The 72,089-nt window shown below is 39.5% G+C and overlaps 1 protein-coding gene across 1 annotated transcript; it reads right to left on the reverse strand.

Annotated features, from left to right (window-relative positions):
* Positions 1-24,124: 24,124 nt before the first annotated feature.
* On the reverse strand, positions 24,125-55,167 carry LOC140847594 (uncharacterized). The gene is made up of 8 exons (XM_073228281.1): positions 55,141-55,167; positions 53,035-53,469; positions 51,920-52,016; positions 51,193-51,296; positions 47,611-47,711; positions 43,519-43,648; positions 30,353-30,458; positions 24,125-27,864 (listed from the first exon to the last, which is right to left on the reverse strand). The coding sequence occupies exons 1-6, from the start codon at positions 55,165-55,167 to the stop codon at positions 43,600-43,602; spliced, it is 813 nt and encodes a 270-aa protein (XP_073084382.1). The 3' UTR covers positions 24,125-27,864; positions 30,353-30,458; positions 43,519-43,599.
* Positions 55,168-72,089: the final 16,922 nt, after the last annotated feature.

A 72,089-nucleotide genomic window follows, 5' to 3' on the forward strand; every position in this document is an offset into this window, starting at 1 on the left:
GACTCAACAGCATCTTACTACGCTGATGGACAGTTACCATAATGGGGTATGTGTGGGGGACCTGGTGCAGGGGGAGCCTAGTAAACATAATGTTTCTTCATGTAATTGTAGATTAATGATAGCAAAATAAAAAAAATATATATTTGATGAGCTAATTCATATAATCACTATTGATCATCATAAAGGAACTTGACTTTCTATTTAAATATAATAAGGTCTTCCCCAATTGTTCATAATGGAAGAATACTATCTGTCTGGCATACAATTAAGTATGTGGTAGATATGGAATAAAGGATTCACCAAGGCCTGCCTTCTCACTCTACTACTTAGGGAAAAAAAGAAACTAATCACAAAGGACTCTGCTTAAGCTTACCTTTTGCAGAGGACATTTAGCAACAAATATAGCATTTTGTTTTTTCTGGGCCCGTTTATGACTATTTTTCATTTTAAAAAATAGGCTTAAGACAAGAACAAAAGCTAATGCAGAGTTCTGTGGCAAAAAATGAACAAAACATAAAAACCCATAAAAAAAACCGTCTTTCAGTTAAAGGGGAAGAAGTGTCTACTTAATGCTGGAATAATGTTTTATGAAAACATAAAATAGAAAGATGATCATAAACTCCTAAGTTTTTTAAAAACTGTCTTATTTGTATTTCTAAGTGGCACACACATACACATACAATTTCATTTTAAGTGGCACACACCAGTTAACACATACAATTTAATCAGTGGAAATGCTGAGTGCATTTTCCAAAGTAGAACTCTTCTATAAGAACCATTTACTTTGTAACAGTTTTCTGAATGCAGTTTTGTGTACATTGTTCTTCCTAACTAGAATGTTTTTCTTCTCCTCACTTTTCTGAAAGTATCATCTTGAAGTCATCCTCATTGCTTTGCAAGTTTTTCCATGACTCAGCCGAAGTTCATCTTCCCTATCTCTGTCCATCCATTCTCCCTAGTAATGTATCTGAGCCCTCATCACAAAGCCTTGCACCTATGTTTTACATGCCATTATTCACCATTACAGAGTCTACAAAAACACCATTTGTGTTTGCTCTCGACATTTTTTTCCACAATCTGTATTTCTTTTGTACTATTAATTTCTTAGTGCTTTTCTTTAATTGGTCACCTTTAAAATTTCCAAGGAATCTCAAAATCACTCTGTGGTGAGACAGCATTAACATTGGCCACAGAGATAATCAGACAATAGTTTTCAGTTCCAGCAAAACTCTGTTGCCTGCCAAAGGCTCACAGCCTGCCACTTGTTTTCTATTTGAGATTAGCCAGTGATGGAAGGGTGTGAGACAGACTGGCACCAGAACAGACTTTCTCCTAAATGTAATCCAAAGGACTGAAAAGTGAACAGGAAGAATTTTTCACTGGGTGATGATGTTACTTTATGCTATGTCTCTCAGCCATCTGAAATCTCCTGTTATTCCACCTAGGGTGAGGTTTCTAGTCTCTCACAGTTTGGAAAACAGTATCCTGTAGACTGGGGGCTTCACTGGAGGGCAGTGACCAAGTTTTATTCAGAGTTATATTTCTCTGTACCTGGCACATAATACAACAAACATATCTGGACAGAATAAATATTAATGTACATCATACTATATTTAATGAGCAAATGGAAATTCACTAACTGAAATGCACCGTTTGTAGAGGTCATCAGCAATAGATGGAGAGAATTTGAACCTGTTTGGCTCTTACTTTTCCTGCATACTAAAACCTAAGACATATCTAATAATAGCTTGCCATATATTAAGCATTTACTACATGCATACATAAAATCATTTAATTCTTTTTTTTTTTTGAGAGGGCATCTCTCATATTTATTGATCAAATGGTTGTTAACAACAATAAAATTCTGTATAGGGGGGTCAATGCTCAATGCACAATCATTAATCCATCTCAAGCCTAATTCTTGTCACTCTCCAATCTTCTCAAGCATAACGAACAAGTTCTTACATGATGAACGAATTCTTACAAAAGTGAAAAAATTCTTACATGGTGAAGAGTACAAGCGCACGCATCACAGAAACTTTTGGTTTTGATCACGCATTATGAACTATAAAAAATCAGGTCAAATATGAATATTCATTTTGATTTTTATACTTTGATTTATATGTGGATCCCAAATTTCTCCCTTTATTATTATTATTCTTTTCAATTTTTAATAAAATGCTGAAGTGGTAGGTAGATGCATGATAAAGGTAGAAAACATAGTTTAGTGCTGTAAGAGGGGCAAATGTAGATGATCAGGTGTGTGCCTATGGAACTAAGTATTAAATCCAAACTAGACAAGGTCAGCAAAACCATCCACTGGATGGACCAAGATTTCTCTCAAAACAGGGGGGGGGGTGAGGTTCTAAAAAGCCTCACTTTCTGTTGATCCCCAATTTCTAACCTGATGGCCCCCCCTGAGACTGTGCCTGTCTTTTGGTTGTTCCTCCCTTAAGGAATCTTATCCGTCTCTGGGTAACCAGTCATCTTCCGGGGCCATACAGGGAAATGTAAAGTTGTGTAAGTGAGAGAGAAGCCATATTGTTTGAAAAGGTTAGCTTTTTACTTCTTTGCAGATTTATGCCTTGTGGCTTCTATGCCCAGCACTTGACTAGAGGTATCTTTACCACCTGGAGGAATTATGATACTCGGTAAATTCGATATGGGGCAACGAATTCTATTTAAGGGTTGTAATTAGGAAGGAAGAAGAAAAGCTATAGAGGTAGCACATGGAGGAAAAACATGGGGAGGATTATTTCTTTGACATATCTTCTAGTAGAGTACCTTAAGCATATATAGGTTTTAAACTACTATACTAACTTGCGCTCACATATTAACATACATAGGAATACGGTGGACATAAACAAAAACAAATCTATGATTACCAGCCATCTCCAGTGAAGCCAAGAAAACCATTTAGGCACCCTAGGCATTTGTGAAAATTTGTCTATGATATGATGGATATTGTCCAACTGTACTTGAACAGTCTGAGAGAAATCAGACAAATTAAAGCAACCCATTTCTGGGATCTGTTCACATCCCATATGTTCTTTTAACCGTAGATAGTCTATAGTCATAAGATTTTGGAGTGCTACAACTTGCACCCCTCCCAACTCCTGGTTGAGTTCCAACAGTACAGATCTGGTCAAATTTGTTGTCTCACTGTATGCACATGCCAGCCTAGACATCTCCCTCCTCATTCCAAAGGCAAGTCCAGGAAATGGTGGGGTGGATGCAGCCACAACCGCAGCATCGTCGGGAACCCTGTGGAGGCTTTTTGATGATCATCCCCCAGCACAAGTCCTCCAGAGTGTGCTAATGCCGGAAGCTCCTCCTCATATCGTATCTTAGTTCATTTTCTGTGTAGCCAAGCTAGGCCTTGATCTTCTGCATAGAAACAAACAGACCCCTTGCCCACACTTTGACATACCCTGTATACCACTGTGTAGAACTCATTGGAGGTCAGCACACAAGAACTGCTTTTTTTTTTTTAATTAAGAGAAAGGAATATTATCAGAAAAGAGTACCTCCATAGCTCATCATCTGACACCCTTTAAGTGATCAACATTAAGGACATTTAAAGGATGCGTTGATCTTTGATTTACCAATAATTTTATCCTATCAAGGAGTAATCCTCTTTTCTTTCTTTCTTTCTTTCTTTTTTTTTTAATCTTTAATCTATACTTAGATGAAGAATACTATGTTTACTATGCTCTCCCCTATATCAGGTACCCCCTAAAAACCACATTACGGTTACTGTCCATCAGCTTAACAAAATTTTATAGAGTCACTACTTGTCCTCTCTGTGTTGTACAGCCCACCCTCCACACTTTCTCCCCGCCCCCCATGCATGCTAACCTTAATGCCCCCCTGCTTCTTCCCCCCTTATCCCTCCCTGCCCACCCATCCTCCCCAGTTCCTTTCCCTTTGGTACCTGTTAGTCCATTTTTGGGTTCTGTAATTCCGCTGCTGTTTTGTTTCTTCAGTTTTACCTTTGTTCTTATACTCCTCAGATGAGTGAAATCATTTGGTATTTCTGTTTCTCTGCTTGGCTTATTTCACTGAGCATAATACTCTCCAGCTCCATCCATGTTGCTGCAAATGGTTGAATTTTTCCACTTCTTATGGCTGAGTAGTATTCCATTGTGTATATGTACCACATCTTCTTTATCCATTCATCTACCGATGGACATTTAGGTTGCTTCCAATTCTTGGCTATTGTGAATAGTGCTGCGATAAACATAGGGGTGCACCTGTCTTTTTCAAACTTGATTGCTGCGTTCTTAGGATAAATTCCGAGGAGTGGAATTCCTGGGTCAAATAGTAGGTCTGTTTTGAGCATTTTGATGAACCTCCATACTGCTTTCCACAATGGTTGAACTAATTTACATTCCCACCAGCAGTGTAGGAGGGTTCCCCTTTCTCCACAGCCTCGCCAACATTTTTTGTTGTTTGTCTTTTGGATGGCAGCTATCCTTACTGGTGTGAGGTGATACCTCATTGTAGTTTTAATTTGCATTTCTCTGATAATTAGCGATATGGAACATCTTTTCATGTGTCTGTTGGCCATCTGATTTCTTTTTAAGACAACTATCTGTTCAGTTCCTCTGCCCATTTTTTAAATTGGGTTATTTGTTTTTTGTTTGGTTGAGGCGTGTGAGCTCTTTATATATTCTGGACGTCAAGCCTTTATCAGATCTCTCATTTTCAAATATATTTTCCCATACTGTAGGGTTCCTTTTTGTTCTGTTGATGGTGTCTTTCGCTTTACAGAAGCTTTTCAGCTTAATGTAGTCCCACTTGCTCATTTTTGCTGTTGTTTTCCTTGCCCGTGGAGATATGTTCAACAATGAGGTCACTGATCTTTATGTCTAAGAAGTTTTTGCCTACGTTTTTTTCCAAGAGTTTAATGGTTTCATGACTTACATTCAGGTCTTTGATCCATTTTGAGTTTACCTTTGTATGTGGGGTTAGACAATGGTCCAGTTTCATTCTCCTACATGTAGCTGTCCAGTTTTGCCAGCACCATCTGTTGAAGAGACTGTCATTTTGCCATTGTATGTCCATGGCTCCTTTATCAAATATTAATTGACCATATATGTTAGGGTTAACTTCTGGAGTCTCTAATCTGTTCCACTGGTCTGTGGCTCTGTTCTTGTGCCAGTACCAGATTGTCTTGATTACTATGGCTTTGTAGTAGAGCTTGAAGTTGGGGAGTGAGATCCCCCCTACTTTATTCTTCTTTCTCAGGATTGCTTTGGCTATTCGGGGTCTTTGGTGTTTCCATATGAATTTTTGAATTATTTGTTCCAATTCATTGAAGAATGTTGCTGGTAATTTGAGAGGGATTGCATCAAATCTCTATATTGCTTTCGGCAGGAAGGCCATTTTGACGATATTAATTCTTCCTAGCCATGAGCATGGGATGAGTTTCCATTTATTAGTTTCCCCTTTAATTTCTCTTAAGAGTGACTTGTAGTTTTCAGAGTATAAGTCTTTCACTTCTTTGGTTAGGTTTATTCCTAGGTATTTTATTCTTTTTGATGCAATGGTGAATGGAATTGTTTTCCTGATTTCTCTTTCTATTGGTTCATTGTAAGTGTATAGGAAAGCTACAGATTTCTGTGTGTTAACTTTATATCCTACAACTTTGCTGTATTCCGAAATCAGTTCTAGTAGTTTTGGAGTGGAGTCTTTAGGGTTTTTTATGTACAATACCATATCATCTGCAAATAGTGACAGTTTAACTTCTTCTTTTCCAATCTGGATTCCTTGTATTTCTTTGTTTTGTCTGATTGTCGTGGCTAGGACCTCCAGTACTATGTTAAATAACAGTGGGGAGAGTGGGCATCCCTGTCCGGTTCCCGATCTCAGAGGAAATGCTTTCAGCTTCTCGCTGTTCAGTATAATGCTGGCTGTGGGTTTATCATATACGGCCTTTATTATGTTGAGGTACTTCCCCTCTATTCCCATTTTGCTGAGAGTTTTTATCATAAATAGATGTTGAATTTTGTCAAATGCTTTTTCAGCATCTATGGAGATGATTATGTGGTTTTTGTCTTTCTTTTTGTTGATGTGGTAGATGATGTTGATGGATTTTCGAATGTTGTACCATCCTTGCATCCCCAGGATGAAACCCACTTCTTCATGGTGTATGATCCTTTTGATATACTGTTGAATTCTGTTTGCTAATATTTTATTGAGTATTTTTGCATCTACATTCATCAGGGATATTGGTCTGTAATTTTCTTTTTTGGTGGGGTCTTTGCCTGGTTTTGGTATTAGGGTGATGTTGGCTTCATAGAATGAGTTTGGAAGTATTCCTCCTATTCTGTTTTTTGGAAAACTTCAAGGAGAATGGGTATTATGTCTTCTCTGTGTGTCTAATAAAATTCCGAGGTAAATCTGTCCGGCCCCGGGGTTTTATTGTTGGGTAGTTTTTTGATTACCGTTTCAATTTCTTTGCTCGTAATTGGTTTGTTTAACTTTTGTGTTTCTTCCTTGGTCAGTCTTGGGAGGTTGTATTTCTCTAGGAAGTTGTCCATTTCTTCTAGGTTTTCCAGCTTGTTGGCATATAGGTTTTCATAGTAGTCTTTAATAATTCTTTGTATTTCTGTGGAGTCTGTCGTGATTTTTCCATTCTCATTTCTGATTATGTTGATTTGTGTTGATTCTCTTTTTCTCTTAATAAGTTTGGCTAGAGGCTTATCTATTTTGTTTATTTTTCTCGAAGAACCAGCTCTTGGTTTCATTGATTTTTGCTATTGTTTTATTCTTCTCAATTTTGTTTATTTCTTCTCTGATCTTTATTATGTCCCTCCTTCTGCTGACCTTAGGCCTCATTTGTTCTTCTTTTTCCAGTGTCGATAATTGTGATGTTAGACTATTCATTTGGGATTGTTCTTCCTTCTTCAAGTGTGCCTGGATTGCTATATACTTTCCTCTTAAGACTGCTTTCGCTGCGTCCCACAGAAGTTGGGGCTTTGTGTTGTTGTTGTCATTTGTTTCTATATATTCCTTTATCTCTATTTTGATTTGTTCATAGATCCATTGATTATTTAATAGCATGTTGTTAAGCCTCCATGTGTTTGTGAGCCTTTTTGTTTTCGTTGTAGAATTTATTTCTACTTTTATACATTTCAATATTTTGGTATTTACTGAGGCTCTTTTTGTGAGCTATTATGTGGTCTATTCTGGAGAATGTTCCATGTGCACTTGAGAAGAATGTATATCCTGTTGCTTTTGGATGTAGAGTTCTATAGATGTCTATTAGGTCCATCTGTTCTAGTGTGTACTTCAGTGCCTGTGTGTCCTTACTTATTTTCTGCCCGGTGGATCTATCCTTTGGGGTGAGTGGTGTGTTGAAGTCTCGTAAAATGAATGCATTGCAGTCTATTTCCCTCTTTAGTTCTGTTAGTATTTGTTTCACATATGCTGTTGCTCCTGTGTTGGGTGCACATATATTTAGAATGGTTATATCCTCTTGTTGGACTGAGCCCTTTATCATTATGTAGTGTCCTTCTTCATCTCTTGTTACTTTCTTTGTTTTGCAGTCTATTTTGTCTGATATTAGTACTGCAACCCCTGCGTTCTTCTCTCTGTTGTTTCCCTGAAATATGTTTTTCCATCCCTTGACTTTTAGTCTGTGCTTGTCTTTAGGTTTGAGGTGAGTCTCTTGTAAGCAGCATATAGATGGGTCTTGCTTTTTTATCCATTCTGTTACTCTGTGTCTTTTGATTGGTGCATTAAGTCCATTTACATTTAGGGTGACTATTGAGATATATGTACTTATCGCCATTGCAGGCTTTAAGTTCGTGGTTACCAAAGGTTCAAGGTTAGCTTCTTTAGTATTTTACTGCCTAACTTAGCTCGCTATTGAGCTGTTATATACACTGTCTGGGGATTCTTTTCTTCTCCCCCTTCTTATTCCTCCTCCTCCATTCTTCATATGTTGTGTGTTTTGTTCTGTGCTCTTTTTAGGAGTGCTCCCATCTAGAGTAGTCAATGCAGGATGCCCTGTACAGGTGGTGGTTTCTGGGAGGCAGATTCCCTCAACTTTTGCTTGTCTGGGAATTGTTTAATTCCTCCTTCATATTTAAATGATATTCATGCTGGATACAGTAGTCTTGGTTCGAGGCCCTTCTGTTTCATTGCATTAAGTATATCATGCAATTCCCTTCTGGCCTGTAGGGTTTCTGTTGAGAAGTCTGATCATAGCCTGATGGGTTTTCCTTTATAGGTAACCTTTTTATTCTCTCTGGCTGCCTTAAATCTCTGTCCTTGTCTTTGATCTTTGCCATTTTATTTATTATGTGTCTTGGTGTTGTCCTCCTTGGATCCTTTCTGTTGGGGGTTCTGTGTAATTGCGTGGTCTGTTTGATTATTTCCTCCCCCAGTTTGGGGAAGTTTTCAGCAATTATTTCTTCAAAGAGACTTTCTATCCCTTTTCCTCTTTCTTCTTCTTCTGGTACCCCTATAATATGAATATTATTCCTTTTGGATTGGTCACATAGTTCTCTTAGTATTGTTTCATTCCTGGAGATCCTTTTATCTCTCTCCATGTCAGCTTCTATACATTCCTGTTCTCTGGTTTCTATTCCTTCAATGGCCTCTTGCATCTTATCCATTCTGCTTATAAATCCTTCCAGGGATTGTTTCACTTCTGTGATCTCCTTCCTGACATCTGTGATCTCCCTCCGGACTTCATCCCATTGCTCTTGCATTTTTCTCTGCATCTCTGTCAGCATGTTCATGATTTTTATTTTGAATTCTTTTTCAGGAGGACTGGTTAGGTCTGTCTCCTTCTCAGGGGCTGTCTCTGTGATCTTTGTTTGCCTGTAGTTTTGCCTTTTCATGGTGATAGAGATAGTTTGCAGAGCTGGTAAGAGTGACCGCTGGAAGAGCTTCCCTTCTTGTTGGTTTGTGGCCTTCCTCTCCTGGGAGGATAGCTACCTCTAGTGGCTTATGCTTGTCAGCTGTGCGCAGGCAGGGCTTCTGCTACCTGCCCATTTGCTATGCAGTTTATCTCCACTGTTGCTGTGGGCATGGTCTGGCTGGGGCTGCTCCTCCATAATGGTGGCGCCCCATTGGAGGGGTAGCGTCCGGGAAGCTATTTATCTCTGTAAGGGGCCTCTGTGCTCCCTGTTGCCCAGGGGGTTAGAGTGCTCAGGGATCCCCAGATTCCCTGCCTCTGGACTAAGTGTCCCACCCTGCCCCTTTAAGACTTCTAAAAAGCACTCTCCAAACCAAAACAACAACAGCAACAACGAAAGAGGAAAAAGAAAAAAGAAAAAAGGAAAAAACTCACAATTTTCATTGTCCTCAGGTGCCGGTCCCAGGCACCCGCTCACCAGTCCTGCTGCCCTGCCTCCCTAGCAACGGGGTCCCTGTCCCTTCAAGGCTTCCAAAAAGCACCCACCAAAAAAAAAAAAAAAAAGGGAAAAACGCGCGATATCGTTTATCCTCAGGCGCCGGTCCCAGGCACCTGCCCACTGGTCATGCGGCCCTGCATCCCTAGCACTGGGGTCCCCATCCCTCCAAGGCCTCCAAAAAACACTCTCCAAAAAAAAAGGGAAAAACACGCGAACCTCTCCATCCCCAGGTGCCGGTCCCAGGCACCTGCTCACCAGCCCTGCCGCCCTGCCTCCCTGGCACTGGAGTCCCTGTCCCCCTAAGGCCTCCAAAAAGCACTCGCCAATAAGAAAAAAAAAGGGAGAAACGCGCAATTTTCTTTGTCCTCAGGCGCTGGTCCCAGGCACCCACCCAACAGTCTTGCTGCCCTGCCTCCCTGGTATTGGGGTCCCTGTCCATCCAAGGCTTCCAAAAAGCACTCGCCAAAAAAAGAAAAGGGAAAAACACATGATTTTCTTTTGTCCTCAGGTGCCGGCCCCAGGCCCCCGCCCACCAGTTCCGCCGCCCTGCCTCCCTAGTATTGGAAAAAACGCGCGATTTTCTTTTTCCCCAGGCGCCCGTCTCAGGCACCCGCTCACCAGTGTTGCTGCACTCTTTCGCTGGTATTGGGGTCCCTGTCCCTTTAAGTCTTCCAAAAAGCACTCGCCAAAAAGAAAAAAGAAGAGGAAAAATGCGCAATTTTCTCCGTACTCAGGCGCCGGTCTCAGGCACCCACCCACCGGTCCCGCTGCCCTGCCACCCTAGCACAGGGGTCCCTGTCCCTTTAAGGCTTCCAAAAAGCACTCGCCAAAAAAAAGAAACCCTACGGTTTCTTTCCACCCGCCGGGAGCCAGGGGGAGGGGCGCTCAGGTCCCGCCGGGCCAGGGATTGTATCTTACCCCCTTCGCAAGGCGCTGGGTTCTTGCATGTGTGGATGTGGTCTGGATGTTGTCCTGTGTCCTCTGGTCTCTATTTTAGGATGAGTTTTCTTTGTTATATTTTCATATATCTATGTGTTTTTGGGAGGAGATTTCCACTGCTCTACTCACGCCGCCATCTTGGCTCCGCCCCCTCATTTAACTCTTTAAACCAATTAAAGGTAGATAATCTTACCACTAATTGTAACATAAGGAGGATGGGACGCAGACAAGCTAAGTAAGTTACCAAAGGACTCAGAGCACTAGGTAACAAGATTCAAAATTAAAACTGGTTTGTCTCACTTCAAAGCTATCACCACTCCATCAAACTTCCTTCTAACAGTTCTTGGTGAAAAGATCAAGCTTGAGAATCCAGAAAGCCAGTTCAGAGATTAGGATGTGGCCATCTGTCATTATTCTGCTTAATTCTTTTCTGCTCTGAATGGACTTTTGGTTTTGCTTTGAAACATCTCTGAATCCTGAACAACTTTCCCTCCTCTCAGCTCCAACTCATTATTTCCTCTGCCTACTATAACCTTTCCCCCACATAACCATGTCAAAGTTTTGTATACTATAGCCAAGGTTCAGCATGAGCCCTACATGCTTTAAAAATCCATACTGCGTACCCCTGTCAAAATGGCATTTTGAGTCTATTGTCCCATAGCATGTCACTTGTTTCTCTACATGGGACACATGACAGGCTGCTTGTCCAGAAATTTGTCCATAGTAGGCATTGCATAAGTGTGTTTAATTAAACAGATCAATGGAATAGAGAGTTTGCTACATCAGAGATTGGTTTAGCCCAGTTATGTGACCCAGCCCTTGGCCATTGGGAACTAGAGGACAACTGCTTAGGCAGGATGATACAAATAATGGTGTTTCTTTGTAGACTAGCACTGTTTATTGCATTAAGAACTTTTACAGCAATTTAATTGAGTAGTTTTATACATATCGATTATAATGATAATAATAATTATAATAAGTAATTAGTGTTGGCATTTTGAATATCTTTATTTTTATTTCATTTATATAGTAATTGGTTGTTACTGTATTTTAAAAAATAATGGTTTGTGATGGATTGGGAAAAAACAAACTGGTTCTTCATCTCAGATCATCAGAGATCCTAAAGAACTTCTGGGAAATATTTTCCTCCCATAGAGGAAGGGATGCTTCTTCTTTGTGGATATGATGTCTACACAGGATGCTGGGGACAGTTGCATTCACCCAAGGGACCACTGAGAATTCCACACTGGTGTGCTGGAATTTCAGAGCCAAAAGATGGGGCAGCTAACATGTACCAGTAACAGTCTTAGTTACCATTCATTGAGTACTTATTATATACCTAGCCCTTTTCTAAATGATTAATGCAAATCTCCTCATTTAATACTCATAATAACTCTGAAGTGCCTCTTCTATGAGCTGCTTTGGGTTGGATTTCCATTACCTACAGCCAAAAGCATAGGAAATAAGCAATAAAAGAAATATTCCACAGAGATTAAAGATGGTGGCATAAGAGGTGAGACAGAGGCCTCCTCCTAAAACCACATATAATGCGAAAATATAATAAACACAACTAATCCTGAAAGAGCAACAGAAAAGAAGGATGCACCAGAGTGCATACAGCTGGAGAAAAGAGCAGACCTCATAGAACAGGGTAACGTACCAAAGCCGTGATCCAGTGGGACTTAAGCCCTACCCCCACCCCAGCTCACTGGCAGGAGGAAGAGAAATGGAAGAGGGAGGGAGTGGAGGGCTGGGACTGCTAAACACGTAGCTCTGAAGATCTTATCTGGGAGCCCAAACCTGCATTGTATGGTGCTCTGATGATTACGGGGGTTGGAAATCTAAGGCAGAATACTTAGAGAGACTGAGATTCCAGCCAGTTGTGGAAAACAGGAAAACAGGGATCCATATCTGGCTGCTCTGGGACAAAGGAAAGGCTGGTAGTCTAAGAGACTTCCTAAGAGCAAGAGAGCTGCTAAAGGAGCAAGGACTGCCCAGAGCTTACTGCTCATGAGAAAGGACAGGTAGACAAAATTGTCTCGGTGCACTCTGCCCAGCAGGTTGGGAACTTTCATGATCCTCAAGTGCTCCAGCCTCCTGGTTGGCTATGCAGCTCCAAGGCCACCCTCTGTGATATGCAAACTGTTGCGCTTTTATTCCGGCCAGCCTGCACCTGGCTCACAAACTGGCAAACCCTGCACTGGTGTCAGATCAGCTAGAGGGAAGCCCCACCTATAGCACTTACAAACGCAAAGCATAGAGGCTTATACCTGAGTGCTCATCCCACTGGTTCTGGCAGTGGAAACAGGCACAGCAGCCAGGAAGCAGGAAACAGTTCTTTCCTCCCCTCAGTTACCAACACCACTCCCCTGCGACCTCAAACATTGCTCCAGGGGCTGAACAGCTCCAGAGAGTAGAGCTTCTGGGCCCAAGAGGGCACCACATACAAGTGTGAAACATAAAAGGAACCTGGTTCGAAGCAAAATCCTACATACTCCAGGGAAAGAGTAAAATGAAACCAATCTCATGAATCTTTCTGAGAGAGATTTCAAAATAAAAATCATAAACATGCTCATGGAGTATACAAAAATATTCAAGAACTCAGGAATGAATTCCTGTCAGAGACCCAATTATTATGGAACACAGTTTCAGAAATGAAACATACAAGTGAAGGTTTAAAAAGCAGATTAGATATGGTGGAGGAGACAGTAAATAAAATAGACATTAGAGAAGAGGAATGCAAAGAAGCTGAGGCACAGAGAGTAAAAAGTATCTCTAAGAATGAAAGAATTTTAAGAGAACTGTGTGACCAATCCAAATGGACCAATGTAAGTATCATAGGGGTACTAGAAGAAGAATAGAGAGACAAAAGGGATAGAAAGTGTCTTTGAGGAGGTAATTGATGAAAACTTCCCCGATCTGGGGAAGGAAATAGTCTTTCAGGCCATGGAGGTGCACAGATCTCCCAATACAAGAGACCCAAGGAAGACAACACCAAGACATATAATTATTAAAATGGCAAAGATCAAGTATAAGGACAGACTGTTAAAAGCAGCCAGAGAGAGAAATAAGATCATATAAAAAGGAAAGCCCATCAGGCTATCATCAGACTTCTAAGCAGAAATGTTAAAGGCCAGAAGGGAGTGGCATGATATATTTAATACTATGAAGCGAAAGGCCTAGAACCAAGAATACTGTATCTGGCAAGAATATCATTTAAATTTGCAGGAAGGACTAAACAATATCCAGATAAGCAAAAGCTGAGAGAATTTACCTCCCACAAACTGTCTCTACAGTGTATTCTGGAGGGACTGCTATCAAGGGAAGTGTTCCTAAGGTTTAAAAGTTGTCACCAGAGCTAATAAAACCACAATATATTACAACAGTTAATCACTAAGCAAATGCAAAATTAAATCAACTACCCACAGAGTCACTCAAGGGATAGACAAAGAGTACAGAAAATTACACCTATTATATAAAGAATGGAGGAGGAAGAAAAAGGAGGAGACAAAAAGAACATTTACATTGTTGTAATAGCATACTAAGTGAGTTAGATTCTTGGACACTAAGAAAGTTAACCTCGAACTTCTGGTAACCACGAATCTAAAGCCCACAATGGCAATAAGTATATACCTATCGATAATCACCATGAATGTAAATGGTCTGAATGCATGAATCAAAAGATACAGAGTCACTGAATGGATAAAAAAACAAGACCCACCTATATGCTGCCTACAAGAGACTCACTTTAAACCCAAAGACATACACAGACTAAAAGTGAAGGCATGGAAAAAGATATTTCATTCAACTAATAGAGAGAAAAAAGCAGGAGTTGCAATACATGTATCAGAAAAAATAGACTTCAAAACAGAGAAAGTCACAAGAGACAAAGGAGGACATTACATAATTATAAAGGGGTCCATCCACCAAAAAATATATATAACCATTATAAATATCTATGCTCCCAACACAGGAGCACTTACATATGTGAAACAAATACTAACAGAATTAAAAGGGGAAATAGAATGCAGTGCATTCATTCTAGGAGACTTCAACACTCCACTCACTCCAAGGACAGATCAACAAGACAAAATAAGTAAGGACACAGAGGTACTGAACAACACATTAGAACAAGAGGACCTAACAGAAATCTACAGAACTTTACACCCCAAAGCATCAGAATACCATTTTTCCCAAGTGCACATGGAACATTTTCAAGAATACATCATATACGATGTTGACAGAAAGATGCTCCATAAACTTAAAAAGACTGAAATTGTACCAACCAGCTTATCAGACCACAAAGGTATGAAACTAGAAATAAATTACACAAAGAAAATGAAAAATCCCACAAACACATGGAGACTTCACAACATGCTCCTAAATAACCAATGGATCAATGATCAAATAAAAACACAGATCAATCAATATATGGAGAAAAATGACAACAATAATTCAACACCGCAAAATCTGTGGGATGCAGCCAAGGCTGTGCTAAGAGGAAAGTATATTGCAATACAGGCCTACCTCAGAAAAGAAAAACAATCCCATATGAACAGTCTAAACTCACAATTTATGAAACTAGAAAAAGAACAACAAATGAGTCCTAAAGGCAGTAGAAGGAAGGACATAATAAAGATTAGAGCAGAAATAAATAAAACTGAGAAGAATAAAACAATAGAAAGAATCAAACAAAGCAAGTGCTGGTTCTTGGAGAAAATAACAAAATAGATAAACCCCTAGACAGACTTATCAAATAAAAAAGAGAGTCTACACTCATAAGCAGAATCAGAAGTGAGAAAGGAAAAATTACTAAGAACACAACAGAAACACAAAGAATTTTTGGAGAATACGATGAAAAATTATATGCTAACAGACAGGATAACCTAGAAAAAATGGACAACTTTTTAGAAAAATACAACCTTCCAAGGCTGACACAGAGAGATTCAGAGAATCTTAATAGATCAATTACCAGCAAGGAATTTGAATTGGTAATCAAAAAACTACCTAAGAACAAAATGCCTGGACCAGATGCCTTCAACACTGAATTTTATCAAACATTCAGTGAATACCTAATGCTATTCCTTCTTAAAGTTTTCCAAAAGGTAGAAGAAGAGAGAATACTTCCAAATGCAATCTACGATGCCAGCATCACTCTAATACCAAAACCAGGCAAAACCATGACATAAAAAGAAAATCACAGACCAATACCCTGATGAACATAGATGCAAAGATACTAAACAAAATATTAGCAAACTGAATTCAAAAATACATCAAAAAGACCATCCATTATGATAAAGTAGGATTCATTCCAGGTATGCAGGGATGATACAATATTAGAAAATCCATCAACATCATCCACCACATCAACAAAAAGGACAAAACCCACATGATCATCTCCATAGATGCAAAAAAGCATTAGACAAAATTCAACATCCATTCATGATAAAAATTCTCAACAAAATGGTTAGAGGGCAAATACCTTGACATAATAAAGGCCATATATGACAAACCCACAATCAACATCATACATTACAGAGAGAAGCTGAAAGTCTTTCCTTTAAGATCGGGAACAAGACAGGGATGCCCACTCTCTCTGAAAGGAAAGGAGCGACACACAGCAGCAATTCACCGGAGAATTCCGCTTTATTAGGGAAAGGTGCTGGGTTATATAGGAAGGGGCATGAGCTGATTGAGGTGTCACTTTTACAGGGCTGGTGGTTATTGGCTAGGTGCTGGGATTAGGGGTGGCGAGGGGTGAGTTCGCCATCTTATGGGTGGGGGCCCTTCATTGCCCCCTTTCTCCTCTATGGGGTTGTGGACATTGCTTTCTCTCTGACTGCTTCCTGCTGAACGGGGGCGAAGAAGGGAGTGAGGGCTTGAGGATTGGGAGGAAAGGGTTGATAGGACTCCCCACAGTAAGGACAGGTAGATGTGGACTTCTTCAGATTGGAAATCAATGAAGGTTCCCTGTAACCATACGTCGAGGACTTGTTGATTCTAATGGTGCCAAGAGGATACGGGTGCCAGAAGCCAGGCGTCTGCGGCCATTGTTTCCAGGAACAGTTTCCAGCGGGATGAGGGGTCCATCTCAGCGTGTGGTGAGGAGGTTACATGAGGGTGAGGGATCTTCTGTGGCCAGAGGCTGATAGTTCCTGAGTAAAAGCTAGTTGAAAGTTTGATTAGAGATTTTTCCGACTTGGGATTTGATGAACTTTATTATACAGGGTAGGAAGAGACAGGCAAGAAGAATGATTATTATGGGGCCTGCAATGGGCCAGAGCCAGGTAAGGAGGGGGTTTGTTAGTATTGAAGAGAATGGGTTGGAATTGGAAGCAGAGTGGAGGCTGGAGGCAAGGTCAGTGAGTTTGGTAATGTCAGTTTCTACAATGCCGGATTCGTTGATGTAATAGCAGCACTCTTCTCGAAGGAAGATGCAGGTGCCACCCTTTTCGGCTGTAAGCAGATGTAAGGCCCGCCAGTTTTGAAGGGTGACCTTAGCTAGCGAAGTGACCTGTATTTGGAGAGAGGTCAGTGGATGTCAGGGCTCCCTCAAGTTTGGCATTGAGATCTATAACTGCCCATAGAGAGTGACCCAAGGCTCTTCCCGAAAACCCTGCCCCAATGGCTGAGGTAGCTAGGGAAATACTGACCATAATGGGAAGGAAAGCAACCCTTCTTGTGTGCAAAGGCAAGGGAGGTTGGAGCTCAAGGAATTCTGCCATGCTGTAAAGTGTAAGCTGTGGGATTAGGCTGATGAGAATGCAGGGTGTGCTGGAGTTGGGAGGCAGTGAGTTGAAAAGACTGCCATTACACTAAAAGGAGTGTCCCGGTTGCATAAAAGTCTTAGAGCCGGAGGTAGGGGTGTAGATAGAGAGGCAGTGAAGTGTGCTGGAGGGGGGTGGAGTTGGGCCTACACAGTGGTGGATGGTGAGATTATCTGCGTATTCTGGTTCCCATAGGGGTATGTCTGACAGGGGGCAGAGGGGTTGTCTTTCTGCATGGAAGAAGTAGTTGGAAATATTAAGGGGCACGGCGGCCAGCAGTGGGCGCTGTAGTGATGTGCATAAGAAACAATTGGTGGTGTTGAGGGAGTGGTTGAGAAAGATGGTGGTGTCTTGAATGAGCTGTAACCAAGAGTAGGAGAAATTGGAAGAGGGGCGGGGATAAGAAGATGAAGAGGTGCCGTCAAGAGTTTGGATAATGACTTTTTTGGAATGTCCGATATCTGATGCAACTTGAGAGATCTGGGAATGAGAGGGAACATACTTTCAAGAGATATGAAGGTTACCGTGGGGGTTCGAGGACCCCTCATAGTAAACTGAGGCTGTGATTCCGGCGGCCCATCAGGAGTCCCAGGGATCTGGGATTGATAAGGAGAATGAGCTGTTGGGATATTTTATGAAACGGTTGGAGGAGTAATACTGTGGGTACTGGGAGTTATCCATGTAGTGAATGGCGCAAGACCAGTAGGGACATCCCCCGTAGGTGTCTGGCCATCGCCTGCAACAGGCTTGTTTTTGGTCATAGAGGAAGCAGAGGTAGGGAGAATAAAGGCAGCTGCTGGTGAACACTTCGGTGGAGGGAGGAAAGTGGAGGTATAAAGGCTCGGAGCAGCCTTTCAGAGGGCAGTCTGATGTGGCAATGAGGGCGGTAATTTTTGTTTGATGCTGTGTGTAAGTCTGTCTGACTTTGAATTGCCATACAAAGGAGGCTGGGGTGGCGGGGAAGACAATAGGAATGAGGAAAAAAAGCGAGAGAGCAGTAAAGGAGGAAATAGTCATGATTTGGGTATGGATGGCAAAGGGGGTGAATGGGATTTTGGAGGAAAGAGGACAGTAAGGTCAGGAGTCTGGAGGGAGGGAGAGTTTGTAAACTTTTGTAGGTGAAGAAATGTTTTAGGTGATGTGGGGACAGAATGGTAAGGGGCTCCCTGAATGTCAGTTTATGAGCTTCCTTCTGCAAGAGCTGTCCACTGGCTAATGCCCGTAGGCAGGGGGCCCATCCCCGAACTGTGGGGTCTAATTGCTTGGAGAGATAAGCTACTGGGGCAAAGGATGGACCATAATACTGGCCCAGGACTCCTAGAGCTTGACTGGACCTCTCATGAATGTATAATGAGAAGGGCTTCAACAAATCAGGAAGATGGAGAGCTGGGGCTTCCACAAGGCTTGACGGAGCTAAATGAAGGAGTGTCGGGGTGAGGATGATAATGGTTCTTCAGGGGGGCCCTTGCTGAGGTCGTATAGGGGTCTTGCCAACAGGGAGAAGTTAGGGATCCATGTGCTAAAATACCCAGCCAGGCCTAGAAAGGAAAGGATTTCTGTCTTGGTTTTGGGAATGGGCAGGTCAGAGAGGAGCCATTTTCTGTCTAAGGTAATGTACTTTCTTTGTTGAGATAGAAGGAATCCGAGGTAAGTGACAGAAGGGGAAGAGATTTGAGCTTTGACGGGGGATACCCGGTAATGATTGGAAGCTAGAAGGTTAAGTAGGGAGGCAGTGTGAAGTTGAGACTGTTCCCACGAGGGACTGCAGAGTAGAAGATCATCCATGTATTGTAATAAGGTGGACTCGGAGTGATCATGATGAAACTGTTTGAGGTCCTGAGCTAGGACCTGTCCAAAAATATGGGGACTATCTCGCAAGCCTTGTGGCAAAACTGTCCAAGTGAGTTATTCAGAATGTCTTGTGTATGGGTCCGTCCAGGTGAAGGCGAAAAAATCTTGGGAGGAGGGGTCCAGAGGGATAGAAAAAATGCATCCTTGAGATCTAGGACTGAGAAGTGGGATGCTGAGGCAGGGATCTGTGATAAAAGGGTGTATGGATTTGGAACTAAGGGATGGACAGGGACAACGGCCATGTTGATGAGGCGAAGGTCTTGGACAAGGCGGAAAGATCCATTGGTTTTTTTTAACAGCTAATATGGGGGTATTAAATGGGGAGTGAGTGGGTCTGAGGTAAGTTTTGTTTAAGAGATCTTGAATGATGGGTTGGAGGCCTATGAGGGCTGAAGTGGTTAGGGGGTATTGGGCCTGACAGATAAACTGAGAGGGATCACGAAGGCGGAGGAGGTGAGATGGGGGAGGAGATGGTGGGGGAGGAAGGGAGAAGGGCTGTTGTAGGAGAAGGGGAAGGGAGTGAATGGGAGGCTTCTGCAGGGGTGGAGGCGGCGGCGACTGCAGTGGTGGTGGAGGAAGGGGGAGGGGCTGTTGTAGGAGAGGATGGGGAAGGGGGTGGCCTGGAGGCTTCTGCGGGAGAGATGGCTTGCAGGCTAGGAGAACTTGGTGGGAGGTGTGGGGAGGAGGAGGCCACAGCAGCGAGGGGGGCGGGAGGAGGAGGGTGAAGGGAGTGAATGGGAGGCTTCTGCGGGGGAGACGTCTTGCAGGCTAGGAGAATTTGGGGGGAGGCAGAGGCAGTGGTGGCAAGGGGGGTGGGAGGAAGAGGGGGGAGTGAACAGGAGGCTTCTGCAGGGAGATGGCTGGCAGGCTAGGAGAACTTGGGGGGAGGCGGGGAAAGGAGGAGGCGGAAAGCTTCGATATAGGGAATCTCCTTCCATTATTTCAGGCGCTGGCAGTAGTTAAAGAGATTGCGAGTGATGTTAGGATCAAGAGTTCCCCCTGCGGACCATTGGTTGTTATTGTCTAGGGGGTATGTTGGCCAATCTTGGGAGCAATATTTACGGAGAAGTTTTGGTTTTATATCAGGTGTCAGGGAGAGGGTAGCTAGATACTTGAGCAGGCATTCAAGAGGTGAATCTTTAGGGAGGGAGGAGGAGGCTCCCATGGCTAAAGGACAGAGAAGGAGACAAACAGGGGAAGATGAACAGAGATCCTTGGACTGGGAGCAGACCGCAAGGAGACAAAGGGCGTCTCCGATGATCCCTGGTGGTCTGCGGAAACTCGTATACGAGTCGGAATTTCTTAGGAAGTGTGGGTCGTCACCCAGACTTCTCTAAGAAGGCAGAGTGCCAGAGTCACGAGGTACCTAGTACTAGGAATTTTTGGTGGAAGGAACGGAAGGACGAGGGGGGGGGGGGAAATGGAGCATTCCTACCCGCAAAGAAGTCACCTCGTTTATGGCTACTGGAGGAGGGGCCTGAGGTTCCGACACAGCCATGAAGGCCTAAGGCGGGGAGAGCAAAGGAGTCACCTTCTTTATGGCTGTTGGAGGAGGGGCCTGAGGGTCGGCCGCAGCCATGAAGGCCTAAGGCGGGGAGAGCAAAGGAGTCACCTCATTTATGACTGTTGGAGGAGGGTCCTGAGGGTCGGACGCAGCCGTGAAGGCCTAAGGTGGGGAGAGCAAAGGAGTCACCTCGTTTATGACTGCTGGAGGAGGGGCCTGAGGGTCCACCGCAGCCATGAAGGCCTAAGGTGGGGAGAGTTCTCTCCTCGTCCCCGAGCGTCACGGCCTTGCCGGATGATCATGGTCAATGGCGCTGAGATAGCTCAGGGAATAGCGGCCCACTCCGAGGGAAAACTTACCCAAAGGCCAAAGAGGAGTGGTGAGTGTGAGGAGCCAGCGCCGGAAAAAGAGGATGAGGGCAAGCTGCTGCTGGTGTCGGGGGAAAGATGGGCCCAGTTGGGGTGTCCCATCTCCCGGGTTTCGGCACCAATGAAAGGAAAGGAGCGATACACAGCAGCAATGCACGGGAGAATTCTGCTTTATTAGGGAAAGGTGCTGGGTTATATAGGAAGGGGCATGAGCTGATAAGAGATGTCACTTCTACGGGGCTGGTGGCTATTGGCTAGGTGCTGGGATTAGTGGGGGGCGAGGGGTGAGTTTGCCATCTTATGGATGGGGGCGCTTCACTCTCTACTTTTAGTCAACATAGTTCTGGAGGTCCTTGCCACAGCAATTGGGCAACACAAAGAAATAAAGACCATCCAGGTTGGTAAGGAAGAAGTTAAACTGTCACTGTTGGCAGATGACATGATACTGTACATAAAAAACCCTAAAGAATCCACTCTAAAACTACTAGATCTAATATCTGAATTCAGCAAAGTTGAAGGATACAAAGTTAATACACAGAAATCCATTACAATCCTACATACTAACAATGAACTGGCAGAAAGAGAAATCAGGAAAACATTTCCATTCACAATTGCATCAAAAAGAATAAAATACCTAGAATAAATCTAACCAAGGAAGTGAAAGACCTATACTCTGAAAACTACAAGAAATTCACAAGAGAAATTAAAGAAGATACCAATCAATCAAAACATATCCCATGCTGACAGACAGGAAGAATTTATAATGTTAAAATGGCCATCCTGCCTAAAGCAATGTACAGATTCCATGCAATTCCTATCAAAATACCAACAGCATTTTTCAATGAACTAGTGAAAATTTTTCTAAAATTCACATGGAACCACAAAAGACCCCGAATAGCCAAAGCAATCTTGAGAAGGAAGAATTAAGCTGGTGCTATTACGCTTCCGGACTTCAAGCTCTACTACAAAGCCACAGTAACCAAGATAATTCGGTACTGGCACAAGAACAGAACAATAGACCAATGGAACAGACTAGAGAGCCCAGATATAAGCCCAAGCATATGTGGTCAATTAATACATGATAAAGGAGCTATGGACATACAATGGGGAAATGACAGCCTCTTCAACAACTGGTGTTGGCAAAACTGGACAGGTACATGCAAGATAATGAAACTGGATTACTGTTTAACCCCACACACAAAAGTAAACTCAAAATGGATCAAAGATCTGAGTGTAAGTCATGAGACCATAAAACTCTTCAAAGACAGCATGGGCAAAAATCTTCTCACTATAACCATGAGCAACTTCTTCCTGAACGCATCTCCTCGGGCAAGGGAAAGAAAAGCAAAAATGAACAGGTGGGACTACATCAAACAAAAAAGCTTCTGTATGGGAAAGGACATCATCAACAGAACAAAAAGGAATCCTACACTATGGGAGAATATATTTGTAAATGACGTATCTGACAAGGTGTTAACATCCAAAATATATAAAGAACTCACATGCCTCAACACCCCAAAAGCAAAGAATCTGATTAAAAAATGGGCAGAGGATACGAAGAGACAATTCTCCAAAGAAATTCAGATGGCCAACAAACACATGAAAAGATGCTCCACATCACTAATCATCAGGGAAATGCAAATTAAAACCACAATGAGATATCACCTCACAACAGTAAGGATGGCCAGCATTGAAAAGACTAAAAACAACAAATGCTGGTGGCAAGGATGCAGAGAAAGGGGAACCCTCCTTCACTGCTGGTGGGAATGTAAGGTAGTTCAACCATTGTGGAAAGCAATATGGAGGTTCCTCAAACAACTAAAAAGAGAAATACCATTTGACCAGGTAATCCCACTTCTTGTAATATACCCAAAGAATACAAATTCTCAGATTCAAAAAGACATATGCACTCCTATGTTTATTGCAGCACTATTTACAATAGCCAAGATATGGAAGCAACCTAGGTGTCCAGCTGTTGATGAATGGATAAAGAAGATTTGGTAGATATACACAATGGAATACTATTCAGCCATAAGAAAGAAACAAAAGGAACAAATTCTACCATTTATAACAACATGGATGGATCTGGAGGATATTATCCTCAGTGAAATAAGCCAGGCAAAGAAAGACAAGTACAAAATGATTCCCCTCATTTGTGGAGTATAACAATGAAGCAAAACTGAAGGAACAAAACACCAGCAGACTCACAATCTCTATGAAGGGACTAGAGGTTATCAAAGGGGAGGTGTGTGGGAGGGTAGGTGGGGAGGGAGGAAGAAGGGGATTGAGGGGTTTTATGTTTAGTACACATGGTGTGGGGGTTCACGGGGAAGACAGTGTAGCACAGAGAAGTCAAAAAGTGAATCTGTGGCATCTTACTATACTGATGCACAGTGACTGCAATGGGATATGGGTGGGGACTTGATGATACGGGTAAATGTAGTAACCACATTGTTTTTTCATGTGAAACCTTCATAAGAGTGTATGTCAATAATACCTTAATTTCAAGAAATAATAAAAAAAAAATACTTCACGTGAAATGTGGTACTGGTGCACATTTTGGGAAAATGGCTGGTTAAATTATGGGCACTACCCATTCCTAGTTGGTGTTTGAGGCTGAACTGTCAGCATTCAGGTCTTTCACATAGAATTGATTTGTGAGTGACAATACTCATCACCTTGTATCACCCAGTTCATGATTTTATTTAGACTCTGAATTGTATGTCTAGACGGTGAGAAGATCAGCTCTTTAAAATACGTAACCAGAGGAAATGCAGAACAGGCTGATAAGGGCCCTGGCATGCAAACAAATACCATGATAAAAATGCCCTCCCTATCAGGCCTCCCAAAGTTGCCTTTGTGCTAAAGGCAGACTCCCAGTGCTCTGTCTTCTGCCTTTGATAACATCTTTACAATGAACTTTTTCCTAAAGCCAGGCTGGGACAACCCACAGAGGTTGCAAAGATCCTGTTGCTTCTGTGTTTAAAAGCTTCTGAAATGTACAGAGCAAATTATCCTATCCTTACTTGTTCTCCTATTAAGACAGGTCTAGTGTCTCTCTCTCAGATGTATTTCTTTCCTGAGGTGGCTGGTTATTGAGAAACAGCTGCAGCCTTTGCTGGCAGTTTGAAGGTTTAGTAAAGGTCACAATCTAAAAGCAAATGACTGACTTTATTGAATTTAGCCTTTCTGATTTGGATTCTAAAATGTGGAATCAGAGCAGATCATTTGAGCTGCTTCCTCCATATAAACATTTGTAAGTCCGGGGAGAGGAAATCCTGGGGCAAAATGCCTCTAAACACCAAAATCAGTCAAAGGGAAAAATAAAGTTTAAAAAATCTGTTTATTGCTTACACACCACAGTCCGGGCCCTTCTCTCTTTCCTGCTCCAGCAGAAACAAAACTGCTACAGCTCCCCTGACCTCTCAGCTACAGAGAAGCCCTCTGTTGCCCAGGTAATTACCCATTGATATGGAGATGAACTTCTCTCAACCCCTGAGGAATGATGCAAATGGACTAAAGTCATACTTCTCTCCACTCTTGAGTGCCTGTTGATATGCAAATGTACTAAAGCCAGGCGAGATATTCTGGAAATATTACAATTTTACCCACAGGCCACCCTTCCAGAAATCTCACCTTACAATTTACTCATTCCCCCTCTTCCGACCAAACTAATGACATACAATAAAATCATGATAATCCTCAAGCCAGAGGACTCATCCTATACAGATTAAGTAAATGTACTTTACAGCACAATCCCTTACCAAGCACAAAATATGTTTCTCCACCTGTTTACTCATTCCTAACAGCCATGCTAGACTGCTCACAAAACTTTTACCAAACATTAGTCAAAGTCAATCCTCTAATATTTTTTTTCTTGACAACAGCAATACGATCATGATAATTCTCCAGACAGAGGATTCAGCAAGGTTCAAAGTCCCATGCAGATTAAGTCCAAAGCTTGTCCATTCCAGCCATCACGTGGCAGCTGCAGTCAGGGTACACATCCAGGACACAAGGACTGTAGAAGTAAGTTGTGGGGGGCCACTTTGCTGTTTTTCCAGGACACATGAGGACAGCTTCCAGGCCTTTTCCCCAAAGTGCCAGAAGAGCCAGCCATTGCTGGTCCATGCGTCGAAATGCCAGGGCCATGTCCATTTGATTCCTAATTGCTGCACCCATCCTTGCAATGCACATCTAATAATGTGGGTACCTTACTCGCTCTCAATCACCGGCGACGGGCCATAGGCTGCAAAGAGATGCTTTAGGTCCTTCTTGGTGGTTTGCTGATCTGCACAATGTGCAGGGCACTTCTTCCAGGCTCGGCTGACTTCTTCAAAGGTCAATGGCAAGCCCCACCAATGGGCAACAAGCCCATATTGTCTTTGTCCCTGTGTGCAGCAAACGCTGATGTAGCTATTGGCCCACATCAGTGGCAGGCTTTCCTTCTAGCCAGGGCACCTGGGGCAATGCATCTGCTTCATCATTCCCTGGGGAATGCAAAAGCAAATGGCCAGTCACATGATATACAGTAGATGTCTGTGCCACACCACTCCATGGCCTTTAGGTCCAGTCTCTCAGTTATCCCGTGATGGGACAGGTGTTTATTATCTTGGTCGGAGCTTTTCTGGCAATGGGCTCCGGGGTACATAGCAGCCAGTTGCTTCTCTAGCAAGATGTACTGGACCTCTGCTCCTTTCCACAGTTGTGACCAGGCTCCAGCCGGCAGCAGAAGCAGCAGCAGTGGCAAAATCAGTAGACTTAGGCTCGGGCAATGGGCTGGGGTCGGCGCTTCCATGACCACATGAGTGTAGACACACTTCCCTTGGTGCGAGCGCCACTTCTTCCCATCATTTCTAGGGGCAGCCCTCCCAAAGGTCCTACCCATTGTAACAGATTTTGGGTTCAGAGGAATACTGCTAACTGCACCAAATGTTAAGTCCAGGGAGAGGAAACGCAAGGGCAAAATGCCTCTAAAAACTGAAATCAGTCAAAGGGAGAAATAAAGTTTAAAACCCATTTATTGCTTACAAACTGTAGTACAGGCCCTTCTCTCTTTCCTGCTGCAGCAGAAACAAAACTGCTGACGCCCCCTTCACCTCTCAGGTACAATAAGCCCTCTGTTGCCCAGGTAATTACCCACTAATATGTAGATTAACTTCTCTCCACCCCTGGGGAATGATGCAAATGCACTGAAGCTGTTGGTGCCCTCCCTGCCTCTGTCCTGCAGATAAGGGAGGGGACATGATGAGATATCAAAGATCTGAAAGGGCCAGCCAGAGGACTCAAGGCATAACAGTGCAAGAGTAATGCCGAAAAGGCACTCCTCATATTTATTGAGTAAATGAACCCAAACATCCAAAGAATTCTGAGTAGGGGTTTCAACACATGACCAACACACAATCATTATCTGACCTAGGGCGTGATGCTCCTCAAAGACACCAAAACCATGTGAGGGTGGTCATGAGTTGTAGGAACTGTTTTGTCTTTACTCATTCTGTTACTGATCATGCATCAGGAGTTGTAGGAGAAACAATCAGGTCATACGTATTTGTACATATGATCCCTATATCACTTGATTTATGTGTTAAACCCATTAATCCCACAAAAGCCATACTTCTCTCCACCCTTGAACACCTGTTGATATGCAGATGAACTAAAGCCAGGTGAGATATTCTGGAAATATTAAAATTTTACCCACAACATCATTTAAAATTTATCTTTAATTGCCAAGAAAAGGATCTGGTTAGGTTATGAATCAGTAATACAAGCTCCTGATGCTGTTCTTTATCACTGTAAGGGACATTTCTTAAAAATTATGTTTGTGATCATTTAAATCCAAGGATTGAGAAGAAGATGAGGAGTGTCCTTTGCAGATATTATACTCCCATTGGAAATAAAGATGTAAATAACACTGACATTGGCATTCAGATAGTAAGGATTTTGGGGTTCAAAATGAGTCATAAGTCAAAGATAACTTGGCTAAGTTCAGTGCAGCCCAACCCAAAGAATGCTTTCATTCCTTTTTTTATTGAAATAAAGTTGACATACAGTTATATTTCTTTCAGATGTACAACAAAGTGATTCTATAATTATATGTATTACTGGATGCTGACCACCATAAGTGTAGTTACCCTCTGTTACCAAACCAAGATATTACAATAGTATTGGTTGTATTCTTAATCTTATCTTCTTAAGAATGATAAAGTGGTTGAGTCAATGGGCTCAACACCCTTTTTGCTAATCAACATTAGAAGAAATCCAGTCAGGGATACACTAAGACTAAGACAGGAGTGTATATGTGTACATGTAGGTAGGAGAAGTTACTAAAAATAGTGAGTTCTGAACACAGTCTTGAGCTACTGAAGTTAGTGTTATTTTCTTTCATTTAGTCAATCATATTTTTTAGTTTGTAGCACCTTAAAGGCACCATTCTAAGTTATGAAGACACACTGGTGATTAAGACAAACAGTCCCTCACTCATGACACTTAAATTCTCTCCCACTTGGAAACACATCCCAAGACAGACTCAAGATTTATCCTCTGGCTTTTCATGGGAGACACATTATGTGGACCTGAGGATCAAAGCCATAGTCCTAAGTCATCATTACTGTTTCATCCACTGTAGGCCATATATATCCCAAGGTAAAACAAGCCCCAAGTAGAAGTCTTCAACCCTGGAGCCAAGGCAGTGGTGGTGGAAGGCAAGGATTGGGTGAAGGGTGCAAATTCCTTTTTTTTTCTTCAATTGCATGCATCAAATACATACACCTTTTCCTTTAATTTAAGGGTCTGATAGTAGAGAGGGCTTAATTTGAGCATGGGCTTTGAGAATCTTGGAATAGGCCTTTTATGAACCACTGCAATTGGATCAGGAGCCATCCCGACTCAATCTGGCAATAGGAGTGGCAATTATTTACTCCTTAAGGACTTCCAGGTAAAAAGTTTTCCCAATGCAGATCCAGCTTGCTTTGAGTGAAGACTTTCTTTTTCATCAAATTTCAATGAGTTTATTGCACATGTATTTGTTAGTACATGTTTTGGGACAGGCTCTGTTCTGGTTTCTGAGCATATGGTGTTGAAGCAGAAAGACAGTTATGAGACTTATGGTAACTAAGTAAAGATAGAATTAAACAAGTAAATTTAAAATTTATTATTTGATCCCAGCAATGCCATTTGCTCTGAAGGGTGCTGAGTGTGTAAGTGATAAAGCAAACTGACTTATTCTGGGGATCAGGAAAGTCCTCTTATTTGGCTAGAAACAGGTGAATAGGAATTGGCAGGGAAAAAAGGAGGACAGTTTTAGGCAGAAATAAGAGAGTGAGGAAAGAGTGGCAGATGTGTGTGTGAAGAATGGAATAACAGAAAAACACATTTGTTTAAAGCCTGGACCGTGAGGAAGACAGTGCTGCCAGATGAGGAAGGAGATGGGCAGGCCTCATAGTACTATGGACCTCAAAGACGAGGGTGAGGAGTTCAGAAAGTCTGTTAACAGAGACAAGAAGCATTTTAAGCTGGCCATGAGTAAGATTAGATTAGCATTCTTTGAAGATCACTGCAACTGCCACATGGAAGTGGTTTGAAGGGAAGCTGATGTGAAGTACAAGAACTGTCAGGGAAATAGTACAATTGTTCAGCAAGGAATGATGAGGGCTGGGATTCAGGTGGTGTGAATAGGTATAAATTTTAAACACCCTTCCTTGCAAAGAATTCTAGGGTAGGTCAGCCATCTAAATTTTCCCCACAGAACTTTCTGCTCTACCAGAGGGGAACAACATGGGTTCACACTGGGGCTGGTGTGTCAGCTGCATTCATGGTACAGCATAACTGTACGTGTATGCTATCAAACACAGGTCCTTTTGCAGAATCAAGATATGCAACAGAGCTAATGCCCATTTATGGGACTTGGACACAAGAGTATTGTTTCAGGTGACCAGAGCAGCTTCCAGCTATTGCAGATTTGTGTTTAGGATAGTTTGGTCATAGCTCTGATTTATTGGATGTTGAGCCCTTAATTGGGATGCTCTTCCAAAAATGGCATTTTTCCTGTGGGGAATATGATTACCTTCATGACAGTCTGATTTATGGACAACTTTTCAGGAATACCCATTGATTCTAGTGCTCAGCACCAACCCTGTTCTAGGTCAACTGTGTGCTAGATATAGGGTATACAAAGATGTCTTCAAGAAGGAGTTCACAACCCAAGAACGTCAGGCTCATTTCTAGCTGGAAAAACCCAAACTTATACTCCATCTAACCAGATTTCTTAATGATCACTGCCATCATGTTTTCTCACACCACCCCTTTCAGCTGGCCCTTTATCCTGTCCAGACTGACATCATCCGTAGTCACAATTCCATAGAGATCCAGGCCAAAGGGCCAGAAAGCAAAAACAAAGGAAACCATTTATTCATGGATTGCATTCTAATATCTTCCTAGGCCATGGTTTATGTATCCAAGTATTTTCCACAAAAGACCTAGTATCTCAGAAATATGCCAAAGCAAAGCTTTTTTTAACTGTTTTTTTTCCATAAAAAAATTCTCAGACTTGAAAGTGCGGCCCTTCATTAATAAAATATGATACTTACTAACTCCCTGATGTAATGAAAAATGCAGTGTTTGGAGATGGGAGCATGTGTGCAGATTATTTATCACTGAAGTAGCTTCCAAAGCTGGATTTCCAAGCATGAGCCATATAAATAGAAGCTCAGAAAACCTCTTGTGAGTGACCTGGCCTTTTTGCTATCACCTCTCCTGAGCTAACAAGATAAATACTTTGCTTCTTTTAGAGGAAACACTTCAAAGGCAAAAATAGCTCTTCCAAGAAATCATTTCTAAAAGCTACTGCCTTTGAGGAGGCTACACATGGCTCTCTAATGAAGCAGTAGCTTACTGTTTTTCTTCCTCTTGCTAAACTATTTCCTCTTGCTTGTTCTTTTATGTTTTTTTTAAATTTGCTTATCTTTCTGAGGCTTTTGTGAACACAGCTAGAGCATAAAACTCTTTAAAGTCCACTATATCTACCAGGAAACTGACTCTGTGATTTTGTGAAGAAGCAACCAGAAGAACTGTGAGCAGTGGTCCCGGCTGGCTCCAGAGAGATGTTGTTTAGAGGTTTCCTGCACAGAACCCAGCTGTGTTCTAGTCCCTGACTTTTGTGAGTTTACTCTGACAAAAGTGTAGCCTCATGCATCAGAAATGGCATCAATACCCTAAAACCTTGTTTATCCTCATGTGTATGTAAGTGGATGTATGAGAAAGACAGAGAGAGACAGATATCCAGGTAATAGTGGTTCCCACAGTAATTGGTAGTTATAAAAATGTTAATATTAATAATAATAGTAATCATATTGATAACAATGAGTAATAAAACTATAATGCATTGAGTACTTGCTTGTACAGATAATGAACTAAAGTGTTGATATTTATTATCTACCTCAATCCTCGTAACTCCAGAAGATTGATTATATTAGTCAGAATAGGCAGGTGAAACAGCAATAATAAATTAACTCTAAAATCAGTGGTTAACAAAGGTTAAGATTTATTCCTTACTTGTATCTGTTGTGATTTCCTTGGCCATTATACTCCAACAGTGGTAAAGTGATCTGAGTAGTTTCCTCCTGCCATTCTCCATCCCTTAAGTTCTTTGGTCATCTATCTGTGTAGATGGAAACAAGTATAAAGAACACATATGTCCTCTTATCAGTATCAGACCAGAATTGGCATGTTTTAATTCCCCTCACAAACTATCGACTAGAAACAATCCCATGACCCACACAAACTGCAAACGAGGGGAGCATATGCACTACTTTGTGAGCACCACTGTCTTGTCCATTTGATAACACTATCATCATCATTTAACAGACAGAGAATGAGAGACTTTGAGAGGTTAGTGTTTCAAAAATAGTAAGAGCCAGGGCCAAGGTTGGACCGAGATCAGGGATGCTGAACCTTGTTCATATTCTTTCAGGATAATTAGACTCATTCATTCATTCACCCCACAAACATTTGACAAGCATCCATTATATACTATACAAAGAACTGTGCTGGGCTCTGACAACACCACAGTGAGTAAGTCAGATGAGGTTCAAGGTAAATACGTGTGGGGCTAAAACATACATATTTTCTTTCTATTCAAAAGACATTTCTTGAGCATTTCCTGGGTAGTTGTACAAGACACTATATTGAGGAGATCATAGTAAAATCCAATGTAGATCCTGGCCTGAAGACTTGATGATCTATTAAGGTAAACTGGATATCAAAACTCTGTATACTCAACAGTGATATCATGCTTTGCTTGATCATAAGGTGGAACATACCAATTACTGTGGGAACCAATAGCAGGCAGAAGACTAGAAGTGTTTTCATGGTACAGATGTAATAAAACAGGGTAATGGGAAGTGGGGAAGATGTCTAACAGATAGTGTTGGAGTGAAGGATGGAGAGACCTGCATGAGGAAAATCCCATAGAGAAAATAGTGTTTGTTCAAACAGAGGTAGCAAGATCTCCATGCATGTGGAAGAGAAATGTATGCATAGGCAAGTGTGAATAGGGTCAGAGCTAAAAAGCTAGACATCAGGCGACATGGATAAAGCAGTTCAGCAAATGGTCAGGACTCTGCTGTCATGAAATAATATGTGAATACTAGCTTGGCTTATTCCTTACTGTGTGGCCTTGGACAAGCCCATTAACACTCTGAGTTTCAATTTCTCATTATATTAAAATAGGGATAAATTTAGAACCACCTCATAGGATTGCTGAGAATATTAAATCAGATAATGTTTCTAAAGTCTGGCATGTAGAAATCCAATTCTGTGCCATGCCTAATGCCTTATACTCAGGTGGATTGACTCACAAGGGTCATTATGGTCATTTTCCAATCCAGTGTGCTACATCCAGAATGTCCATTTCCTCCAAAAGCCCCACATCTGTATTGAGTGAATCACAGAATGTGCTCTTGGCTTGGGGTGGGAAGTTTGGGTGATGGCTAGTCGGGTAAGTTCTGTAGTTCTGTCTTTCAAGATTCTCTTTGCTAAGACTGATTAAAAGCTATGATTCTTACATTCTTGTTTTGAATGGCTCAAAGGTAACATTGATCTCTTTAGGATGGTTGTGGTAGGGATGCTTCCCTTAGAAACTAAACTGTCAGAGATGGAGGAGCCAATGTGGCTTTTTAGAGGAATTTTGACTCAAGGGATATTCTTAAATTCTTTTGAATTAAGTACTTCACTAGTTGTTTTCCCAACTAGAAAGAGCCTCTAGCTTGTAAGCAAAAAAGCATTAAATACTGTATTAGTTATTACAGAGACCCTTCATGTTTTTAACTAGAAGAAATGATTAATATTTATTCCTTGCCTCAGGATTATGATGTTCATAAGATCCTGGGTCTTGAGGGAAAACTGCCCCATCATTTGGCAATGGTAACACTCGTTACTGTTAATGCAATGGTAACACTCGTTACTGTTAATGGACTTGCAGGGAAGCGCACTCCCTCTCAAACTGCCTCAATCTATTCTGGAACTGGAGCCAGTACTGTGAGTTTTAGCTACTCAGCAGAGCAGGCAAAGCCTAACTTTTCAGAAAAGTATTTTAAGCACTTTCTGCTAGCTTCCTTGTTAGGTAAGGTATCAAGGTAATTTAAGTCCCTTTTGTGATCTAAAGCCTCTGCTTGCTGGCTTATTGCTTTTTAATACTTTAATACTAGTGGCTTCTGGTTTTATAATATTTTACATTTATTTTACAGACTTCTAGATTTGCTGAGATGACTCAACTAAAGAAGTGCAAACTGATTAGCAACATATGACAGAAGGGGAGCTTCCTCCTTGTCTCCTGCCTTAACGTTCTCAAGAATGTTCAGAAGCCTGGGTAGCTCAGCATCCCTGAACTCCCCTCTGCTTTTGGTAAAGGCACAGATTTTGGACTCAGCAGAATTCATAACAGACTCTGTGTGGTGCCACACTCATGGGTGAGCACATGGTATGTGCTTCTGAAACCTCTACTGAATGAGTGAATGTCCACAGGACATACTCAGGAAACTGGAAGAAAGCATTTTGTGGATAATTCTCAATTCACCAGGTACGCCATTGTTTTACCCAATGCTTTGCAGTAGTTCCATCTTTAACCAGGGTACTTTTTTTTGCAGCTGTTAAGAACAAATATAAATTCTGCTTGTGAATATAACCTATGAAATTACTTATATGGGATGTGAGAGATAGCTATATATCTAAAATGTACAACTATCTATTTCTTTATCTATACATATTCCCATAACCATATATGAACCTTTAAATAAATATCATTCTATCAAAAAAATTAAGGGCACGTGTAACAGGTAACTCTAAAACTCAATGGCTTAAAACAATAATCACTTAACATCGTTCATGAATCAGTGGGTTATATGGGTACTTCCGCTGATCATGGATCAGCCTGCTCATAAGTCTGAGGTCAGCTGTACATTCTTTAAGTGTGAATTCTAGTGTGGCCTCACTTGGGGTGACTGGGGTGTTTCAGTCCTCTTTAACATCTAGATTAATGTCCCTAGTATAATGCCCCTCTAGCAGGCTAGATCTGGCATGCTTTCATTGGGGAGACAGGGATTCAATAACAAGCAAGAGGTAACATGCAAGCCCTCTTGGGGCATAGGCTTGGAAATGGCACCATGTCATTTCCTCTGCATTCTATTAGCTTAAGCAAATTACAAGGTCACCTCAGATTCAAGGGATGGAGAATCCGTTCTGCCTCTTTTGGAAAGGAGTGAAGAAACAGAGCTATTACTTCAATATGTCTACCACAAGCAAAGAAGAGCATTAGTTGGAATTGTGAGGAATAAGCTAGGAACAAAATAATGACCAGAGATAAATTTTCTTTAATACTTAACTAGAATCTTCCATCAGAACTGAGGATTTATGGTTTAGAGGAATGACTGGGGGAAGCCCCATGGACTGATGTGGAAGCTGGGACCACTACTTTGAACAGAAGTTCTGGAAGCTAAGATACTACTAAAGGCTTCATGTGGTCTGACTACAACAAACAGAATGGATGAAATTGCCACATAACCACCTGGGCATGGAAGAGCTCCACAGACCTGCTTCTTCCAAGCATAGCCCCATTGTCTGTTTAGGGTGCAATAAAGAGTTTCTGACTTGCTCTGTCTCCCTTGTGAACTTTATCCTTAAACAAATGTGAAGTAGGTCAAGAGTAAAAGAAAAGTAACTATGCACTTTCTCTTCCTTTTCTCTCCATGTCAAGTCTCCTTCAATCCTATTTCCGTTTTGGTCTCTATGAAATGGAGATGACAGAGGGAGAAACATTAAGACACCATTCACAGAAAACAATGTCATCTTTGCTTATTCATACACCCATGTATAACCAAGGCTTGGTGTATATGTTTCTGTTGTGGAATGAAATTAAACAGCTTTGGTTAATTTTTGAAGTTTAAAATGAGATAACAAATATTTTGGCCCTAGATCTGCATACAATTTACCATTAGCACTGAATTAATCAGTTACCAATCAGTCAGTCAGTCCATATTGAGTGTACCTATTATTTTCATCTCTAAGGAAAAGTAATATCCATGGTTTCTACTCTATATAGTTATGAGCTTTAATTCAGGTTAAATTTACCTTTAAATTTGCTGAACTTGGGGTTCCTCAAATGAAATCAGGTGTATGTAACCATTTCTGGCCCAGGTAGCTTACAGAGATGATAACAAAAGAAATGGGACAATGGATGGAATGGGACTTTGAATAAATCTCTTCAAGATATAAGGAATTATTGAGACTGAAAGAGGATAGTTGTTTTTTCAGGTGACAGAGGGTAGTGTTTTGCCAGGTGACAGAGGGTAGTGTTTTGCCATGCCTGATGGAACGCTTTCAAGTGAAATGTTTTCATTTCCATCAGCACATTTCAGTGCTGTATATTAAAGTAGGACGTGTGTGGTTATATGCATAATTAAAAGGTAATAAAACAGCTACTTCACAGTATTCTAATTCAGAATGTGACAGATGAGAACTTAATTGTTCACTCTGTGATGGCTGCACTCAGTGTCCACTTAACAGAAGGTGACTCACGTGGAGACTTTCTCATCAGGGCCTTGAAGGGCTTCTGTTATAATCTCCATTCTCTTGTTTCTGATGCTGCTGCTGTTCCAAGGTGGTGACAATCCACTTAAGTGTCAAGGAGAAATTAGAATCCTTTCACAGCACTGGATTGTACTGCTGGCCCCTTGAGCCGAGCACAATCCATCTAATTGCATGTCCTTATTGAGTTCCTCGGGATGTATGTGGCACTGATTTTAAAGACTGAAGGGGAGGAGGACTGAGAAGCCTACAGTCTGGCTTGACTGATAAGCCTTTCACACAGAGGCAATTAAGGAACAAGATAGTACATGCATGGTTTAACAGCTTCCAAAATGTATTGTTTGTGCATCTACTGTGCATTTATTCTAATCTTACTTGTATTAACTGTGTCAATATCTGTTACTGCCACTTGTGTGTAAATTCTTGAGGGGAAAGAACAATTACATATGTCATGTCACTCTCAATAAAAATCCTTCAGTGGGATTTCTTTCTTAGGTCATGACAGAGTTTTGGGCACCAAACTCTTTGTCCTATGACAAACAATTAGGGCTGTGGAAAATGGATCAAAAAACTGTTTACAGGCATTGGTAAATAGTGTAAGATTATGACTTGAGATAGAAAAGAGAAAAATGAGGTGAGACCTATATTCCTTTTTGCCTGGAGTAATTTTCTAAATTGTGCAGAGAGGGGAAATCCAAGCAGAATCAATGTGGTCATACTGAGTTGATTGAATTTCAAAGAGAATTAAACAACTGAAATTTTCAGAGAAGAGAACCATAGAAGAGGAAGTTACACAAAGAAAGAGCTCAAGATTGCATGGGGCTTTCCTGAGTCTTTGGTGAATAGTGATTTATGTATGTCATGAAATTGGGCTAAGAGCAACTATCAATAAACTCTAAACTGAACTTTGAATTCCTGAGACTTTTGAATTCCTGGGAGATGACTGAATGAGTCAGAGTAATGAGTCTTTATTGAATACTCATTCTGTAGAGCCCCCAGAAGAGTCAAAGCAGTCCTAGGGTAAAGGCCATTCTAGATGTTCACCAACAAAACCAACCATGAAAAGATCAAACTGATCTACAAGAAATGTCAAAACCAATATTAGTACTCTTTAAAGGATAATAACAAAATCCAGGCATTCACCAATGTGATTTTCACAATACTTGTATCTAATCAGAAATTACTAGAAGTGCAAAGAATCAGTGTAACCTATAAACACAAGGAAAAAATTAATCAACAGAAACAAATTTAGAAATGACAGAGATGCTGGACTTAGGAGACAAGAGAGAAGGCCAGAAAAAAATACCCCATAATATTGACCCAAAGCCCCAGCTGCTGCCCTCTGGACCCACCTCTCTGCTTGCACTGAGACTGTGTTTCTTAGGGCTTCTCTAAGCCAATGACTGAACATGGCAGAGGATTTAAGGTAAGCCCATTCCCCCAATGGGAGACATTGAAGATTTCCTTATCTGTCTGGTTGAACTCTTCTTGGTACTGCTCAGCTGTCTAAGATTTTTCTACCCAATCCCCTTCCTCCCCTCTCTCTATGATAGTTGTCAGATCTGCCCCATGGTTTGAAGTCTCTCTCTGCCTTTTCATGCCTTCTCCCCTTTATCCTTCATAGGCATTTTCACCAATAAATGCCTTTTATTTCTATTCCTGTGTCAATATTTGCTTTTTGGAAGACTTCAGCTAAAAATGTCAAAGGACAGAGCTTCAAAATTCATGAAGAAAAATATGACAGAAATGAAAAAGAGAAATACATATGGCAGAATATATATTCTTTTAAAGTATACATAAAATATTTATCAAGTCAAATCATATATCGCTCCATTGAGTGAGTCTTAATACATTTGTAAGGCTCAAAATTATATAACATATTCACCCTTGATTCAGTAAAATTAAATTAGAAATCAATAATAAAAGGATAATTGAAAAACCTCCATGTACTTGAAAATTAAATGATTAAAATAATTATAAGTAACCAATGAGTCAAACAGGAATTTTAAAGCAGAGTTGGAAAATATTTTGCATTGAATAATTAATACAACATATAAATATTTTGGAATCCAGGTAAAATAGAGTTAATGGGAAATGTATAGCTTTAGAAGAAAGGAAGTATTAAAAATCAATTATCTAAATTTCCCTTACAAGAAGCTAAAAAAGGGGAGGAGTTAACAAAAAGCACAAAGAAAAAAGGAAATAATACATATAAAACCAGAAATCAATTAAATAGAAACAGAGAAAATAATATAAAATATCCATAATGCCAAATACCATTTGTTGTTGAAAAAAATGGTAAAATTAGTAAAACTCTAGTTAGACTGATCAAAAGAGAGAAAGAAAAGACACAAATGATCAGAATGAAGACTAGAAGAAGAGATATCACTGTAGAACCTCCTGACATCAAATTATATTAACGAAATATTGCAAAACATTTTATCAGTAAATTATAAAATTTTTAATGGAAAAAATTACTTGAACGATACAAAATTAGCTAAAAGGCTCAAAAATGAATATAAAATATGAATATATCTGTGTTTATTAAGTAATATAAATTTAAACCCTCATTAAAGAAATTCCAGGACCAGAAGGTTTCATTGTTGGATTCTCTATATTTAAGGAAGAAATACTACCCATCCTACACAAACTGTTTTCAGGGAATTAAGAGGAGGATAAGGGCACTTTTATTTTTTTTATTATTTATTTTTTATTAATGTATTATTGATATACACTCTTATGAAGGTTTCACATGAAAAAAACAATGGGGTTACTACATTTACCCGTATCATCAAGTCCCCACCCATATCCCATTGCAGTCACTGTGCATCAGTGTAGTAAGATGCCACAGATTCACTATTTGACTTCTCTGTGCTACTCTGTCTTCCCCGAGAACCCCCACACCATGTGTACCAAACATAAACCCCTCAATCCCCTTCTTCCTCCCTCCCACCCTACCCTCCCACACAGCTCCCGCTTTGATAACCTGTAGTCCCTTCATAGAGACTGTGAGTCTGCTGGTGTTTTGTTCCTTCAGTTTTGCTTCATTGTTATACTCCACAAATGAGGGGAATCATTTTGTACTTGTCTTTCTCCACCTGGCTTATTTCACTGAGCACCAATACCTTCTAGCTCCATCCATGTTCTTGCAAATGGTAGGATTTCTTTCTTTCTTATGGCTGAATAATATTCCATTGTCTGTATGTACCACATCTTCTTTATACATTCATCTACTGATAGACACTTACGTTGCTTCCATTTCTTGGCTATTGTAAATAGTGCTGCAATAAACATAGGGGTGCATGTGTCTTTTTTGAATCTGAGAACTCGTACTCTTTGGCTAAATTGCACAGAGTGGGATTCCCGGGTCATATGGTATTTCTATTTTTTGTTTTTTGAGGAACCTCCATACTGCTTTCCACAATGGTTGAACTAATTTACATTCCCACCAGCAGTGAAGGAGGGTTCCCCTTTCTCCACATCCTCACCAGCATTTATTGTTCTTAGTCTTATCGATGCTGGCCATCCTTAATGATGTGAGGCGATATATCATTGTGGTTTTAATTTGCATTTCCCTGATGATTAGTGATGTGGAGCATCTTTTCATGTGTCTGTTGGCCATCTGAATTTCTTCTTTGGAGAATTGGTCTCTTCATATCCTCTACCCATTTTTTAATCAGATTATTTACTTTTTGGGTGTTGAGGCATATGAGTTCTTTATATATTTTGGATGTTAACCCCTTGTCAGATGCGTCATTTACAAATATATTTCTCAGGGAAGCACTTTTCTTTTATAAGCCTAGCATTGCCCCATTATAAGAAATCAGAAAAAAATTAACGCATTATGGACAAAAATCCCTCTAATGAAATATTAGGCAAGTCAAACTGGGCAATATATAAAATGGGTTAATCCATTGTGAAAAAGGAGGGGTTACACCAGGATGCAAGTTTGGTTTGTCATTTGAAAATCAATCAGTGTAGTTCACCATATTAACAGAATAAAAGGGGAAAACTGGTAAGGTTTTCTCAGTAGATGCAGAAAAACTATTTGACAAGATCTAATACCTATTAATGATACTAAGCACAAAAGAATTTCATCAAAGTATGGGTAGAAGAGTATTTCCTCTACCTGTGAAATACATTTGTAATAAATCTACAGCTGACATCATACCTGATGGTAAAAGATTGAGCATTTCCCCCATGACATCAGAAAGCAAGGATGTCTGCTTTCACTTCTGTTCAGTATCTTTTTTTAGATTCTAACTAGTGCCATGAGACAAGAAAAAAAATAAAAGCATACAGTTTGGAATTGAAGAAGTATCCTTATTTATAGAAATAATAAATATTAGCAGTGTTACAGAGTAAAAGATCAAACTACAAAAATCAATTCTAATTCTGTATACCAACACTGGAAGATTTGAAGTGAAATTAAAATTTGCCTTTACAGTAACATAATAAGATAAACATTTGGAGGTAAATTTATCAAAATATGTGTAAGACCAGTACACTCCAAACCATAAAATACTTTGTAGAAAATTTAAGAATATCTAAGTACATGAGGAGGTTTGTGAATTCAAATATTTCGTTTCTTTTAAAGCACCAATGCTATCCAGTTTGGTTTAGATTCAATGCAGTTCCAAGCAAAACACCTGCAGGTGTTTTATAAGGACTGACAAGCTGATTCTGAAAATTATATGGGAATGCACAGCTAAAATAATTTTGAAAAGGAATAATAAAGGTAGAGGACTTAGACTACCTGATTTCAAGGCTCACCCTGCAACTAAAGTAGCAAGACAATGTGGTATTTATGTAAGGACAGACATATAGATCAATGGAACAGATTAATTAGCTCAAAAATAGACCCACACATATATTATCAATTGATTTTCAATAAAGTCGCTAAGATATTTTAGTGGGGAAAGTGTTGTGCTTTTAACAAATGGTGCTGGGAAAACTGGATGTACATATGATAAACAAATGAATCTCCTTCACATCATATAGAAAAATCATCTTAAAATGGATCATAGACCTAAATTAAGAACTAAAACTATAAACTTTTGGAGGATAACACCAGAAGAACTCTTTTCAGCCCTGGGATTGGCAAAGATTTATTAGAATGCAAAAAGCTCTGGTCATAAAAGAAAACATGATAATTTGACTTTAAAACTAAGACTTATGTTCTTCAAAGCTATCATTTAGAAAATGAAAATACACCACAGATGGTGTCTTAGTCTGTTTGAGTTGCTATAACTATACCACAGACTATGTATCTTTTAAGGAACAGAAATTTATCACTCACAGTTCTAGATGCTGGAAAGAACAAGATCAAGGTGCCACCACGGTAATGTTTTGTTGAGAGATCTCTTACCGGTTCATACCTAGCAGCTTCACACTGTATCCTCATATGGTAAAAGGCTCTGGGGAATCTTTCTGGAGCCTCTCTTACAAGACACTAATCTCACTGATGAAGGCTGCACCCTCATGAAGTAAGCACCTCCCAAAGGCTCTACTTCCTAATACCAGCATCTTGGGGAGCAGGACTTTAACACAGGAATTCTAGGGGACACAAACATTTAGACCATAGCAAATAGAGAAATTATTTTTGCAAAACATGTATCTGAAAAAGAAAGAACTACTTCCAGAATATTTAAGAACTAGTATAACTCAATAAAAAGACAAACATCTCAACAAAAACAGGCAAAGAATGGGAACAGACATTTCATACAATAAGATAAATGCCCAAAAGCACCATGAAAAATGTTCAAGATTATTATTCATCAAAGAAATTAGTTTAAAACCACAGGAGATACCTCTACACATCCACTAGAATGGCTATAATTAAAATGACTTATTTTCACCAAGCTATGCATCCCTCTTCAAAGAGTCCTTCTTTGAACTCAAATCCAGACTATTTTCCCTCACAGCCCTTTATAATTCCCTTCTTAGCACCTAAAATAATTCTGTAATACATATTAAAATGAATATTAAGTGATAGTCTTCTCCTTTAGAGTAAAGTGCCCTGAAGGTCAGGCTACCACTTTGGCCCCCATTCCGTATCTGGAAACCTCTACAGTGGCTGACATTTAGGAGAGTCTCAATAAATACTGAAGATAAATGAATGAATGAAAAGCCTAAAGTGACACAGAGACTTATAGAACAAATACTTATAAATGCATGTATTAATGAAAATTAAATAAGGGCTCCTGTTATATTCTCATTTGTTTACTCATTTTATAAACTCCCTACCCAGGCCAGTGATTTGGAATAATCTCATATGTTCAGCTGGGAAAGCTTTCTGATGGGTAGAGGCAAGTTTGCTTCATTTGTTCTTGACTGCTTTCAGTAGGGTGAAGGCAATGTCTTTGAACTTTCACCAATATCCTTGTCATATCTATTTGATCATTCTGTATTTGAGCATTACTAATCCCAGAATCTAAATCCCAGTTGCTATGGCCTTTTGTGATCTAGGGCATACTGAAAAGCAAAGCCTTTTTGAGTTACAGATTTTTAGACTGATTCACAGATTTTAAAACTTACTGGTTTCTTGGTGTTTACTACAGTACATTTTGATACAAGGCTAACTGAAAAGAATGGGCTTTCACAAAGATCTAAACCAATACTTTAACATTTTCTCTAGCTTTCTGACAATTTCACACCTTCTATCACATGAAATCCCTCATTTTATTAAAACAGAAGTCTTACAAAAAGTTCCTGATGTTTCTATTCTTCTGCTCTGCTCTCTTATCTACAGCACTCTACCACTTTACTCATTCCTCTACTTCCTATGGTATGTGATGTGACTTACCTGATATTTAAAACGTGGAAAGAATAAACTGGCCATGTTTAGCTCATTCCTACCCTTATTTTTCTTGAGAGTCACCTTTCTGAAGAAAGTACATGGGCCCTGTTGCCCTAGACCAACTCAGTTTAGTGCCACTCTGCCTGGACAGATAACTTTATCAAAGTCCTGAGATCCAGATTTGAGGCTAAGACGCTCTCCCACTAAGCTGCTTGTACCAGTTTTGAGGCTAAGATGCTCTCCCACTAAGCTGCTTGTACCAGGTTAGTTTTTAACAGTTCTCAGGTTGACATATTTATTGCCACTCTTTTCCTTTGTTTTTTAGTTTATTCAGAAGTTGGGTAGGAATAAGAAGTATGCTTTACTGGGCTTCCACAGAGATCTTCACAATGAACACTGTCTCTGTAGATTTAGGCTTCTTAAAGTTTAATTATGAAAACAATTCCCAATTAGCATCAGCAGACATTTTTATTGACCATATATGTTCAGGCAAATACACCAGACTCATGAGGAATTCATGGCTTACTTAGAAAGATTTAACATAGATAGGAACCTAATTGCGGCAAAGTAGAACATGGTTTTTGTTTAGTTTCTATTTTTTATGTGTATAATTCAGAGGATTTTAATATATTCACAAAGATATATAACCATCACCATTATCTAATTCTAGAACATTTTCATCACCTTGCAAAAAATGTGTATCCATAAGAAGTCATTCCCTATATTCCTTCCTCTAGCCCCTGGTAACTACTAATCTACCTTTGGTCTCCACAGACTTGCCTATTCTGGACATTTCATAAATATAGAAACATATAATAGGTGGCCTCTTGGGTGTAGATTCTTTCACTTAGTATAGTATTCTCAAGGTTCATGAATATCATAGCATGTATCAGTACAGCATTGATTCTTGTGAGTGAATAATAGTCCAGTGTTATAAGAAATGTGTATAATTACCAAATATTATGGGATATTTCAGATATCTTCCATTGAGTCCAAGTTTAATCCCTTCATGACATAAGAAAGTACTTTTTATGATTTCTACTTTAATACACTTCATTAAGGTACCCTTCATGATCCTCATATAGTTATATTGGTGATAATTATTAATTCCATATTAAGCTAAAAAAACATGTATACTACCATTGTTGGGAAGAGTGGTAAACGATAACAAAATCAAATAAGTAAGATAGATAGATAGATAAACAAACAAAGGCAGCAAGCCAGTTTGTAAAAGACACATTCACCCTTTGTTTATTACAGCACTACTTAGAATAGAAAAGAAATGGAAAGGACCAATGTATCCATAGTTAGAGTAATAGATAAAGAACATGTGGTACATATAAGCAATGGAATATTATTCAGCCATAAGAAGAAAACAAATGCTACCATTTACAACAACATGGATGAAGCTAAAGGGTATTATGCTCAGTGAGATTAGCCAGTCAGAGAGAGAAATGCATTGAATCATTTTACTCTCCTGTGGAGTATTAGAACAAAGAATAAACTGAAGGAACAAGACAGTAGCATCCTTGCCACACATAAGAATGGACTAATGGTTACCAAACGGAAAATGACTGTGTAGGATGGGTGGGAAGGAAGGGATAAGGGAGAAAATCGGGCACTACGAGTAGCACACATAGCGCGGGCGGGGAGAGAAGCACGGAGATGGCAGTGTAACACAAAGACCAGTAGTGATTCTACAGCATATTACTGGGCTGAAAGACAGTGACTCTCATGGGGTATGTGGTGGGGACTTGATAATGGGGGGAGTCTAATAAAAATAATGTGGCTCATGTAAATCTTAAGTACTGACAACAAAATTAAAAGAAAAAAACAGTACCTTGGATATGGTTTCCATATTCCTGATGCTGTCAAGGTGCTCAGCGCGCACCTCACCGAAATCATACCCCCAGCCAGGGCATCAAGCTATGAAGTGGGAATGTGCTCCAATTGCCGTACACACTCTGTCCCTACGAAAGAGGCACTGTTGTGATGTTATTGAAACTCCACGCAACAGTGCTTCTCTTGCAAAGTCCAGCCTCAGATACATATATGTGTATATATATGTAAACACACACACACACACACACACACACATATATATGTATATCAAAGATTTCTCTCATCTGGGGACTACAACAACAAAGAAATTACTGAAGGAGCAAAAGGGCAGCAGCCTCACAGTACCCAAGAATGGACTAACAGTAACCAAACAGTATGGAACAGGAGCAGATGGGTGGGAATGCAGGGATAAGGGAAGGGGAAAGAAAGGAGGCATTCTTTAGGATGTATAATGTGTGGCGGGTCACAGGGAAGGCTGTACGACACAGAGAAGACTAGTAGTCATTGGACATCATCTAACCCCCCTGATGGACAGCGAGTTCAATGGGGTATTTTGGGGGAACTTGGTGATAGCAAGAGACTAGTAACCATAATGATCCTCATGGAGAAGTACATTAATGAAACCAAAATATAAATAAACAAGCAACAATAGAAAAAAATAATGATACCAAAATATAAAATAAATAAGTATAAAAAATGCTGAAAGCCACTTTTTAAAATATCTAGGTACCCCTATGTTTATCACAGCACCATTCACAATAGCCAAGTTAACTGTATGTGAGGAGATGAATAGTTAAACAAAATGTAGTACATATACACAATATAATATTATTCAGCCATAAGAAGAAAATACATACTACTATTTCCAAAAACATGGATGGAGCTAGAGGGTATTATGCTCAGTGAAATGAGCCAGACAGAGAATGATGAGTAAGAAATCATTTCACTCAATTGGGAGTAAAGAACAGAGAAAAACCTGAAGGAGAAAAACATTAGCAGACTCACAGAACCCAAGAATGGACTAATAGTTACAAAATGGAAACAGACTGAGGTGGATGAGTTGGAATTTAGGGATAAGGGTGGGAGCGAAAGCAGGCATTATGATTAGCATGTATAATGTGGTTTTGGCACAAGGACGGCTGTACAACACAGTGGAGACAAGTAGTCATTTTAGAGCATCTTATACTGCATTGATGGACAATGATGGCAATGGAATAACTGGGGGAAACTTGGTGATGGAGAGTCTAGTAAACATAAATTTCCTTATGTAAAAGTAGGTTAATGACACCAAGAAAACAAAATATGTGTATATATATATATATATATATATATATATATATATATATATATATATATATATATATATATATATATATATATTTATATTTATATATATATATACAATATGCATGTATGTATATATCAATAAATTAATAAGTAAAATGGAAGACAGTTAACCAGTTTGAAAAACACATATGCACACCTATGATTATCACAAGACTATTCACAGTAGAAATGGAAAGATCCGATGTGTTCACAATTAGACTAATGGATAAAGAAGATGGGGTACTGATAGGCAATGGAATATTAGTCAGCCATAAGAAGAAAACAAACGCTAACATTTACAACAACATGGATGAAGCAAGAGGGTATTATGCTCAGTGAGATGAGGCACACAGAGAGAAAAATGCATCAAATGATTTCACTCTCCCGTGGAGTATCACAACAAAGAAAAAGCTGAAGGAACAAGACAGAAGCAGCCTTGCCAAAGCTGAGAATGGACTAAGGGTTACTAATAGGAAAGTGACTGTGGAGGAAGGTTGGGAAGGGAGGTATGAGGGGGAAAATTGGGCATTACAAGTAGCACACATAATGTGGGCTGGGAGGGGAGCACAGGGAAGGCAGTAAAACACTAAGACCAGTAGAGACACTAGAGCATATTACTGGGAGGAAAGACAGCGACTCTCATGGGGTATGTGGTGGGGACTTGATAATGGGGGGAGTCTAGTAACCGTAATGTTTCTCATGTAACTGTTTAGTACTGACACCAAAATTAAAAGAAACACACAGTACCTTGGATATGGTTCCTAAGTTCCTGATGCTGTCAAGGGGGTCGGTGCAGACTTCACTGAAATCAAACCCCGGCTAGGGCACCAAGCTGTGAACAGGGAACCTGCTCCAATCACCATAGACAATCTGTCCTTACGAAAGTGGCACCACTGTGATGGCATGGAATGTTGTGATGTCATGGAATCTCCAGGCAACAGAGCTTCTCTTGGAAAGCCCACCCCCACATGGTAGGCACTTCCCAGCCGTGGCAAGACGCATCATCTTAGCAAACAGTAGTGGTTCTAGCCTACATATACATATATATATATACATATACATATACATATATACATATACATATACACATATCAAAGATTTCTCTCATCTGGGGACTACAACAACAAAGAATAAACTGAAGGAGCAAAAGAGCAGCAGCCTCACAGAACACAAGAATGGACTAACTGTAACTAGGGGACTGGGGTGGACGGGTGGGAATGGAGGGATAAGAGAAGGTGAAAGAATGGGGGCATTGCTCAGCATGTGTAATGTGTGGGGCGGGGCACAGGGAAAGCTGTTCAACACAGAGAAGACTAGTAGTCATTCACAGCATCTTAACACGCTGTTGGACTGTGAGGGCAAAGGGTTATCTGGTGGACACATGGTGATGGGGAGAGTCTAGTAACCATGGTGTTCCTCGTGGAATATATTAATAATAAAAAAAATAAACAAACAAGTGAAAATAGAAAACAAATTAGTGATACCAAAATATAGAATAAATAAGTAAAAAGAAACAAATGCAGCAACCCAGTTTGGAAGAGACCTATGCACCAGTTTGTTTATAACAGCACTATTCACAAAAGCCAAGTTAAGTGTCCGTATCAGGAGATGAATAGATAAAATGTGGTACACATACACAATAGAATATTACTCAGCCATAAGGACAAAGTAAACACTACCATTTCCAACAACATGGATGGAGGAGGTAAGAGTATTATGCTCAGTAAAATTAGCCAAGCAGTGAAGAAGAGTACCAAATGATTTCACTGATATGGGGAGTATAAAAACAGAGATTAAACTGAAAAAGGAAAACAGTAGTAGACGCACAAAACCCAAGAATGGACTTATAGTTACAAAAGGGAAAGGGACAGGGATGTAATGGCGGGAATGGAGAGACAAAGGGCAGGGAAGAAAGGGGGCATTATGATTAGCATGTATAATGCTGGGCGGCATGGTGATGGTTGTACAACACAGAGAAGACAAGTACTGACAGAACAGCTTCATAGTACGCTGATGAACGCTGACGGCAATGGGGTATGTGGCGGGAACATGGTGAAGGGCAGTCTAGTAAACATAATTTGCTCTTGCATTTGTAGCTCAAAGATACAAAAACAAATAAACAAATAAACAATGCAGCAACCCTGTTTGAAAAAGACATACGGCCCCCTATATTTATCACAGCACTCACTATTCAGTGTAGAAAAGAAATGGAAAGAACCAATGTGTCCATAATTAGACTAATGGATAAAGAAGACGTGCTACATCCATGCAATGGAATATTATTAAGCCATAAGTAGAAAACAAATGCGACCATTTACAAAAACACGGATGAACCTAGAGCGTATTATGCTCAGTGAGATTAGGCAGACAGAGAGAGAGAAATGCATCACATGATTTCACTCTCCTGTGGGGTCTTAAAACACAGTAAAAACTGAAGGACAAGACAGAAGCAGCCTCGCCAAACCTAAGAATGGTGTAACAGTTACCAAAGGGAAAGTGACTGTGGAGGATGGGTGGTAAGGAAGGGTAGGAGGGAAAACTGAGCATTGGAGTAGCACACATAATGTGGGCGGGGAGGGGAGTGTGCAGTAGGCAGTATAACACAAAGACCAGTTGTGATTCTACAGCATATTACTGGGATAAAAGACAGTGACTCTCACAGGGTATGTGGTGGACACTGGATAATGGGGAGAGTCTAGTAACTATAATGTTCCTCATCTAAGTGTTTAGTATTGATGCCAAAATTAAAAGAAACACACAGTACCTTGGATATGGTTTCCATATTCCTGATGCTGTCAAGGTGGCCGGCACGCACCTCACTGAAATCATACCCAACGATAGGGCACCAAGCTCTGAAGAGGGAACCTGCTCCAATCACCATAGATACTCTGTCACTAGGTAATAGGCACCATTGTGATGTCATGGGATCTCCAGGCAACAGTGCGGCTCGTGCAAAGTCCACTCACAGATGGTGGGGACTGCCCAGCCATGGCAAGCTGCATCATCTAAGCAAACATTAGTGGTTCTGGCCAACGTATATATGTGGGTATATGTATGTATGTATATATAGATAGATAGATAGATAGATAGATAGATAGATAGATAGATAGATAGATAAATAGATATACACACACACACATATATATGAAAGATTTCTCCCATCTGGGGACTACAACAACAAAGAAAAAACTGAAGGAGCAAAAGGGCTGCAGCCGCACAGAATCCAAGAATGGACTAACAGTAATCAAAGGAAAAGGGACTGGGGTGGAAGGGTGGGAATGGAGGGATAAGGGAAGGGGAAAGAAAGGGGACATTGTTTAGCATGTGTAATGTGGGGGAGCACAGGGTAGGCTGTATAACACAGAGAAGACTAGTAGTCATTCCACAGTATCTTATCACGCTGATGGACGGGGAGTGCAATATTGTATCTCGGGGGAAATTGGTCAAGGGATGGGTGTAGTAACCATAATGTTCTCCGTGGAATAGTTGATTAATAATAACAAAATATAGATAAAAAATAAAAATACAAAAAAATTAATGATACCATAATATAGAATAAATGAGTACAAAAAAAGAATGCAGCAACCCAGTTTGGAAAAGACCTATGCACCCCTATGTTTAGCACAGCAATATTCGGAATAGCCAAGTTATGTGTCCGTCAGGGGATGAATAGTTAAAAAAAAATGTGGTACACATACACAAAAGAACATTATTCAGACATAAGAAGAAAAAAAATTCTACCAATTCCAACAACATGGATGGAGCTAGAGGGTATAATGCCCAGTGAAATAAGCCAGACAGAGAAGGATGAGTATCAAATTATTTCACTCGTCTGGGGAGAATAAGAAGAGAGAAAAACCTGTAGGAGAAAAACTTAAGCAGACTCACAGAACACAAGAATGTACTAATAGTTACAAAACTGAAAAAAACTGGGGTGGATGGTTCGAAATGCAGGGAAAAGGGTGAGGGAGAAAGCAGGCATTATGATTAGAATGTATAATGTGAGTTTGGGACAGGGAGGGCTGTACAACACAATGGAGACAAGCAGTGATTCTTCAGCATCATACAACATTAATGGACAATGACTGCAAAGGAGTAACTGGGGGAAGCTAGGTGATGGGGAGTCTAGGAAACGTAAATTTCCTCATGTAAGAGTAGATTAATGACAAAAAGAAAACAATACATATATATATATATATATGTTTTTATATATCAATAAGTAAATAAATAAAAAAGTAAAAAACAGAAGGCGGTAAATAAGTAAGCAAAACATACACGCACCCCTATGTTTATCACAGCACTATTTAGACTAGTAAAGAAATGGAAAGAACCAATGTGTCCATAATTAGGCTAATGGATAAAGAAGATGTAGTACATGTATGCAATGGAACTTTATTTAGTCCTAAAAAGAAAACAAATGCTATCATTTACAACAACATGGATGAAGGTAGAGGGTATTATGCTCAGTGAGATTACTGAGACAGAGAGAAAAATGCATCAAATGATTTCCCTCTCCTGTGAAGTATTAGAAGAAAGAAAAAACTGAACGACCAAGACAGAAGCAGCCTTGCGAAACCAAAGAATGGATTGATGGTCACCAAAGGGAAAGTGACTGTGGGAGGTGGGTGGGAAGGGAGGAAAAGGGGGAAAATTGGACATGATGAGTAGCGCCCCTAATGTGGGCTGGCAGGGGAGTACGGGGAAGGTAGAAAAACACAAAGACCAGTAGAGATTCTACAGCATATTCCTGGGCTGAAAGACAGTGACTCTCTCATGGGATCTGTGGTGGGGACTTGATACTGGGGGTGTCTAGTAACCATAATGTTCTTGATGTAAGTGATTAGCACTGACACCATCTTAAAAGAAACACACAGTACCTTCGATAGGGTTTCCATATTCCCTGATTCTGTCAAGGTGGTCAGCGCGCACCTCACCAAACTCATACCCAAGGCTACGGCACCAAGCTCCGAAGTGGGAACCTGCTGCAATCACCATACACACTCTGTCCCTAGGAGAGAGGCACCACTGCTGTGATGTCACAGTATCTCCAGGCAACCGTGCGGCTCTTGTAAAGTCCAGCCACAGATGGCGGGCACTGCACAGCTGCTCAAGCTCCATCACCTTACCAAACATTAGTGGTTCCGGCCTACATATACATATATGTGTATATATACATACATATATACTTATATATATATATATTAAATAATATCTCTCATCTGTGGACTACAAGAACAAGGAAAAAACTGAAGGAGCATAAGAGCAGCAGGCTCACAGCACCGAAGAATGGACTAACTGTAAACAAATGGAAAGGGACTGGGGTGGAAGGCTGGGAATCTGTACCCCCCCACATTATACACACGAAAAATTGCCCCCTTTCTTTTCCCTTCTCTTATCCCTCCATTCCCATCCTTCCCAGGGATAAGAGAAGGGGAAAGAAAGGGAGTAGTTTTTACTGTGTATAATGTGAAGGTGGGGGTGTGCACAGGGAAGACTGCAAAACACAGAGAACTCTAGTAGTAATAACAAAGCATCTTACCACGCTCATGGACAGTGAGGGCAGTGGGGTATCTGGGGGAAACTTGGTTATGGGGTGAGTTTAGTAACCATAATGTTCCTCGTGGAATAGTAGATAACACCAAAAATATATGTATGTATGTGTATATATATATATATATATGTAGATACCAATAATAAATGTAGAAATAGGAAAAAAAAAAGGGTGCAACCCAGTTGAAAAAGACATATGCACCCCTATGTTTATCACAGCACTATTTAGAGTAGAAAAGAAATGGAAAGAACCGATGTGTCCATTGAGTAGACAAATGGATAAAGAAGATGTGGTAATACACAATGGAATACTACTAAGCCATAAGAAGAAAACAAATGCTGCAATTTACAACAACATGGATGAAGCTGGGGGGTATTATGCTCACTGAGATTAGCCAGAAAGAGAGAGAAAAGCATCAAATGATTTGACTCTCCTGTGGAGTATTAGAACAAAGAAAAAGCTGAAGGAAGAAGATAGAAGCAGCCTTGCCAAAGCTGAGAATGGACTAACGGTTACTAAAGGGAAAGTGACTGTGGAGGATGGTTGGGAAGAGAGGGATAAGGGGGAAAATTGGGCATTACAAGTAGCACACATAATGTGGGCTGGGAGGGGAGCACAGGAAAAGCAGTAAAACACAAAGACCAGTAGAGATACTAGAGCGTATTATTGAGAGGAAAGACAGTGACATCATGGGGTATGTGGTGGTGACTTGATAATGGGGGTAGTCTATTAACCATAATGTTTCTCATGTAACTGTTTAGTACTGACACCAAAATTAAAAGAAACACACAGTACCTTGGATATGGTTTCCATATTCCTGATCCTGTCAAGGTGGTCCACGCGCACCTCACGGAAATCATACCCAACAATAGGGCACCAAGCTCTGAAGAGGGAACCTGCTACAATCAACAAACACACACTGTCACTAGGAAAGAGTCACCACTGTGATGTCATAGAACCTCCAGGGAACAGCACTGCTCTTGCAAATTCCACCCCCAAATTCCAAAGGGAAAGGGACTGGTGAGGATGGGTGGGAAGGGAGGGAAACGGGGGAAAATAGGGCTTTACAATTAGCACACATAATGTAGTGCGGAGGGGACTGGGGAAAGGCAGTATATACAAATAATGATTCTACAGTTTCTTAGTATGCTGATGGAAAGTGACTATAATGGGGCATGTGGGGGAAACTTGATAATAGGGGTAGTCTAGTACCCATAATGTTCAAGTAATTGTACATGGACGATATCAAAATTAAAAATAAAGAAGGAAAGAAAATAAGTAGTAAAAAAAGGAATAAGGTAAGAATCTTACTTCTTGGCAAACAGAGAATCTATAGCATCTTACTACACTGATGGACAGTGACTGCAGTAGGTAAGAGGGGGACCCGACAACATGGGTGAATGTAGCAACCACATTGTTTTTTCATGTGAAACCTTCATAAGCGTGTGTTTTAATAATACCTTAATAAATCAAAAAAAGAATCCTACCTGTTAACATCCTGGATGTTCAAATGCAATCTTACCTTTAAGATGGGATGCTTCCTGCCTCTTACTACGTTGTTTGTGACTGGGTTTACTTGACATATTAATCGCCCAGGTTATATATAACTTGATTAGGGGCTGAAGGAGGAAAAGCAGCATCTGGGCAAAGTTAAAGATAAACTAGGCCTTTTCGCAGGCTAAAGTAAATTTTACAATAGCCTCATTTAATTGACACAATGCAGACTTGGGCCATGCTGAGGTATTTTCTTATCTGGGAAATGTTCCAACATTCCAGGCCAGGCTACTCCTGGCTTTTTAGTTTTAACTAATCTTCACGGAAGAATGCTTATACTCCTAGTTTGGTATTTTACTTGAGAGAATTCATGTGACTCTGACTTTGCTGAATTGTTTAATTCGGAGTTTTGGAAAGGGTCTTTTTCCAGAGGCCCTCACCCTACTCTGACTACACCCACGGTCCCTGTCTCAGAATCCCTGTGGCAGACTACGAACCGAAATGACGGTAAGATATGAATTTCTAAATACAAGAAAATGCACTGTCAGTTCCCATACCAAGTAAAGAAACTTCATTCCCAAATAAAAAATACGGGAGGTACCTCACGAAAAATTTTTTAATTCTAAAGGCGCTGCCTCCAGGCGGCCCTCGCCCGCTGCCCCGCCCCGGGTCACACTTGAACCTCAGCTCGCCAGCCCTCACCCTCGAGGCCCCCGCCGAGAAAATCCACACACGGCAAAACGCCCACCGGCCTCCCCATCTGCGCGGCACGGCGCGGCCCCTCCACCTGCATCCACGGCCCGGGCGGCGGGACCAGGTCGGCGTTGCGGCCCTAGGCCGGGCCGACGCGAGCCGCGGGGTGGAGAGCAGCCGCCCTCACCACCCGGACGGATGGAAAAGCAGCGGCTCCGGCGAGCCCCTCCCCAACTGCCACGGAGAACTTCAACGGCCGCTCGCACGTCTGCCCCGGGCGCATCTGCTCCGCTCCCTCCCTACCCGGGCGGCTCCTCTGGCGGAATGCTTCGACCTCCGGACCCCGGGCGGACCCCGCGAGCCCACAACCCGCGTCGGCCGCTTCCCGACCCCGCGGGCCACGCGCTGCCCACCAAGCCACTCGCAGGAGCGCCCACTCGTCCAACTCACCCGCGCCCTCAGGCGGAGGCAGGGGTTACGGCGCCACGTCCGGGTCCCGCCGCGCCCCGCGGCCACGTACCTTTCAGCCCGTAGAGCCGTCGCTGTCGCCTTCACCCTGAAGCAGGGCCCGCTCTGGACCCTCCACTGCAGGTCTGTCGCAGCGGGAGCCGCTTCTCGGCTGAGCTCTCTGAAGTCCGGCCGGGCCAGCGGCTCAAGTCCGAGCCGATCGCCGCCCTCAGGCCGCCGCGGGAGAGCGGAGGAGGGGCGAGGCGGCGATCCGAGGCCGGTACCGCCCCCGCATGCGCGCCGGGAGGCCGGCGCAGCCGAGCACGGCGCGGGTCCGTCCGCATCTGCTGCGTGGACTGGACGGTGCGGGCCGCTCCTGACCGGACCGAAGCACGGACGGAACAGCGGAAGCTGCCTTTCCCGGCGGCGCTCGCGACACTACTGACTGGGGGATAAGACGGCGGCGGCGCCTGCAGCTACTACGCAGCCGCCGGACTTAAGCGATCTGCGCCCAGTGGCTGCCCGCCATCGACTGACGGCCCTCCCGGCCAATGGGCGCGAGTCGCTCGGGCGCAGCCCCGCCCCCGACTGTCCGCAACAGTTAGACGGTGGAAAATAGAAGGAAAAAAATTAAATCTATTTTCTGTCTCTATGTATTTATCTCTTCTAGACATTTCATATAAAGAAATTATACAATATGTGACCTTCTGTGTCTGCTTCTTTCACTTACAATGTTTTTAGGGTTTATCCATGTTGTCGGATGTATCAATACTTCATTCCTTTTTATGACTGAACAATATTTCACGCTATGGATATAACATCTTTGTGGTGTATCCATTCATCAGTTGATGCGGTTGTTTTCACTTTTTGGCTGTTATAAATAATGCTTCTATGAACACATTTTTCTATAAGTGTTTTCAAATCTAGGTAGTAATGGAATTCCTGGGTCATATGGTATGCTATGTCTAACTTTCTGAGTAACTGCCAAATTATTTTCCAAAGACGCTGCCCCATTTTACATTCCCACCAGAAATGTATGAGGGTTCTAAATTCTCCACATCCTTATCAACACTTATTTTTTCTGTTCCTGGTGGGTTTTTTTTAACCATCTTAACTGTCTTTGTGGGCATGAAGTAGTAGCTTCTTTGCCCTTTAACTTTTCTTGTGTCCCTTGTAAACAATATAGAGCTGACGTTTGTTTTTGTTCCCTTGTCTGACAACCATTTTCTTTATGTTATGCGTTTATTTAATTTCTTGTACTCTAATTACCAACTTAACTGGATTTATTTTTAATCACATAATTTTGTGCTTATTATGTCATATTATTTGAAAAATATTCTTTCCTTTCAGATTAATATTCCTTTTCTATTTCCTCATGACACTTTTCTCCATGTCTCAGTTTGAAAGTTCTATTCAGTATGTCTATTTTTCAAGAGCTCACCATAGATATTTTTATTTTTTATTTTTTCATTTTTTTATTTTGGTATGATTAATGTACAATTACATGAGCAACATTATGGTTACTAGAACCCCCCATCCTCAAGTCCCCGCCACATACCCCAATAAGAGTCACTGTTTTTCAACCCTGTAATATGCTGTAGAATCACTACTTGTCTTCTGTGAGGTATCCTGCCCTCCCCGTGCCCCCATCCCTGGCCATATTATGTGTGCTATTGTATTGCCCCTTTTCCCCCCTTTTCACTCCCTTCGCACCCACGCTCCCAAGCCCCTTGCCCTTTGGTAACTGCTATAGTCCATTCTTGGGTTCTGTGAGACTACTGCTGTCCTGTTGCTTCAGTTTTCCCTTTGTTCTCATACTCCACAGATGAGTGAAATCACATGATACTTGTTCTCAGCCTGGCTTATTTCACTGAGCATAATACCCTCCAGCTACATTCAGCATCATAGATATTTTAACATGCATTCTCAACAATATCTCAGGTTATCGTGATGCTTTAACTTCCTTCACAAAACAAAGCGTTCTTAAACTTTGATCATTCTCTTCCCCATTTATATGCTATTATTTTCTCGTATTTTTGTTCTAACTGTATCTTAAATCCCACCCATGAGGCATTGTTATTGTTTCATGTAGTCGTTCAAAGCACTTACCACATAGTCAACAATGTCTTTGTTCATTCCCTTTTGCTTTTCTATAATTTTTTTAAAAATTTTTAGTTAAGGTATTATTGATATGCACTCTTATCATTGTTTCACATGAAGAAACAATGTGATTACTACATTCACCCATATTATCGGGACCACCCCCTTACCTATTGCAGTCACTGTCCATCGGTGTAGTAAGATGCCACTGATTCACTGTTTGCCTCCTCAGCTGCACAGACACTTCCTATCTCTTTTTCTCCCTCTTTTTCTTCTGGTACCCCTATAATGCAAATGTAGTTCCATTTGGATTGGTCACACAGTTCTATTAATATTCTTTCATTCCTGGAGATCCTTTTATCTCTCTCTGCCTCAGTTTCTCTGTATTCCTGCTTAAGTAACCTCAGTGACCATCATTTTTAAATAATTTTTTAAATGCGTTTTTAATTCAAATGGATTTTGAAGATAACAGAAGAATAATCTGGAAAATACTACAGTGATCATCCCCTACAGGTGCTTAAAATTACTTAAACCAAGGTTACAAAAACAAATTTTTTTTAGAATCCAGGGATTACCATTAAATAAAAATTAATTTCATTGTTTGGATAACTCTACTCCTTTCTGCTAGACCTTTCCCATGTTATGAAATATTTCCATTATGCTAAAAAATAAAAAGCATGTGTCAAAGCAAAACAGCAGTAAATAAATACAAAAAAACGTTTAGCATGTGAAAAGCAGGAAAAAAACAAAGGCAATCTTTGTGCATAATGTTTACATGTCATGTACTTAGTGCAATTTATTGAAAATTTATTAACGCATAGACTTTATGTATGTAAAAGTAAATTTACACATGAAAGTGCTTCTTCTTGAGCATTCACTTTTATCACTTCCTCCCTTCTTATTTCAAGATTAATAAGGGAAATCATCCCAACAAAATGCCTTTAGTTAAGTGAGCCAGAATTTAAATACTGCCCTGATTCTTTCAGTTGTAAACTCATACAAGTACCACATGAGTAAAGTACTATTCCTGACTTTGAGGAGCTCACGGTACAGTGGAAGTAACTGATACAAACGACATACAGTCTTTTAACATTTTCTTTATCTATATGAGAAACCATAGCGTATTTTCACTTATCTCTAGGATAAAATTAAGTTTACATGCGTAATACCGAAATACACCTGTTAAAAAGGTCAGTTTAATGTTGTAAACTAAATATGGTTACTAGAAGTTCTCATTGCTTGGTAGATGTTGATATTTAATGCATACGTTGTATAATACATACATTTTTATTTTTATGACAGATACTTGAAATTGAAAATTTCACTGATACATAATTTAGAACAGGGTCTTGCAATTGGTACTTGGAATATTTGTCCTTCCAATTTTTCATAAAGAGACATACACTATGGATTCCTCCTACTGAAATAACAAAAACACATAAAATGTCTGTTTACTATTTCACATATTTTAATGATTTTGTGAATTTATAGTATTTTCTATTCACTCTTTCTCATCTCCTAAAATAGCTATTTTCCTGGCCTTCCATCTTCTGCATCTGTATTGCAATTAATACACTTTCTATGCTGAAAATATAGATCTTTTATCTTCAATTGAAATTGACAAAAAGATGCTTAAGAAAAACAAAAATAAGGATAGTTTCTATTAGGACCAGGAAACTATTTAAAGCCTCTTGGTCTGCATTGACACTTTCTTAGCTAGGTATTACCCCTGACTACTTCACCCCCCAAAATAATTCAGTTTACACACACACAAACACACACCTCATTTGTAGTTTTCAGTGTCCTTTATTCCTTGTAACACATTGGTTATAAACACATCCTTTATTCCTTATAACACAAAGTGATCCTCTGAACTTTTCTTCTTTAATTTTCTCCTTTGGGTTTAGATCTTTTCATTGATTTTTCTTTATTCTTTAAAAATTCCAGATATGTTAAAACTCCTGTGAAATCTCCTGACCTATTTGTAATATTTAAAGTTCAATCTTAGAGTGCAGAGAGAACTAAAGGCAGAATTCTTGTAATTCATGTTTAGCTTGGGAGAATCCAGGATTACGCTGCAAAATGCAAAATGAAAATTTTTGTTAAAAGGAATTTTAAGACAGTAGGAAAATTCACAAGTGGAAAATTAAATTTAGAGCAGTTGAATACTCCAGTAGAACTATACACTAGCTTACCCTGGGGGTGTGGGTGTGGAAGAGAATTAAAACAAAAAGCATAACTTTAGAGAGATGTGGCCGTTCTTTAAGTGTAAATAAAGGGTCAATGATAAAGAATCTCAGAACTGTAAAGAGGCTGAAAAGTCATCTTGTCCTAGCTCCTTATCTCAAGAGGAGAGGCTGAGGTAAAAAGGCAGATTCTTACCCAAAATCACACAATTAATAATTGCTAAGAATAAAGTCTCTGAAATCTTACTCCAGTGATCACGTTCCTCTTGTAGTATGTGTGTATAGGGGGCTCATAACTGCATATTCCAACAAACCATCAGGCCCTGTCTCTACCTTTCTACTTTTGAAGTTATTAACAAGAAAAAAAATCACCTTAAAATGTTTTCAAAACCAATAAAATACTCATAATTTGAACACATTGGCCAAAGCGCCTAAATTATGTCAGTTAAATTATCATTTTAAGTTATCTAACAAAATCCAGTTTGCCTTTTTCAAACTCCTAGCATGAACAAAGCCTAACTGCCTACTGTTTCAGACTATCATTTCTTCCTAATAAATTGCATAAAAAGCAATATGAAAAAGATTGTAAGTTTTAATTGAGAAAGTTTTATATATAATGTATATATAAAAATACACATGCATGCAAGAATATACACACACACACATAGAGTTAATTAACATTCTTGTTCATATTGGCTTACTAAAGAAACAGTTTATTCTCATTAGATTAGATTGCATAACCTTTTTTAAGTAGTGAGTTTTTAATTAAATAGATTTTCTTTATTTCACTGGGTGTCATCAAAAATTTAAAGTACTCCTTTGAACTACTGTTTCTCTTAAAAATTATGTAATGACCGTAGTTAATCAAATAATTTATACTTAAAAAGAAATAATACTTTTCTTTCATCTAAAATAATTTTAAAAAGGCTTTTAAATGTTTTAAGTTATTTCGTCGAATTGATATGATCTAGGCAAATCCAGTCATATCTGTTTTAATTTAGTGCACAATAAAATATATTGAGTTTTAAAATCATAATACCAAATATAGTTGCAAGATATTATAGATGAACCCTAAAATGAATTGCATTGCTTCAAAACGCAAAATGTAATTCACTTTCGTAAATATTTTTATACAGTATTTACTGACATCAACCATTTTTACCACGTCTCGGTATTTTTATTTTTCTGCTTTAATTTATTCCATTAAAATTTGATAAATTCAAGTTGTTTATGATAAAAGGTTAATGTTTTGCTCTTATATAAAAAACTTGGATAGTATTTAAAATATCTACACACACACACACACACATGCACGCACGCGCGCACACACACACACACACACACACACACACACGCGCGCGCGCGAGCGCGCCTAGGATTCTCCCTTAAAGAACACTTAAAATCCTTCTATACTGTTTGGTGCTTTACTCCTTATATTATATTGCATTTTCATTTGTTTTCTTCTGGATACCCTATATCAGGCTTAAGAAAGCAGTTTCTTTTTAACTTGCATAATTCCATGCTAACAAAATTTGTTAACTTGAATTTCATTTTAAAATTGTATATTCTGATACATGTTTTTGTCTGTTTTCTTAACTAGTGAAAAAAGCCATAGATTTTAAATCTAGAGGTTTAAATGGTTTCCAGGGAAAGACAGCAGCAACAAGTTTTCTGTCTGTGAGTGTACTCCTTTTTTTGTTACTTTCTCTCGTGCAAGAGTGAAGTTTGTGGTGTCTGTGTTGGTTGTGTGTGTTTTCTTAAAAATGTTCGTGTATTTACCAAATTAACTGCATTAATATCTATATAACATGCATGATTATTATTCAGTATTTTCTTGTATTTAAATGTGCACTGAGTTAATGGATTGATACAGAAAGCTCCCAAACTCAGATTGTTTCGACATATAAAAAACAACAGTAATAAACTTTTAATCTAGAGTGTTGGTAATATTTTAGTTTTATAACTCTAGGATGTGAGATAAAAAAGTGAGTAAAATTCCACAAATTGGTGGTTTCCTACAGGAATTTTTGTGTGAACATATCCAAATTTCAACCAGTATTTCTCTGAGGAAAATTTTAATAGCAACTTCTCATTTAGAGGAAAAAGGTATTCTTAATTTGACTTAATTTATCTGAACCCTTTAAATCAATAGCCTTTTATTAGTTGATTAATTTTTGATTTCTTTTGAAAATCTCACAAAATGGCTTGAAATACATATGTTTATGTATTGCCTCAATATACAATTTTGCCCAACATTCAGGGATTTATAGATCATCAGAAATTCATCCACGAATCTCAGATTAAGAATCACTAAATTAGAAAATTCATATATATTACCATGAATGGATATAGAATAAATTTATGAGAATTATGCATTTTTGTAGAGTAAGTCAATAGCACTTTGTAGAAATCCCCTGCCTTACTGCTCATACACATACAGATAATAATTTTGAGAGAAGCCATTCATGACATACATCTGACTTCTAAAATAGCATGTTGATAGAAAGTAAGTTTAGTTGTTGCAAATGATATGTTATTAGATTTTACAGGAATGTGTTTAGCATTGTTATTTTTAGTCAGTTCCAAATCATCTGATGAGATGAGCTTATACCTATTTAACAAAAATCGTTTTATCATAACTACATAAGGAAAGGATTATATGCTAACATTTATACATAAAAAAGTACATGAAAGAAATTGAGAAGTTACATCAATTATCAAGAAACAGACCTGGAGCATGTATATTAACAAATCTTATAAAGAATAATTAATTTTAAAATGTGATACTTACGTTTTGGTATATTCTGAGAGTACTAAACTAAAATCAGCAGTTGTCAATAGGAAATTGTTGGTCAAATACAGTTACCTGTTTGGATAGCACTTGAACAGTTAATATCAAAGTACATAATTGTAAATTAAGATTTCTTGTTATGCTTTGGTGGTTAAAACATAGTTTCAAATTGATAATGACAGTTTTTAGGGAATGCTACAGTATGTTTCACATATATTAATAATTTGATTAGTTATTTTATTTTGAAAGACATTTTTCTTATAATAGAAAATAGAAACAAAAAGCCATATGAAATTATTTGGACACATCATATTTCATCATGTCAACAAGAAATAAAAATATTTGCAGACTTAAACATTAGGGTTACTACCTTTATTTTCTAATATTTTGTCTAATATAGTTATTTTTGAATTCTAAGTAGAATTAGAAGCTGCTACTGTTTCACCCTTTTCTTATTTTGGCTACTCAAATGTTATTTTATATGGTACATGCTTCAAACGTTCAGATGCCCAGAGAAATTCAGTCTGTTTATATACAACTATCTAAGATTTATCATAGCACTAAGATACATGCAACTCTCTATACTTGGCACATTGCCTTAGTGCAAATATATGTTATTTTCATTGTTTATGTACAGGAGTTGTGCAGCTCAATAAAAAAAGGAAATTTAGACAACAGTGTGTCTGGGTGTGGAGAGGGAAACCTGACATTTTAAAATACAAATATTTTATTTTTAAATCTTTTATGTTTGCTTTAAAATTGTCAGGACAAAAATTAATGAGACAATAAAAGTCATAAAGCCAAACTGTAAATTTACTTCATAATTTTAAAACAAATTTTGCACTCATATTTTATGTAAGAGATAAAAATGCTTTTCATCTTGTTTTATTTTTGAATGTAATATCCCCACTTCAACCTAAGCAAATTATATAGGCCGATTTTTTATAGTCAAGGATAATAAACCAAAAGCATTTTAAATTTTATATTCCTCCAATTTTTTTCTCAAGTATTTATTCACTAGTTTCAAAAATATATTCTTTATGGTTGTTTATAGAAAAGGGTTACATTGTTTTAATTATGTCAGTATTATATACCTATTACCAAGTAAGTATTCAGTTTTTATCTCTTTGAAATAATTTAACACAGAACCAGTTTTAGAAGGAGACAATTGTTATCTCACATCCACCTTTCAAATGTAAAGAAATAAACGCAGCTCATCTTCTTTGAAAAAATGATCAATTCTATTATCAGAATTGCCAGAAATTAACATAAGCATAGATGATATACAGCACACACATTGTTAAAGCATGTCTTCCCGCAACAGCAATTTTACAGTTTAACTAAGAAACATTAATAAGAGATTCAGGACGTTGCAGTAGTGTCCCTGGAGAGCGTTTGGCTGTTTAAATGGCTAATTCAGATTATTTTTCCAACTTTCATCCCTGAATTCTAAATAGCCTGTATTCATCCCACCTTATTCTACATAAAGGCATAAGTTTTCCAAGAAAGGAAAAAAATTAGGTTTTTTAATTTTAAAAATGAAAAGAATATTTTATATTTAAAATGTTGAATTTAGTGAACTAGTAAACTTGCCAAGTTTTCTACTAGACTCTTCTTGAATATAAAGATGGAATTATAAAAAAAAATGAGCTTCCCATTATGTATTTTTTATTTCATCTTCTTCAAATTCATACTTCCATTCATTCATTATTATCCATTCATTTCACAATTCCGTTTGAGCTACATCTCCATGGGAGCACCGTGCTAAACTAAGCAGGTAAAAGAGTAAATAAAACACAATCTCAGCCTGCAAGATTCCAGCATTTTATTGGGAAGCAAAACAAACAAGGCAACTCTGTGAAGAATATAAAGTTAGTATAAAGTAACATTCTGTCAACATCCATGATGTTTGAATTCAAGACCAAAAGTCTTTTATTTTATAAGGTGGAATAAATTTTTTAAATGCACTATTAAAAAATCAAAGAAAGGTAGCTGGATGAGGTAACAGGGATGTGACTTTTGGTCAGAATCTACTCACTTTTATTTTTAGAATAGATTGTATGCTGTGTAAAGCTAGAAGCCTCAGAAAACTTGCTAATAATAACAAAATTATATTTTGAGGTTGAGTATTTATATAGCCAGTATATTTAAGCTGGAACACCCGAAAATATGGTAAATTTATTAAGGTTATGGTAACATATTTGAACAGACACATGTAATAAAGATACTGCACCTCAATGATGTTAGAAAGGACAATTCATTTAATTTTTAAAATCCAATACGTACTGCCCTCCTCTGTTTTTCTCACAGATACGTGGGGAAAATGACTAATAGTGAATGAGTAAATAATAATGATGATGATGATAAAATATCCTGAAATGTTAGAGCAAAAAAGGGTATTCAAGAGGCAGCATCTTGTCCAGGCAATTAAACTTTTAAAGAGTACTCCTGTTCTTACCTCTCTGTAAGTTAAATTAAACATTTTTTAAATAAAAGTGATAAATCTAGCCATTTGCTTGAATGATGTTATGGAGTGAGAGCAGCTGATTGAATGAATACTAACTTCATTTGTATGTCTTGACATCACTTGCTGTGGGCAGTTATGAAATATCTGAATGTTAGAAAAATAAGAGATTATATGCACTTTGTTCTTTATTTTTATTTTAAATGTTTTCAATTAAGGAACATTAAGTGCACATATATAGATACTATCCTGTTATCTTTACATTTCAACTTGGGAGGTCTTTCCTCTCTTGTAGATGTCCATAAGCAGTGGTTTAAAGGACATGTACAAATAGACGAAAGTAATGTCGCGATTAGAATTGTAAGAACTGGGATTAAGTAAATGAAAATGGTGGACATTGTGAATGTGCTCTATATTTTAAGACAAAACGTTTGGAAAAGAGAATTAACTAGTGATGCTCTTTTCCCTGGCTGAATTTTCTGGACAGGATGTAAGGCTCAGGGGTTAAGAGTAGAATTTCTTGAACCAGGCTGCCCAAGGTTTAAACCTAGACTAAGGCACTAACTAGCAATATGACTTTGGAAGCACTTTTTAACCTCTCTAGTCCTCAGTCTTCTCACCTATAGGAAATGTGTAATAATAATAGCTACTTTAAGATTGTTGTGAAGATTATAAATGGGTACATGTTAAGGATGTAGAATAGTTCCTGACACATAGTACTACATAAGTGTATGCTATTATTGAAATTCATATTAACCTTAGCTTGATTTTTGAGGCTCTGATAAAATGGAAAAAATGAAATTTTATTATTTTCATTTTCTACTATATTGAAGGACCACCTTTATCTTAACCTATAATCTGTGGTATAGACTATAATAAAGTAGGTAAGCCTAGGTCATGCCATTGTTCCTTATCTCTATCCTATGTAAAAAAGCCACATTTTAATAACATTCACCACAATATTTTAAAAAATCTATTTAAAATAGTAAAAAAGTGCCTCCCATAGTAAATACCCAATTCATTGAAAACAGTATACCAGATATTGTTGTTTCTCAAACAACTAGGACGTATTTGCCAAGAAATCATTAACCCCTATCTATGCGTGTGGGCATATTAAAATATTTATAAGTTTTCCCTTTATCAAATATATCTCTTTGTATATATGAGCAAGGCATGTGCAACTATTAATTTATAACACAAACTAATTTAAAAATTAAATATAAAACTGTCCATTTTATGTAAAAAGAGCGATTTGAATAACCTGGGAAAATGAGAGATCATATTTTACAAAAAGTGGAACTTGAGCTGAGTCTTGAAAATTAGGTGCCATTTTGACAGCTAAAGGGGAAGAAAGAGAAACCCTGGAAGCATGGAGAAAATAAAGCAAGCCCGGAATGAGCATGGCAGCCCATGAAAATGCAGAAAGATGAAGAATCCTGCAGACTTCAGTAATAAGTGTATCTTGGTGGCTAGTAGAAAAGATAATTGTTATACTATAAATGCTAGTAGAAAAGATAATTGTTATACTATAAATCTAGAATTATATGAGATTTGAACAGTAGTAAAAATACTGTTTGAGGAAGTTTAGTTCTCCTTTAGTTCTCAAGATGGATTGGAGGTGAACGATGAAAGAGTCAAAAAAGCATCAGTAATGAGGTTATACCTAAGCTTCCCAATGCGATAACACTGGGAAATTTGGTGGGATTATCTAGAAGTTCATTAAAGGAAGAAGAAAGGAGCTTAACAAAAGATGACAAAAACATAGATGGAAAGTTATTAGCAAAGATGTGATTTTTCAAGACTTAAGGGAAATATAAAATAAGTAGAACTGTGGGTCAAGTCCTTCGAATTTGTCCACTCTGTGTCATAACAGCCAAAGGAAGAGAGTGCACAAGATACAAACAAGCACACAAAAAACAGAATGGTAAAGAGGAACTAAATAGCAAGTCGGCAGACCAAAGAAGAAAAGTTGTCACTTGTTTTGTACGGATCGGTGAATATGTAATAAAGTTAGCAATTAAAGTATTGCTGGCAATACTTAGGAAAGTTGTTTTTATAGAATGAGGGGCATAAATACAAAGTTTCATGTCCAAATGAAAATATGACAACTTTACCAGGGCCATGCCTCCTGGGCCATCTGCTGGTAGTTCTGTTGCTATGTGACAAATACCGACCAATCTGAACTAAATGATGCTGGGATACAGTGGTTATCAATGTTGATTTACATTAGAATAACCTTAGGATTATTAACTAACAAAACAAACATATTTAAAAAAGAAACCCTGATGTCCTGTGTCCCACCCTAGCATAATTGCATTAGAATATCTGTGGTAGAAGTAGGCCTCTTTGCTCTTTAAGGAAAACTCCTCAAGTGATTCTAATCCACAGTGTAGGACACGAAGCATTGCAATATTTATTTATTTCATCCTCTACAGTCTCCACTCAGGTATATTTGTTTCTTAAGAGTAGAAGAGTTGATGAGGAGCAAAATAGAATTATTCTCCAGTTCACTGTTACATTGAAGTTATGAAACAGTATCACTCGGATATTTCAAAACTATCTGGTTTAATAATCTTCCCACTAAAAAAACTGACCTTGAGGATTTCGTTTTCCACTGTGCTCACATTCATGGAAAAAATAAATCTTTCATCAACTGTGTATTCTGAAAAAATTGCGGAAAACATGTACAATGGCTAAGCAAAACATTGTTATGGAAATTGTAAAGTCATTATTTTGCTTTTCAGTATTATATCATAATTCAATGGAATATTAGTCATTTGCACCATAGTTTTACTTTGACAGTAGCAGACCAAGGTGTTCTACTATATACTAGATGAGAAGTGCTAATAATTTTAAACTGTTTCCATAGAGTCTTATTTTTCTACTGCAACTTAAAACTAACAGGTGCCCAAATGACACTGTTGTAACTGTTGGTGACTTCTGTACTGCTAGTAATTAATAGAAACTCTGGTACTGATACTCTGGGAACACGTTTCCCAAGATTTCATAGTTTACATAGTAATAAAATAAGGCGTTACTTGTTTATGTGTTAATAGAATAGCATGTAATTTCATGTGAACATCAAATTTATTTTCCTATAGTCCACAAATAGAAAAAATGTTTTGTCTTCATTTTTAGGTAGCAAAATTATATTTTAACTGTGTATAAACTAATGATTATAATAAAAATATACAAGAATATATTTTATGTAAATTTTTAAATTAATGTTATCCCTAATTTTCTAACAGCATGTTTTGTTCCTGTCTTTTTGTTTCCTGTTGTTACAGTAAACGAGGGTGGTATTAAAACAGCTCCCAATTTATGCCCAGATCCAGGAGAACCAGAAAATGGGAAGAGAGTTGGATCAGATTTTAGGTAATATTTTAAATTGTTTATTTTATTCTTTATTTTCTTAAAGTGTAGTTTAAATTTTTAAAATCACCAGCAATATGAAGATGAAGACCTGGTTATGTAAAACTGTGGCAGATAGATTCCATCGATGTTACTGTTAATAGTAGTTCATTATTTTAAAGTGTCTGATTAAATATCTGTGTTTTTAGCAGTGATATTTTGTAGACTACAATGTGGCAAGCAATTTACTAAGTGGTATTTTTACATGTCTTCCTTATTTATTATGAAATCCTATATGGTATTTATTACATTATATTGACATACAAAAAAGAAAACTGAAGGATTTACACAGGTAATAATTTGATGGAACTGGAATTTGAAGTCATTACTTGTCATTCCAAAATCTGACTTTTAAACACTCTATTACATTATACATTCTAATCATAATGCCTGCTTTCTCCATCTCCCTTTTCCCTGCATTTCAAACAGTCCACCCCAGTTCTTTTCAGTTTTGTAACTGCCAGCACATTCTTGTGTTCTGTGAGTCTGCTGACGTTTTTCTCCTTCAGGTTTTTCTCTCTTCTTATACTCCCCAGACAATTGAAATAATTTGATACTCATCTTTGTCTGTCTGGCTTATTTCACTGAGAATTATACCCTCTAGCCCCATGCATGTTGTTGAAAGCGGTAAAATTTTTCTTCTTCTTATGTCTGAGCAATGTTCTATTGTGTATATGTACCACATTTTGTTTAACTATTCATCTCCTGATGGACACGTAAGTTGGCTATTGCGAATAGTGCAGTGATAAACATAGGGGTGCATAGGTCTTTTCCAAACTAGGTTGCTGCATTCTTTTTTTTTTGTACTCCTTTATTCTTTATTATGGTATCATTAATTTTTATCTATTTTTATTTTTTATGTATATTTTGTTATTATTAATCTACTATTCCACGGAGAACACCCCCCTTGACCACCCCCCTTGACCAACCTCCTCCCAGATACTCCATTGCACTCTCTGTCCATCAGCGTGTTAAGATACTGTGGAATGACCACTAGTCTTCTCTGTGCTATACAGCCTACCCTGTGCTCCCCCATATTACACATGCTAAACAATGTCCCCTTCCCTTATCCCTCCATTCCCACCCTTCCACCGCAGTCCCTTTTGCTTTGATTACTGTTAGTCCATTCTTGGATTCTGTGCGGCTGCAGCTCTTTTGCTCCTTCAGTTTTTCCTTTGTTGTTTCTGTCCCCAGGTGGGTGAAATCTTCCCTATATATATGTGTGTGTGTGTGTATATGTATATATATCTATACACACATATATATACCCATATATATATATATGTTGGCCAGAACCACTAATGTTTGCTTAGATGATGCAGCTTGCCATGGCTGGGCAGTCCCCACCATCTGTGAGTGGACTTTGCAATAGCCGCACTGTTGCCTGGAGATCCCATGACATCACAATGGTGCCTATTACCTAGGGACAGAGTATCAATGGTGATTGGAGCAGGTTCCCTCTTCAGAGCTTGGTGCCCTATCGTTGGGTATGATTTCAGTGAGGTGCGTGCCGGCCACCTTGACAGCATCAGGAATATGGAAACCATATCCAAGGTACTGTGTGTTTCTTTTAATTTTGGCATCAATACTAAACACTTACATGAGGAACATTATGGTTACTAGACTCTTCCCATTATCCAGTCCCCACCACATACCCTATGAGAGTCACTGTCTTTCATCCCAGTAATATGCTGTAGAATCACAACTGGTCTTTGTGTCATACTGCCTACTCCACACTCCCCTCCCCGCCCACATTTTGTGTGCTACTCCAATGCTCAGTTTTCCCTCCTACCCGTCCTTACCACCCATCCTCCACAGTCACTTTCCCTTTGGAAACTGTTACACCATTCTTAGGTTTGTCGAGACTGCTTCTGTCTTGTCCTTCAGTTTTTACTGTGTTTTAAGACCCCACAGGAGAGTGAAATCATTTCATGCATTTCTCTCTCTCTGTCTGCCTAATCTCACTGAGCATAATACGCTCTAGGTTCATCCGTGTTTTTGTAAATGGTAGCATTTGTTTTCTACTTGTGGCTTAGTAATATTCCATTGCATGGATGTACCACATCTTCTTTATCCATGAGTCTAATTCTGGACACATTGGTTCTTTCCATTTCTTTTCTACACTAAATAGTGCTGTGATAAATACAGGGGTGCGTATGTCTTTTTCAAACAGGGTTGCTGCATTGTTTATTTGTTTATTTAATTTGGTATCTTTGACCTACAAATGCTAGAGCAAATTATGTGTACTAGACTGCCCATCACCACGTTCACGCCACATACCCCATTGCCGTCAACGTTCATCAGCGTACTATGAAGCTGTTCTGTCAGTACTTGTCTTCTCTGTGTTGTACAACCATCACCATGCCGCCCAGCATTATACATGCTAATCATAATGCCCCCTGTCTTCCCTGCCCTTTGTCTCTCCATCCCCGCCATTACACCCCAGTCCCTTTCCCTTTTGTAACTATAAGTGCATTCTTGGGTTTTGTGAGTCTACTACTGTTTTCCTTTTTCGGTTTATTCTCTGTTTTTATACTCCCCATATCAGTGAAATCATTTGGTACTCTTCTTCACTGCCTGGCTAATTTTACTGAGCATAATACTCTACCTCCTCCATCCATGTTGTTGGAAATGGTAGTGTTTACTTTGTCCTTATGGCTGAGTAATATTCTATTGTGTTTGTGTACCACATTTTATCTGTTCATCTCCTGATACGGGCACTTATGTTGGCTTTTGTGAATAGTGCTGTTAAAAACAAAGTGGTGCATAGGTCTCTTCCAAACTGGGTTGCTGCAGTTGTTTCTTTTTACTTATTTATTCTATATTTTGTTATCACTAATTTGTTTTCTATTTTCACTTGTTTATTCATTTTTTTTATTATTAATATATTCCACGAGGAACACCATGGTTACTACACTCTCCCCATCACCGTGTGTCCACCAGATTACTCTTTGCCCTCACAGTCCAACAGCGTGTTAAGATGCTGTGAATGACTACTAGTCTTCTCTGTGTTGAACAGCCTTCTCTGTGCCCCGCCGCCCACATTATACATGCTAAGCAATGCCCACAGTGTTTCACCTTCTCTAATCCCTCCATTCCCACCCGTCCACCCCAGTCCGTTACACTGTGGTTACTGTTAGTCCATTCTTGTGTTCTGTGAGGCTGCTGCTCTTTTGCTCCTTCAGTTTACTCTTTGTTGTTGTAGTCCCCAGATGAGAGAAATCTTTGATATGTGTATATCTATATGTATATGTATGTATATATGCACGTGTGTGTGTGTGTGTATATATATATATATATATATATATATATATATACACATATATGCATTCATATATGTAGGCTAGAACCACTACTGTTTGCTAAGATGATGCTTCTTGCGACGGCTTGGAAATGCCTACCATCTGGGGGTGGGCTTTGCAAGAGAAGCACTGTTGCCTGAAGATTCCATGACATCACGACATTCCATGCCATCACAGTGGTGCCTCTTTCCTAGGGACAGAGTGTCCATGGTGATTGGAACAGGTTCCCTGTTCACAGCTTGGTGCCCTAGCCGGGGGTTTGATTTCAGTGAAGTCTGCGCCGACCGCCTTGACAGCATCAGGAACCTAGGAACGATATCCAAGATGCTGTGTGTTTCCTTTAATTTTGGTGTCAGTACTAAACAGTTACATGAGGATCATTACGGTTACTAGACTCCCCCCATTATCAAGTCCCCACCACATACCCCATGAGAGTCACTGTCTTTCCTCCCAGTAATATGCTCTAGTGTCTCTAATGGTCTTTGTGTTTTACTGCCTTCCCTGTGCTCCCCTCCCAGCCCACATTATGTGTGCTACTTGTAATGCCCAGTTTTTCCGCCTTATCCCTCCCTTCCCAACCATCCTCCACAGTCACTTTCCCTTTAGTAACCGTTAGTCCATTCTTATTAGCTTTGGCAAGGCTGCTTCTGTCTTGTTCCTGCAGTTTTTTCTTTGTTGTGATACTCCACAGGAGAGTGAAATCATTTGGTGCATTTCTCTCACTGTCTGGCTAATGTCCCTGAGCATAATACCCCCTAGCTTCATCCATGTTGTTGTAAATTGCAGGATTTGTATTCTCCTGATGGCTTAATAATATTCCATTGTGTATATGTTCCACATCTTCTTTATCCCTGTGTCTAACTATGGACACATCGGTTCTTTCCATTTCTTTTCTTCTCTAAATAGTGCTGTGATAAACATAGGGGTGCATATGTCTTTTTCAACTGGGTTGCACTCTTTTTTTTCCTATTTATTCATTTATTATTTATTGGTATCTACATAGATATGTATATATATATATATATATATACACACATATATTTTTGGTATCTACTTTTCCACGATTAATATTATGGTTACTAAACTCCCCCCATAACCAAATTTCCCCCAGATACCCCATTGCCCTCACTGTCCATGAGCGTGGGAAGATGCTGTGTCATTACTACTAGTCTTCCTTGTGTTTTGCAGTCTTCCCGGTGCCGCATACACACTAAAAATTGCTCCCTTCCTTTCCCCTTCTTTTATCCCTGGGAAGGCTGGGAATGGAAGGATAAGAGAAGGGGAAAGAAAGGGGGACATTTTTAGTGTGTATAATGTGGTGGGGGCGGGGGGGCACAGATTTCCCAGCCTTCCACCCCAGTCCCTTTCCATTTGTTTACTCTTAGTCCATTCTTGGGTACTGTGATCCTGCTGTGCCTATGCTCATTCAGTTTTTTCTTTGTTCTTGTAGTCCACAGGTGAGAGATATCATTTGATATATATATATATATATATGTGTGTGTGTCTATATGTATGTATATATACACATATATGTATATGTAGGCCACATCTACTAATGTTTGGTAAGGTGATACAGCTTGAACAGCTGTGCAGTGTCCGCCATCTGGGGCTGGACTTTACAAGAGCAGCACGGTTGCCTGGAGATACTGTGACATCACAGCAGTGGTGCCTCTCTCCTAGGGACAGAGTGTGTATGGTGATTGCAGCAGATTCCCACTTCGGAGCTTGGTGCCGTAGCCTTGGGTATGAGTTTGGTGAGGTGCGCGCTGACCACGTTGACAGAATCAGGAATATGGAAACCCTATCGAAGGTACTGTGTGTTTCTTTTAAGATGGTGTCAGTGCTAATCACTTACATCAAGAACATTATGGTTACTAGACACCCCCAGTATCAAGTCCCCACCACAGATCCCATGAGAGAGTCACTGTCTGTCAGCCCAGGAATATGCTGTAGAATCTCTACTGGTCTTTGTGTTTTTCTACCTTCCCCGTACTCCCCTGCCAGCCCACATTAGGGGCGCTACTCATCATGTCCAATTTTCCCCCTTTTCCTCCCTTCCCACCCATCCCCCACAGTCACTTTCCCTTTGGTGACGATCAGTCCATTCTTTGGTTTCGCAAGGGTGCTTCTGTCTTGTTCGTTCAGTTTTTTCTTTCTTCTAATACTTCACAGGAGAGGGAAATCATTTGATGCATTTCTCTCTCTGTCTGGGTAATCTCACTGAGCATAATATCCTCTAACTTCATCCATGTTGTTGTAAATGATAGCAGTTGTGTTCTTTTTTTTGGCTAAATAATGTTCCATTGCGTACATGTACTGCATCTTCTTTCTCCATTAGCTTAATTATGGGCACAATGGTTCTTTCCATTTCTTTTCTACTCTAAATAGTGCTGTGATAAACATAGGGGTGCATGTGTCTTTTTCTTACTTGTTTGTCGCCTTCTGTTTTTTTCTTATTCATTGATTGATTGATCGGTATATGAACACACATACATATTTTTTCTTGGTGTCATTAATCTACTCTTACATGAGGAAATTTATGTTTACTAGACTCCCAGTCACCAAGCTTCCCCCAGTTACTCCATTGCAGTCATTGTCCATTAATGTTGTACGATGCTGTAGAATCACTACTTGTCTCCGTTGTGTTGTACAGCCCTCCCTGTCCCAAACCCACATTATACATTCTAATCATAATGCCTGCTTTCTCCATCTCCCTTTTCCCTGCATTTCAAACAGTCCACCCCAGTTCTTTTCAGTTTTGTAACTACCAGCACATTCTTGTGTTCTGTGAGTCTGCTGACGTT

Source organism: Manis javanica, unplaced genomic scaffold, assembly GCF_040802235.1.
Source record: "Manis javanica isolate MJ-LG unplaced genomic scaffold, MJ_LKY HiC_scaffold_23, whole genome shotgun sequence".
In the NCBI taxonomy this organism is placed as follows: domain Eukaryota; kingdom Metazoa; phylum Chordata; class Mammalia; order Pholidota; family Manidae; genus Manis; species Manis javanica.

Bases quoted from the DNA above. Each gene is read 5' to 3' on its own strand.
- LOC140847594 (XM_073228281.1), bottom strand. From the start codon at position 55,167: ATGAACAAAGACATTGTTGACTATGTG. The intron at 53,470-55,140 runs GTAAGTGCTTTG...CCCAGTCAGTAG, and splicing joins AAGACATTGTTGACTATGTG to TGTCGCGAGCGCCGCCGGGA. The intron at 43,649-47,610 runs GTACTGTGTGTT...CCTCTTTCGTAG, and splicing joins ATATGGAAACCATATCCAAG to GGACAGAGTGTGTACGGCAA.